This window comes from Osmia bicornis, unplaced genomic scaffold (genome assembly GCF_907164935.1).
Source record: "Osmia bicornis bicornis unplaced genomic scaffold, iOsmBic2.1, whole genome shotgun sequence".
Taxonomy (NCBI): Eukaryota; Metazoa; Arthropoda; class Insecta; order Hymenoptera; family Megachilidae; genus Osmia; species Osmia bicornis.
In genome coordinates, this window is record NW_025791458.1 from 3670187 (window position 1) to 3742275 (window position 72089).

The following is a 72089-nucleotide window of genomic DNA, read 5'->3' on the forward strand; positions in this document are numbered from 1 at the left end:
ACTTATAGATCTATAGCTAGAGGGGTCGCTGCCATCCTTGTCTTTTTTTTTTATAGCTATTAATTTGGCTGTTTTCCATGCCACTGGAAAATAATGAACGTTTAGGCAGTTATTGAAAATTGCTGCATAATATGCTACATAGAAGAGGGGTAGCTTTTTCAGCACAATATTCGGTATTTTGTCGAAACTGGAGGATTTTTTATTGTTAAGGCACATAAATTTGCTATGTAGTTGCATAGTTGAAGTAAAGTAATTTTTTGGGATTTCTTCAGCACTAGGACCAGTTGCCAGATTTGTCTCCGAGAAGGTTGTTATGGTAGCACCGGATGCTTGGTCGTGAGATATTTCTGATTCTAGTTGAGATATTTTTTGAGCAATTAGATTTGAAAGCTGAGGTTTACCCATGTTGTCATTTTGTGTATGAACTCTCTCAAAGTGGACTCCAAGTATGTTAAGTTTTTCCTTTGCGTCTGTAATTTTAAAGTTCCCATTTGTATCTGATTTTAATTTATCTAAATCTATGTTTGCATTGTTTATTAATTCCCTGTCTTGCTCAGGGACTTGAAGTGTGTCTATTTCTGAAATATTTTTTTGTCTGAAAAGTCTGTTGATTGAAGGGAAAAGTTCATTAGATTTCTGTAAAGAAATACTTGCAATTTTTTTTCTCCAATGATTACTTATTGAACTTTGGAAGTACTTTTTAATTTTTTGTCTAATTTTGTTTAGAGATGTTTTTAATGCTGCGATTAAATTACCATTTACCATATCACATCTATTGAGCCTAGTTAAGTTGTTAAGCGAAGTTAATATTTTGCTTTTACGGAGACGAAGTTTCTTAATTTGTGGTGTCAGATATTTATCAGTTGAATTATAATTGTTGAGAATGAGTGGTACAGAGTGGTCTATGGCATTTCTTATGCCTTGTCTACACTCGTAGACAAAATCGCGCAACTCGTGTCTATAGACAATATTCCGCAACTGTCTATAGACAAATGGAGAACAAAGGGGGTGTCTATGACTGTTCCATAGACGAAAATCGCAAGTCTATTGTCTTCCATCTCGAATGGAAAACTTGAGACAAATTGCGCTACATCTCGTAGTGGAGACGTGTTCATAGACAGAAACAAATGAGTCTATGTCCAGACCTGTGTCCATTATTGCGTTTTCGATCATACTGTAATTATGTGGATCCCAGAGAGGACATTATTATTAATAGAAGATTTCCACAATGCAACATGCTTATGGGATGTTACATCGGCGGACTACAAAAACCGTATAAAAAAAAAAGTTACCGTGGAAGGCATTGCTCAAAAACATAAAGTTTCGATTCCCGATATAGAAAAGAAGATTCACAATTTGAAAACTCAGTTTTATCGTGAGCATAGGAAGGTAAAACAGGCAAAGAAAAGTGGTGCCTCTCCGTTCGAGTCCGGCTGGTTTGCATATGATAATTTATTGTTTCTCCTTCGAGGAACGGAATCAAGAGGTAGCCGAAACACCGACTGCGAAGATGTAAATGAAAAAAATAGTGAAGTAAGTATAACTTTAAAAAAATTAATATCGATCTATTATGAAAAAAATTTACATTCGCATGTAAATAAAACAAAACAGAAAAAGACATATTAAGGACACTTTTCATAATGCAGTATTATACATAATGTTATTGTAATTTTTTTTTACTTAAATTGTTTGTCAGGTTTTTTATTTTTTATTTAACACTTATCATCTTGCCATGGAACTGCTCCTTCAGGGGAAATAAAATAATCTCGAAATTCATTTCGAATTTCATGCAAATTAACATTTATTATCCTTGGAATATTTTGGAGATTTATCAAAGAATTGTGATCGTCCACTTCCCTTCTCCAAGATCCCATAATCAAATTCCCATCATCATCGTCCAAATCAAATGTACCATGCGGAGTATAGTTTCTTCTGGATTCAGAATTCCTCCGTAAAAAATTATGCAGATAAATGCATGTCATTACCACAGATTCCGTTTTGTCCGGACTTAAAGCTATAGGTTTTAGTAACACTCTAAATTTGGATGACATTATTCCGAAGACATTCTCAATCACTCTTCGTGCTCTACTTAACCGATAATTGTATATTCTTTCTGGAGAACATGCTCCTGGCGTACGACTTGGGTATGGCTTCATCATGTAAGTTGATAGCGCAAACGCATCATTAGCCACGAAAACGAAACGAACCGACTTTGTTCTTCCTGGTAATGGCTCTTCATTAGGCACATTCAGCGTTTTTCTTTCCAAATCTGTGTACAATGAAGTGTACTTAAACACGCCACCATCAGAAATGCGGCCTTGGCATCCAACATCTGCATACAAAAAATTGTAGTTGGCATCGGCGACTCCAAGCAACACTATACTAAATGTCCCTTTATAGTTAAAATACAAGCTCCCACTGTGCTCCGGTGCCACTATTTGTACATGCTTTCCATCAATCGAGCCCAGGCATCGAGGGAAGTTCCATTTTCTGTTAAACTCTTCGCTTATAGCTCTCTATCTAGTTTCTGAATTCGGTTTCTATAATATAAACAGACCAAACAAGGAAACTAGTATCTTAGTAACTACGGTATTAGGTGTGTTCAATTTCTTTTGTATTGTATTTAGGTATTTTTATATAAGGGAGCAATAAGATTATTAATAGCTTTCATTGCTTCTCAGAGTGGCACCAATCCTGACGAAGAATTATCTTGCCATGAAAGTTTTAATACTGATGATGAATCGCAGAAAGAGATTGCTCCAACCTCATTCAAAACCCCTACAAATTTAAAGCGTCCACGGAAAAGTGAGGATACAACAGTGCAACAAGCGGTAAAATGCATGCAGTCACTGTCTGAAGTAGTTTCTGCCAGAGATGAGTATACAGTATTCGGGGAACATATAGCTAATAAAATGAGAAACTGTAAAAGGTCTCATTTAGAAATATCTATAGCCCAGCTCAAGATCCATAACATTCTACTGTGTTTGGAAATGGGAAAGTATTCCGAAGAAATTCCGAAGTCAACTCCTTCGCCACTTCTTTCTCCATTACCATGCTCCTCAAATACCCCCAGCCCTTCAATGTCAAACATTTCTGCTTCAGACAGTGAATGTATTATTGGTGGAAATATTAATAATAACAGTGAAGATATTCATTCATTTCTAAAGCACTTTTCCCCCTTATAGAAAGATGTGACCCTTCTATTAGTACAATAAATATATAATAATATTATTTAATCATATTTTTCATTTAAATAAATTTATTGCATTAAAATGTTTTTGGTGTTATAATATGATTTGCACAAACCTGCACAAATATCTTTAACGATGTTATGATGGCTTCACAAACTTCGGGAACAAACTGAGAAATAGCTTGTTTAGAGATCCTGAAAGTATACATGAGGCTGGTAAAAGAATCGCCACTTGCCAGGAAACGAAGTGTTACTGCCAAACGGAGAGAAGCTGGTATGGTTTCTCTAAATCTGGTTTCTTCTTTTGAGATTTTACTACCAACCATCTGTAGAAAATCTTCAAAATCTAAAGGAGTTAAACGCGTAAAATTTCGGAAACCCGAACCATCCTCTAATTTCAGCTTATCGAGAAGATTTATTCCGAAATTAGGGTCATTCCAAAATATGGCCCGCATCCACCAACGTTTTCGATTTTTCTTCTTTTTAGCATTCAAAATTAATACCGCACATACAGCGATACCACAGGCAGCAACGTCTGAACTCATGGTGTTGTGGCGACTAACTGTAGATGTGGACGCGTGACAAAGTCGATCGACTGTGTTGCAAATTATTCGCGACTGTCTATAGACAAAGTTCTCGATTTGTCTATAGACAGTCGCGCGATTTTGTCTACGAGTGTAGACAAGGCATTATATTAGAATCCATGGTGAGTAGGTGCTTGTCTATTTCATGTATAGTTAAGTTTCTGTCCCGGTCTAAGTCTTGGATTTCTCTTTCAGATAGGAATTCTTGGAACTTTTCCCAATCGGCCTTACCAAAATTGTACCGTTTTTCCCCAATATTTTCTTCGATGGCTATGCAATTTAATGATTCTATGGATATTTCCATAAGAACAGCCCGGTGGTCACTATCATATGTAAAAGAGTCTAACCTATTTTGAATCGTATTATTAAACGAAATCCTTTCATCCGCCAAACAGAGATCAATAAACGATCCACCCTTCGGGTAAGACGGCTCTCTTGTGTTTCTAAGGGCTATTCTGTATGTAATATTGTTGTTGTTTAACCAATTTAATAATGTTGTACCTCTATTGTTGTTTGATATGTTATTCCATTCAATGTGTTTCGCATTTAAGTCACCCGCGAGCAAGAAAAAATGATGAGGCTTATGTAGTTCGAGCGCCTCGAACAATTTCCCCAAATCGGTCGCGAACTCTCTCTTACCGGTGCTAGATGCATATGCTGATATTATAAATAATTTTTGGTTATCCTGTAATTTAATTTTAATAACCGTGGCTTCAAAGTTCCCCATATTAACATGTTGGTTTGCATGAATTGTTTTAAATTTAAAATTTTTTCGGATTATTATGGCGGTTCCCCCACCCTGTTTAGCATTCAACCTGTCGTTTCTTATAATATGATAATCTTTGAAACTAAGACGATGCGTAGCGTTCAGTTTCGTTTCGCACAATAACACCACATCCGGAGAATGCTTGTTTAAGCAGTCTACAAGTGAAGCCCTTCTCTCATTCGTTATTATGGAATTTACATTGATTTCGATGACTTTTAAACTATTCAAATAGTGCTTCTGAATGTTGTTAGCGTTTTGGAAAGATGTGAATGTTAAATTTGTAGGTCGAGTGCTTCAACAATGATGTTGATTTTATTGGAATTTATTTCAACCGATTCGCGGATTTCAGCAATATGCGGCGCAATGGTTTCTGCAATTATGTTTCTTATGTCTCTGAGTAGCGTAGTGTGATTTTCCGTGTGAGTATGCGTGTTTTGTGTCTGAGAAGTGACTGTTGTTGGTTGATGTGTTTGATTTGTTGTGTTACTTTGGGATAATATTTGACTGTATTGTGTATCTTTTCGGACAAAATTATTATATGCTGCTATTTTTTCAATCCTGTTTTCACTATTGTGTTTTTTCTTTTCCTCTATTTTTCTTTTAAATTCTAGCAATTTAGGGCATCCCCTAAATCTCCACAATTAACACAATAAGGGTTTGATTGTGTATTTTCAACCAGAGAGCGAGGGCACTCACCCGGACCGTGGGGTACATTGCATTTAACGCAGCGATAATCTAGATTACAGTTTATTGCCACGTGCCCAATTCTCTGACACCGCTTGCATTGAATGCGATCCTTTTTAATTATTTTTTCCCATCTTACAATTGTATGTAACAGGGTTTTGATTTGCTTTAGATTTTCACAGTTGCTGTCTGCCGATAATTGGACGAGGAATATGGGGAGATTACGACCCTCCTCTGATGACTTTTTAGTTTTAAACTTTTTGACCGCAATAAAATTCAAATTAGCAATTTGCTTATTTCTAAGTGCCTCTAAGACTTCTTGTGCCTCAAAATTACCCTCTAAATTTTTAAGCAAAAGAATATTGATTTTTTCCCCTTTTGGTGTATAAGTAAAAAAATTAATATTATTTTCTTTAAGCAAGTCGCATGCCTGTTTATAATTTTGTATATTGATCGTCTGTAAGATGAATTTCTTTGGATTTATTCTTTTAATGAGAAAATCACTGAATAAATTGTTTAACATTTCAATGATCGGTTTCGTTGAGGCTACATGTAATGTTATCGGCGGCGGCTTGGCAATATTAGCGCTAGAAAAAGTACCGTTATTGGCTTTACTACCTGTGTGGGGTTGAGACCCCTTACATTGTTCGTTGTCCTGACTAAGGGCATCGCAGTCCTGAGTCGGACACCTTACCGACTTACCCATCGGCAACGTTGAAAAAGTTTCTAATATTTTAGAGGATAAGGTGCGTAATTTTCAATTATTTACAATAACTTTACTCTCTCCATTCTGATTTTACTGCATCCAGTGCAAAAATGTTAGAAATCACTTAATGCACTAAGTGTATAAAGGAAATGTAAAAATTGAAAGTATTTCTCATGTTATCGCACGAAATATGTCGAAAATATCGGTTTTTGATTTTTTTCGGTTTGACGCACCAGAATGAAAAATCTGAAAAAAATTGAGGACACCAGTCATGCTAATATCTAACTACTGTAAAAGTAAAAATCTAGTATCTCGAAAGCTTCTACCCGAAATCTCAATTTTTCGACTTTTTTTTGGGTTTTTGATTTCTCACGCCTAGGATTTGCAGACAAAAAATCTGAAAAAATTCACAATCATAAAGAAACATGGCTAAAATATTTTAGAATTTTTGCAGATTTTTTGCATAATGTTAAATAGGAGAAATATGACAAAAACTACTTTTTCTTTCTTACCCTGTAACTACCCTCCCGGTTGAGGTACAGGGTTGAAACTTGGTGTACCATGGTATTTTGGGAAATCGAATGGTGCATTGCGAAGAAAATTCGGCTCAAAGGCACTTTTGACCATCTTATCCTGCTATACCCTTTGAAAACTTCGGATCGGCAAAATCACATCTATAAATAAGAGGTACATAGTTTGTAGTGTTCCGAACGCAGAGAAGAACAGTGACTCAAGAAGAAAGAGGGACTGAGGTTCGATGCGTTCGGCAAACATTAAAGGACTCGTGCGAGCTTAGCCTTTTGAATTCAAAAATCAAAATTCCTTATTTTTGGTTTTTCGTCACTAAAACTTTTACCATCGTATTCGTCTCGTTTTTCCGTTTAAAATGATATCAAGCACGACATAATTATTTGTGTAACAAGTAGTTGGAGTTTTAAACTTCATATTTACGGTAGAAACAGGAATAATACCGTAAATGTGAAGTACGAAATTTTAATAGCTTGTTACACAAATAATTATGTCATGTTTGATATCATTTTAATCAGAAAAATGAGACGAATACGATGGTAAAAGTTTCATTAGCAAAAAACCAACAATAAAAGAGTGTAATTTTTAATTTAAAGGTCTGAGCTTACGCCAGTCTTTCATCTTTTCCGAACGCTTCGACTCTCAACGTCTCTTTCTTTTCCATTCGCCGTCCTCTTTCATGTGCGGAAATTTAACCGCTTATTACACAAGTAATTATGATCTTAATTATACTATGTTTGAATTCATTTTGATAAAAGTTTGATAAATAAAAAAAGAATTAAAAGTAAGAGAAGTTGCAATCTATTGATTCACTTTCGTCAGTGTGTGTCTCATCGATACTTGACACCTCGTTGACTCGATATCCAGGGTGTTTAACGCTTGACAGGTTCCAAGGAGGATCCCCCTGGAAGTGGGGATAAAATTTTAACTTTTAGGGTAGAGATCTTTTTCACATTTATGGAGAGAATACTGTTCACATTTTTTCATAACCTTGTATAATATTTTATTTTTCCAGATTAATACGTTTAAACTTGTGGGTGGAAATACCGCCCACATAATGTTACGCAGTATTTTGAAGAAAGTTTTCACAAATGATTTTGCGCTATATTTTAGCTGGACTGGAAAGAAGCGTAATAAGAGAAGCTTTAAGGATTTAGGAGTTACAAGATCAATTATACGTACGTCAATTTTTCATATAATTTTAGAGAGATTCCACGTAAGTATAGTATATAATAGTTAGTGTGTTCGTAGGTAGGGGTAGTATACAATTTTATTTGTGCTCCCCCTCTTGAGGTTTACAATCTATTAACAACTTCTCCATCCCCGACCTGGTCATTTTGCGACCTTACATACTAAAAACTCTACGTGCCCATACGTGTCCGTGCCTTCCTCCCTTCTCGCCGTTCCTTCTTCGGTCCTGTTTCTTCACATGTGGCCTTCTTTCTCTGTTCTCCTCTGCTCTCTTTCTCCTTCCACCTTCCCCTACCCTCTTTTTCTTCTCTCTTCTTTTCGTCCTTTTCCTCTATGGTTCCCCCTTCTTGCAAACCTTTATTATTCCCTTTATTCCTCCCCCCTCCATTTTTCCTTTCCCTCCCGCTTCTTCCTTGATTTTCTCTCATTTTTCTTTCCTTTTTGTCTTCAAATCCTCTCATCTGCGACTTCTCCCTCCCTCTCTCTTGTTCACACTTTTCCAGCTCTCTCTGCCGCTCCAGCCTCGTGCCAAGCGGGGGGGAGGGGGGGATGTTACCCTTCTTGGCATCATCCTCAACCTAATCCGTCCGAAAAATTCGCTTGATATATATATATATCCGGGAATCGAACCCGGGACTGCTGATTACGCGACAGTGATCTTACTACCTCAACCACTAAGGCCCCCCCTCCGAGATTCCACTAATTCAAAATTAAACACTTTTCACACACACGCGCACGTGTGCATACACACAAACACACATACGATGTATAAAGTGACAAACATGCTGTATGTAGGAATTACATCGTAATATTTATATAATAACTTTTTGTTATAGAGGCTGTTCGTGCAGCACATAAACATGTATCAGACGCCGAAATTGCGGATACAGTTTCAAAATGGCTTGCTCAAGCCCCTGTGAGAGTTGAAAGGGCAAAGTATGTATATATATATGCATGTATATGACGTTATTATATTATGTTATATATAAATTATGTAATTATATAAATTATTATTCCTGTTTTATTTTTACAGACAATTAACATAAAGGAATAGTTATTTAATTAATTTAATGTAATAATTTTATTTATATGTAATAATTTTAAAATTTATAATTTTTTTCTAAATTCTTATATTATTGTATGTATATTATCAGAATAAAAATTTAATAGAAAGGCATTTAATATATTGTTACGTATCCGTCTTGGAAATTTCCTTATATGGTGTTACAAACCCTTCTCAAGAAATTTCCTTATATGGAATCGGATGTGTGCACCCGACACCAACCGTCTTCTAGAAAATTCGAGACCAACGCAAAGCAAGGGCGCGGTCCTACGGGTCACGTAGAGTCAGTCCCCACCACCCTTTTTACTCTAGTTTTTGAGTATAAAAAGGGTGGCGACAAGGGCACCTCGGGTCTAGTTGAAGTCTAGAATCAGTTCGATACACGTCAGTACGTTCTTTTCGGATAATCTCTGCAACGAGGAAACTCTGCGAGATAGGGTATTCAAGTCCCTTCTAAGCACTCACAGTAACTATACAGTACGTTGTCGGCTGTTAAGCATTATTATAATCGTTGTAATCCGCCCCCGTTTGCTCGTGTTCGTGAAAACCGAGAAGGATTAGATTCTTGCTTCGCGGAATCGAAACTAAACTTATTTTATTCAACTCATTTCAAACGTGCAACTTAGAGTTCAATTCATTGAATACCGCGACAATTACACACAACAATTGTAAGGTCCGGAATCGAGAATAAACTCATACTAGTTTAATTTACATACTATTGTACAATTATATTTACTGTCCAGAAACCCACTAAGGTGTACCTTTACCGCTCGAGGTACATCAATCAAGTTACGAGACCTAATACTAACGCTTCCTGCGGCTCCCTACGTTAGCCATACGTAGGTTCGTCCGCATATCACTCTCCTGAGGCTCCCTACGTTAGCCATACGTAGGTTCGTCCTCCACTCTACACCTTTCCTGTGGCTCCCTACGTTAGCCATACGTAGGTTCGTCCACCATAGCCAACCTCCTGGAGCTCCCTACGTTAGCCATACGTAGGTTCGTCTCCACGTCTACTTCGTAGGCTCCCAGTGTTAATAACAACACTGGTCAAGCCATTAACAATTACCATATACCTAAATTAAGCCCCGGCTACGCAGCCGCCCCCTCCGGCTCGTAACAATATATATATATATATATCTTAATTTTTCAACCCTGCGATTTTCTCTTGCCTGACGTAGCCTCCAGACCGGGGCCATGAAATCATGGATCCGCTGACCGTTTCGGCGACGCCGACCATATAAAAAAGGTTTTTCAGGGTTTTTGGTCAGTCGAGCGACCGCACTCAACTTGTAACAGGATTGAACTAAGTTTTTCGCATCTGTACTTATTTTGTATATCACTTTCATGAATAAAGTACTTTTCTCTGCAAATCGATTGAGTTCAATCTTTATTCGGTATATTCAAGATATTCAATATATTGTTAATGTAATTATATAACAACAAATAAAGACATTTAATTACAATGAACCGTCAATAATTACATTTATGCATTCAAAAATAAGTATATACGCAGTATTACAAATTCATTACATTGCAACGTTGCTGTATTATTTTGTTGCAATCTTCCAAAAAGCGGACATTTTATCATTATTGCAACCTCACAGCAATGGTGCAGCAACATTTTGCACTGCATTTGCAATGTTCCAATATTGCGGTGAAAGATTGTTGCAATGTGTATGCAATCTTTGTGTGCTGTATGGGTAGTACGGAAATTAATTTGCAAAATTTGTTAGACCATACAGTTACCCGGTTATTAATGTATTTGGAAGAAGTTATAAATAGAATGTAATAAATTAGAATTAATAAGTAAATGGGGATGCGACGGATCGCACCAAACACAATTTAAACAAAAATTCGAAAATAGTTTTAGTATAGATTCTAATATATTTCCAAGTTCTCTGCTACCACTTCAATTAAGATCTGCAAGCAAAAAAATCATCTGGCAAAATCGTACTCCATCCTCTCCTAGATATTGTCGACCAATTAAGATAAGATTTATAAAGGAATCACTGGACATCACAAATCAAGAAATTACTTATCTGCAAGCAAAGATAAATAAACTAAAAGAAACTGAAATTACAACAAATAAATCTATATCAGTTAAGCACACCATGCTTTTCACAATGATTGATGGAAAAATATGTAATGCGGTTACAAACACAATTTCTACGATGAAATGTTATATATGTGGAGCTACTTCTAAAGAATTTAATAATTTAACAAAAAAAAGGGAAATTAATCTCCAAACATTGCAATTTGGTTTATCCATACTACATGCTAGAATAAGAATGTTTGAAAATTTATTACATTTAGCATATAAACTGCCCATTAAAAAATGGCAAACACGATCAAAAGAAGAAAAGAATATAGTAGAAGAAAGAAAAAAGACAATACAAGAAGAGTTCCGAACAAAAATGGGAATTATTGTTGACGTGCCGAAACCCGGTTTCGGAAATAGCAATGATGGAAATACTGCCCGAAGATTTTTTTTAGATCACAAACTATCATCAGCAATAACGGGAATTGATGAAGAATTGATATATAGGTTTAAGATTATATTAGAAGTGATATCCAGTGGGCACAAAATAGACGTACAAAAATTTGCAACATATGCTATCCATACTGCAGAAAAGTACGTTGCATTATATTGGTGGTACCCAATGAGTCCCACAGTGCATAAAGTATTAATCCATGGACCAGTAGTGATCGAACATGCTATTCTACCAATAGGGCAACTTTCTGAAGAAGCCGCAGAAGCCAGAAATAAACATTTCCGTTTGTATAGATTAAACTTTGCAAGAAAATGTACCAGAGATGCATGTATTACAGATGTAATTAACCGACTTTTACTGAGTTCTGATCCTCTCTTGTCAAGCATGAGAGTAATTAAAAGAAAAAAAACAATGCCATTTTTAAAAGAAACATTAGATTTACTTTTGCCTCTTGAACCTACATCTTGCACCGACGAAAACGAAACAGAATCTGAAAAAGAGACATCATTTCAGGAAGACATTTCAGATACATTTTTTTCTCAATGAAATTAAAAATAATAATTCAAAAATGTTTTCAAAATATATATTTTCTTATTAAAAATTCCTTATTTTGTGTATTTGTATTAAAATAATAATTTATATCATTTCAATATAACTTATGTGCAAAAATAATTTTTTTCAGCTTTTCAGTGCAAGTACTCCGCTGTAGCCGCGGTTTCTCAAGCGTCTCCGATAATTTGATAAAAAAATGTTTCGAACGAAAGTTAATCAGTATTCACGCGTCTTAAAATGTTGACATAAAAAATTTCAAAAAACTTTTTTTTTAAACAAAAATTAAGGTCACCTTCATTTTTTAAACATTAAAATGAATTTTTCACTTGATAATGTTGTAGCTGACGTTAAGACGAATTCAACGACCTATTATACTATGACCTTCACTGTATAAATAACGCTAAAATAGTTTTTTCCACTTTTTTGGACCAAATACCCCACTGTGCGCCGTCCCGACGATGGTTTTCGGGAGCGACTCCGGTCCCGAGATGGAGTCCGCCTTCCCGAAGATTTTTGGGACCGGCTCCGGTCCCGTCGGGGAGACCTTGACGGGTCCCGTGACTGACTCCGGTCACGTTGTGCTCCATTTTCTTTACTACTCATCATCAGGCCTTCTTTGGTACTCATCTAAAAACGAGTGACAGTGAAGAAACAGTGAAAGTATTGGATGTAATTTGAATGGGAAGTAAAAAAGTACACGTTTATGAAGTTTGTACATTCCGGTATAATATAGGCTTCTTTTAGTCGAAATTTAGCACAGTTAGGGAATCTGTACATTTCTAAATGCTGGAATTTCTACTTTTGAGGTTCAGAAATTGTTTAATTTTCATCACTTGTCTTCAGTTTTAACTAAAGAAAACCTATATTATACCTCAATGTATACGCCTTTTATAGACATATCCCGGGTAAATTATAACATAACTTTCTTATTCCACGTGAAAATAAATACACGAATCTTTGAGCGTAAGAAATACACGTACACTCAAATAATCACAGTTGATAATACATTTTGCACAAAAAAATACAACAATACTATGACGGTAATGAAACTTTATCCGGAATATGTCTAAATACACTTTTGGGTTCAAAGTAAAATGTAGAAGTGTGTCAGTTATTGTTGGATCGAAACGGATCCAAGGTATTTTTTGAATATTGCGCGGTCAGTTCAGCCGTTGGCCACTACCCTTAAGACGAATGCGCATCAAGGGAAAAATTAACTTCGTTATGCGTCGCCGACGTGGTGTGAGAGGGGGTAGGAGGCCCAGCCAGGCTAAGCGAGTCGCTTGCGGGCCTCGTTCAGTTCTTTGGAAATCAGTATTGAGACAACAGTGTATTTTCTTCAGTCATTTTACATTGAATTCAAAGATTGTTACAAAACACGCGGATTACTCCACACGCCAAGGTATGTGATCAAAAACACATCATTCTAATTCAAGCATCCAATAATAAAAAGCTGCCGTCTATCGGTCCAGCCCATGACGATTACATATCATCATCAATAATAAAAAAGCTGCCGTCTATCGGTCCAGCCCATGACGATTACATATCGTCATCAATAATAATTAGCTGCCGCACATCGGTCTAGCCTATGGAGATTCCGCGCCTCCATACAACTTAATACGCGATCATGCATGATCCGGACTGGTTACGTTAAGAATAATCAGCAAAAAACAGACACATACATACATCATACACACCTCACATCCATATACATTTGTATTGATTAATAAACAGTTTATCGAGGTTTTTTGGCCGCAAGGTCTTTTTTACCTCGGGGTCTAACCCCAAATATTGTGTTATTTTTTTGTGTTAATTCATTTACTATAATTCCTTTATTTATTTTCATGAATCACGGAACTCAGGCAAACAGTTTCAGTTTCGACGCTACAAACAAATTGGTGCCTCCTGTGAGGTTTGAGCCGCTCGCCAGCAGCGCATGAAACAAAGGGGTACCGTACGACGAGTCATAGCCCGACATACCTGGATTCATTACCATCAAAAGGACGTCGTTTCCGTCAGGGACGCAGCTCGCTTAGTTGCCACCCGCAGTCCACATATTTTGTTGGATACAGATAAGCTATTCATTCTTCAATCGCTTTTAATTTTGCGTCTTGAATCTCTGTGAGCTTGCAATCTAATCGTTTTGAGTCGAATCTTAACGGCTCAGCTCGCATTTTCGCATCAAATAACTTTTCATTCGAGATTTATTCCTCCTTCTGGATAACGGCGCGTAAAGCTAAGGAGAGCGTGAGCGAGAGAGAGCGAAAATAGAATCGGAACGTCCGCGCGCATTCTTTTCGAACGATATTGGTCGAGTATCGCTATACAGTTTTTCGGTTCCATTGTTTCGAGTATTGTATTACGTCAGCGCATTTTCGATTCTCGTGTTGATATTCGTTAATTAATTAAAATGTCGAGCCGTATCGCATTTATCGCGCAGAAGCATTCAGCGGTTAAACGGCAGATCACGACATTTCGTAACACCGTTGATCAGGGTAAAATCGATAGCACAAACGCTAAATTGCGGCTTAAGCGTGTCACCGAATTATTTAACGCGTACGAAGAGTTTCACGACGAACTCGAGTTGTTAGACGAAAGAAACGAAGGGCTAGAACAGATGGACGAAATACGGGACAATTTCTATGTTCTCGCGTCGAGGGTCGAAAACATGCCGAGCGCAGGCGGGTCCCGTTGCAGCGATACGACCGTAAATAACCCCCTAGACACTTCAACTTTCATTGAAAGGCAACGGCAACTTAAACTTCCTATAGCCGAGCTGCCTAAGTTTGATGGAGACCACAATAAGTGGTTATCTTTTAGGAATACTTTTCTTTCCATGGTCGACGTACACACTCATCTTAGCGACCTGAGTAAATTTTGTACTTGAAAAATTCGCTCACGGGCGCGGCTTCGAACAAACTCGCACGTTTTGACGCTAGTGCCGAAAATTATAAGAACGCTTGGAATTTGCTAGTCAATTCTAACGAAAAGAAGCGTATTCTCGTGTCAAAGCATTACGATGCCATACTTGATATTCCTCGGTTAACCACCGCGACTCCGGAAGGATTATCGAAAATGGTCGACGAGGTCCGTCAGCATTTGAACATGCTCGAGTCGTTGCAGGTAAAACCCGATGAGGGATTGATTGTTTGGCTTCTTGAGAGAGCACTTCCTCTTGATATACGTCAAAAGTGGGAGGAATCTCTTAGCCTCGACGTTCTTCCCGATTTGAATCAATTTTGCAAATTTATTAATGAGACCGCGTTCAGGCTTTGTACGTTGGAGCACGATACCGCGCGCGATAGGGACGGATCACGCGGAAAGCGCCGCGCCGCTTCGATCGGGAACCGCAATCAACGAAGGCGCGAAAGGTTGATTCCGGGGTAAAGACATTTGTCACCGCAACTTCATCAGTTTGCCCTCATTGTCGCGGAAATCATCTTATTTATAGATGCCCCAGGTTCGAAGGGTTAAGCGTCAAGCAACGATGGCAGGTCGTGAAATCAAAGAAACTTTGCCGTAATTGTCTTCGCGCGCATTCAGGCGAATGCAAATCGTTTCATTGTAGACGTTGTGGCCGATTCCATCACACCCTTTTGCATCCAAACGTTCCAAACCAAGCGGCGTCACGTCCGGTAGCCACGTGTAATAAGTCTTCGACTGAGTTACCTGAAGTTAAAGGGCCGGTGTGACTAGTCGTGGACACATTCGCTATGATCTCACGTGTATCCCGATCTCAGTTAATGATGAGCGCCATTGTACGCGTTCGTGACGCGACTGGTAGTTTCGTTCAAGCCCGAGCCCTACTCGATACCTGTGCGACAGCGCATTTCGTCACTGAAGATTTCGCGAATAGGCTGAAATTATCTAAGCGTACTTGCCCTATCCCAGTCGGTGCGGTTGACGGGATGCACACCGTGTCCAAGAGCAGCATCGAGTTGCGTTTTCATTCTATACATAATGATTTTTCAAAGGTCTTGACTTTTTTAACCTTGCCGAAAATCGCTGATCTTGTACCAGAAGAAATTTTCCCGCGCGAAATGCTCAAGATCCCGGCCAATATAAAACTAGCCGATCCTCGGTTCCATATTCCTCAACCGGTAGATATGTTGATCGGATCCGGGGCCACCTTATCATTGCTTTCGATCGGCCAAATTAATTTGTCACGCGACAATTGCGATTTGGTTTTGCAAAAAACTCAATTAGGTTGGGTAATTGCCGGAGGTTCGAGTGGCGAAGAAGGGAGTTCTATAGTTGCATGTAATTTGGCTAATTTGTCCGAGCAATTGGCCAGGTTCTGGATAATCGAGGATGCGAACTCTAAATCTTCGAGAACGTCAGAGGAGTCTTTATGCGAAGCTCATTACGTGGACGGTACGGTACGCGACGCGAACGGCCGATACGTAGTACGTTTGCCATTTTGGAATGGTGATCGCGATCTCGACAACTCACGCTCTCAAGCTCTAAGGCGTTTCCATTCTTTACGGCGAAGATTGGATTCAAATACCAATTTGAAGGCCGAGTATCACAAGGTGATGCAGGAATATATTGATATGGGTCACATGTTTCTTATTAGTAACGAATCCGCCAATGGTTATTACATGCCTCATCATGCCGTAACCAAGGCTTCCAGTACCACCACCAAAGTACGCGTGGTGTTCGATGCCTCGGCCAAAACAGACAAGGGCATTTCATTAAATGACGCTTTGATGGTCGGTCCAACCATACAACCTACCCTTTTTGAACAGCTTCTGCGATTTCGCTCACATGCATATGTTTTGACGGCCGACATCGAAAAGATGTATCGGCAGGTGTTGGTCCATCCTGAGGACCGCCAGTTTCAACGTATCTTTTGGTATCATAACCACGAAGTCAGGGTCTGGGAGCTCAGTACCGTGACTTTTGGTGTATCTTCCTCTGCTTTCCTGGCAATTCGCACGGTGTCGCAACTCACACATGATGAAAGCGCGAGATTTCCCCGGGCTTCTCAAATTTTAAAACGAGATTTGTACGTCGATAATCTTCTAACGGGTGTTAATTCTCTGGAAGAAATCCTGATAATTCGTGACGAGATTATCGAGCTTTTGAAGCAAGGTGGTTTCAACATGAGGCAATGGGCCTCCAACCATCATCATGCGCTCGACAACATATCCGAAATAATTTTAGATCTTGATCACGCGATCGAAGAAAATCCAGTTCTAAGGACGCTTGGAGTTGTTTGGAATTCGCAATTAGACAAATTTGTTTATACAGTTAATTCAATCGATCTGTCTGTTAAGATTACTAAACGGAGCATTTTGGCTAACATCGCCAAAATCTTTGATCCGCTAGGCTTGCTGGGTCCCATTATTTTGTCGGCGAAGATCATCATGCAGGATTGTTGGAGGGTTAAGATCGATTGGGACGAGACGGTACCCCAAGAAGTACACTCTAGGTGGAGTCGGTACGCCGGGCATCTTTATCTTATTCGTGATTTGAATGTAGACCGTCGGTTTTTAACTGAAAATCCGATCGGAATTGAAGTGCATGGTTTCTGTGACGCGAGTAAGCGTGGTTATGCTGCGTGCATTTACATTCGATCGAATGATGTTAGCGGACGTGTTCATGTCCGTCTGGCATGCTCCAAATCCCGAGTCGCTCCGATCAAGGAGATCACAATTCCGCGACTGGAATTATGTAGCGCGCAGATTCTTACTCGGCTTTATAAAGAAGCGCGTCCAACCTTCGATTTTCCGATAAGCCGTTTGATATTTTGGTCAGACTCCACAATTGTGTTGCAATGGCTCAAGAAATCTCCGCGTTTGTTGAAGACGTTCGAGGCAAATCGTGTTGCAGAGGTGCAAGCTCTGGATAGTTCAGCCGAGTAGCGGCATGTGCGAACTAACGACAATCCGGCAGACGCACTATCGCGAGGACAGGACCCTTCGGAATTTCTTCAAAACCACAGCTGGTTTGGAGGACCTGACTGGCTCGGGCAGCCAGAAAGCCAGTGGCCTGTTGGCATCGATCCTCCCATTTCGGAGTTGCCTGAATTGAGGAAACACGTATGCTTAGTTTCGGCTGTGGCTGCCAATGAATTCCTTGAACGTTTTTCTTCGTACTCAAGGCTGCTAAACGTTGCATCACTCTGTTTTCGCTTTCGTCGTTCGGGTAAATTCAAAGGAAAGGCTATTACTGTCCCGGAAAAATTAGAGACGGAAGGAAAATTATTCGGCTTATTCAGCGGGAACGTTATCTCGATGAAATCGAGCGGTTGTCAAGATCGAACCGAGTCAAGAGCAATAGGCTCGCTGCACTTGATCTATTTCTTGACGAGTACGGGTTGCTTCGCGTCGGCGGCCGATTGGTCAACGCAAATATTTCCTCTGGCCAGAAACATCCTCTGCTTCTTCCGTCGTATCATCATGTCACTGACTTGATTATACGGGAGACTCATCAGAATGCTTATCATGCAGGCATTCAAAGCACTCTCCATACTATACGGCATCGGTTTTGGCTGCTCGACGGCAAAAACCAAGTCAAGAAGACCGTACGCCACTGCGTTACATGCATTCGATACCGACCGCCTCCGCTGCAGATTCATATGGGAAATCTGCCTAGATCACGCGTCGAAAGGGCTCCCGCTTTCGAACACACAGGCGTAGATTTCTTTGGTCCTATTTTCATCAAGGAGAAAAAATATCGCAACCGAGCGCAAATCAAGTCTTATGGCTGTGTTTTTATCTGTATGGCCACGAAAGCGGTACATATAGAAATCGTAAGTGATTTGACGACTGAGTGTTTCTTAGGCGCGTTTCGACGTTTCATCGGCCGCAGGGACATTCCATCTCATGTTTATTCCGACAACGGGACGAATTTCGTAGGCACAAACAATCAACTTCGAGAGTTATACATCTTATTCGGTTCTGAGCAGTTCCAGGAGGATGTAAATAATTTTTCTGTACGGAAAAACATTGAATGGCACTTCAATCCGCCTCTGTCTCCGCATTTTGGCGGTATTTGGGAACCGGCAGTGAAGTCTTTCAAGCATCACTTCAAGCGCGTTGTAGGGGGACAGCTTCTAACTTTCGAAGAGCTTAATACGCTGGCCATCGAAATCGAGGCGATTTTGAATTCTCGTCCTTTATGCTCGATCAGCACTGATCCCAATGATCCTGTCGCACTGACACCTGCGCATCTTTTAGTAGGTCGCCCGCTTACAGCACTGCCCGAAGAGAATCTGTCATGAGTTCCGAGTAATCGTGTTACGACATGGAGATTCCTGTCGAAGGCTCGTCAGGATTTCTGGAAGAGATGGCAACTGGAGTACTTGGGAGAGCTACAAAAGAGACAAAAATGGTTCAGCGTTAGTGACAATCTTAAACTCGAGACCGTTGTCCTTATCATCGATAAAAGACAACCCTGCATGAGGTGGCAACTGGGAGTGGTCCTTGAAGTTCATCCTGGAAACGACGGAAACATTCGAGTTGCTACCATAAGGACAGCACAAGGAACATTTAAAAGAAACATCACGCAATTATGTCCGTTACCTGATGTAGCTTGATTGTATATACTGCATACAAACACATGTACATACACGTAAACGCTAATTTTTCACTTGCTCCTCTCGCAACGGGGGGAGCATGTTGGATCGAAACGGATCCAAGGTATTTTTTGAATATTGCGCGGTCAGTTCAGCCGTTGGCCACCACCCTTAAGACGAATGCGCATCAAGGGAAAAATTAACTTCGTTATGCGTCGCCGACGTGGTGTGAGAGGGGGTAGGAGGCCCAGCCAGGCCAAGCGAGTCGCTTGCGGGCCTCGTTCAGTTCTTTGGAAATCAGTATTGAGACAACAGTGTATTTTCTTCAGTCATTTTACATTGAATTCAAAGATTGTTACAAAACACGCGGATTACTCCACACGCCAAGGTATGTGATCAAAAACACATCATTCTAATTCAAGCATCCAATAATAAAAAGCTGCCGTCTATCGGTCCAGCCCATGACGATTACATATCGTCATCAATAATAAAAAGCTGCCGTCTATCGGTCCAGCCCATGACGATTACATATCGTCATCAATAATAATTAGCTGCCGCACATCGGTCCAGCCTATGGAGATTCCGCGCCTCCATACAACTTAATACGCGATCATGCATGATCCGGACTGGTTACGTTAAGAATAATCAGCAAAAAACAGACACATACATACATCATACACACCTCACATCCATATACATTTGTATTGAATAATAAACAGTTTATCGAGGTTTTTTGGCCGCAAGGTCTTTTTTACCTCGGGGTCTAACCCCAAATATTGTGTTATTTTTTTGTGTTAATTCATTTACTATAATTCCTTTATTTATTTTCATGAATCACGGAACTCAGGCAAACAGTTTGAGTTTCGACGCTACAGTTATTATGAAAGTGGCGTCAGTTCAAATAAAAGAAAAATCGAACTTTACATTTCTTATGTATCATGTTCATATAATACGTAATAAATTCGCTAAATCAACAATATGTATTGTAACCGTACATTCCTACAGTTACACAGTATAGTATACAGTAGTATGGATTTTTCTTGGGAGATCGGAACTATAGCGATGGTACGTGCTATCCCTACTTAGTCATCATAGTGGAGCGCGTGCGCGGATCCCCTCCTTCGAACGCCGGATCGAAGGAGCTCAGTGTCGATCCATCGATCGTCACTCTGGTCCCAAACGACAAGCAGAACGGACGCTTTCACCTACGGCTCTCTTCCAAGAGACAACCGTCTAAAGATTGCGATCCAGCAAGTCGTGACTAGAGCCCGAGCTTGGACATCTCCCTTTCATTAAGTAGTGGCCTTCTATCTTGGGACTCAGCACCCTCGAAAGATCGCTCTACACAGGCATATCCGAGACGACGTTGACTCCTAGGGAAACCTAGTCGAGTCATCCTCGTTTTGCTTGTGCTCTGGCAATTTTACATTGCGATTTGGAGGGCCGTGATCTCGCTCTTGGCATTCTTAAATTCTTCCTTGAGTACGCTTCGTACTACAGGAAGAACGTTGACGGATTCCGGCAAATCCACGGTTATCGGATTCTCTTAAATACACGTATTTCAATCTGCAAAGGAGTCGAGGGTCGGGACTTAGTGCGCGACTTTCTCATCCTTTGATTGTGAGTGAAATCGTGAAGTCAGTGCCCCTGTCGATCTGAGGTTCGCAGGTGAAAACCTCGCTGAACCGGAAGTATCCTCGGAATCCACTGGCTCGCCATTCTGCGATTTAAGAGACGCGTAAAAGTTAATATTTCGCTGCACGGTTAATAAATTCAAACGTTTCTTTTTGCCTACGCGCTCCACGATCACGCGACCTTCGTGCGTAGTGATTTCAATGTATGTTTCGGAAACAAAGCGAGCGATAATAACATGTCCTTGGCGAAAGACGTTTGAATCGTTGATGACCTACTAAATCTTGTCACCGTCGTGTATATATTACTTTTCGCATTTCGAGCAGAGTCACGATTTTGTGTTTTGACATCGTCTGCGTTATTCTCTATATATATATATATTTTCTTATATTTCTTAAAATGCGTTATTCAACCAGTCATTTTCCGTATAAATGAAGACTGAGTTTTTTGGGTCGCGTTAAAGTCGCTCGACTGGCTGAAATATTTTCTTTTGCGTTATCATTTTTGTATTACACTCCCGATTCGTGTAAATCCGATCTGCGTGTTTATTGACGATCGATCTAGTCAAGTTCGTTGTATATTATATTTTCATAATCTGCGCGTCTATTGAACATCTATGAGATGAGAATTGCGTTGCGTTGATTGTTGATAGGCCATTCTGTGATAGGCTCTTTTGCCATACTTCCCATCACCATTTTTCTGAATAAATCGATATTTTGTTACACCGCAAAACTACGTCTCGTTACTGACTTCACCGTTCCTTCTGCCTTCGCGAACGCGAACCACTCCTTGAGACGCGTAGGAGAAAACGTACGCTCGTACTACTCGCGTTATCTTCTCCTTCGCATAAGTAGCGAAAGACGAAAACGTCACAGTATCCATGTATAACGACCCAGAGTGAGTACGTCACTGCACCGACTTGTAGGGAGAGCGGTTCCCTTAGAAGGCGACTCGTAATCAATGTATCAGGGATTATAGGTTCGTGTGGTGTGCGGTTAAGGAGTAAAATCCAATCTTGTTTATTCAAGAATGTAAGTGAATATTAATTGAATATAATATAAAATAATAATGCTGGTATACCAATAGGTGCGGGCTAGAATAGGAATACAATGAGAAATTATAATAAATTCGCCCTAGATTGGGAATACAGTAAGAAATATATAATTAGTAGTTAATATACGAAAATAGAAATTAATGATTAGTAATTAGTAATAAATGATAATTTTAATTATAATTGATAATAGCGCGGAGCTGACTATAGGTACAGCCAACACTCTGAATAATGACCAACTACGCTAAGTACTGGAAATTATTATCAAAAAGCAACTTGTACGGTACTTTCAGATATGAGCAGACTGCCCACAGGTCGCGATCGGTTTCTGGGCCAGCCAGAGCTGTGTTAGATGCAGGCCGTCTCAAGGAGCTCGGCTCCTCGCTAGCTCTTTACACTTGAGTGTTGGCTTAGCTTAACACCTGGTTAACACGTTGCGCACCATGAGTAGATTGTTTACAGATCCGGAGTAACTTGTACTTGTCATTGAAAGGAATTTAGTTTAGCATCGGTTACTCTATCGCTATATTTCTACCTAAGTGGTTCAGCGCTGAGCAACCGTAGCTTTTCCTCTAATGTTAGAGTGGTAGCTGCCCTCGACCTAAGTCGAAGTCGAGCTGAGCATGGTCGAAACCAAACTGATTTTTCTTCGCGCTGCACGCCTCTATTTATAGTCAGGTTTTGCTGACTTAGCGCTTTTTTTCAATACAGGATTCCTTCAGGTAACTGGAATTTCCCATCACGTGACGGTCGAGCATCCCCGCTCCTTAATTCACGCGGCCTCCCTACTCTGGGACTTTACCCCACCGTGAGATCACCGGGGTTGCTGGCGCACACGTGGTCGCTTGTCGATAATTTACCGATGATCTAGCTTACCGGCTGAACATTTATCGACTTATTTTAATATTACGATTAATTTCTAAATTGGGGAACCACTGGGACGTTACACATGCCCCAACTCATGATACGATAAAAGATAACATAATTTTTAACAAAAAATACAACCCACTACAAAATGCAGTAAAAAGTATGAGAAAAATAAATGAAATTTAATAAACGGAAAATTTGGAATTCGACCACTTTCATATTACCGGCACATAGCGAAAAAGACAGGGGTAGTAAGCGTGAATGTACTTACGATGTTGACTTGGTGACGGTCACTGTTTTTCTGACGATCGAGCCCTTGCTGACCTCAAGGGTGGACAGGGCCCAAATTGCCTTTCTCACTCACTCGATATTTTGTATTTCACTTGCACCAAGGACAGAGGGATACGTCAGCGGCCCGCGTGAAAATTCGAATGCGCAAAGGTTTGAAAACGTGCGGCGTGCCCGCGCATACTTGCGGGGTGTTCCTTCGCCGTTAGCAAGTGGAAAAGGATAACTGTAGAACGAAATATGAATTCTTCCCTAATAAAGTGGTTGATACGTCAAAAGTATACGCACAGGATAATAAAAAATTCTTTCCTCTGCACATTTTTGCATTAAAAAGTATCCCCGAAAGTACATACTCTAAATGTAAATGTATCTATGGAAATGTATCAGTATACACTACTCCTAATGAGAAAGAGAGGGACAGGACGCATACATCCATCCTGTTCCGTTCTGTTTATCTTTCGTTCTGCGTCTCAGCATCTCCGATCTGTGAACAGCGTTAGCTGATCAGTTTTTTGTCGCTTGCACCACACTGCAGACGCAGAAAGAAATCGAACTGCGCAGGTATTGATATATCTAATTATTTCATTTCTGCGTAATTCAAAAGTGCAGTGACAATTAGTGTGTGTGACCATTACCATGGAAGTACAAAACAAGAGCACAGATAAACGAAATAAGCGCTATTTGAAGAGTACCACAAGAAAGGACAAGCTGAATGTATTTACAAGGCGTTTGTCCAGAAATAAGAAACGACGAGAAACGTAAGTTACGTTTTATGGTATAGACCGCGTACGCCTGAAAATGCCGGTGAAACACACGAAACCTGGCGCGATACACGAAATGTCGGTTTCGCTTCGCATACGTTTAGAAATGATGATCGCGAATACAGCGACCTTTCCACTGCGGTTATGGAAAGTTTTGCCGTGCAACAAGCCGCCCACCATGTTCCGATTTTTGATGGACGGAATATCCGTCTTCAGGACTTCATTAGCGAAATTCAGTAGGGGATGGTGGGGCAAGACGGGGTAGTTAAAGTTTATTAATGAATAAAACACAGGTTTGTCCAATTAATGAACCCACTTTAATTTTTTATTATTTTTTGATGATTGGTCTATAGATTATATAAGGCAAAATTCAACTATTTACAACATATTAATATATATAAATAAAAAACAAAGAAAGGTCTTTTCTCCCCATCTTGCCCCACGGGTGGGGCGAAACGGGGTACCCTTGTGGGCAAGATGGGGTACCTATTAACTAATCAATAAAATTGTCTCTAGTCAATCATTTGTCGGTTTGACAACACAAGCACACATGTACGGCTTCATCATCGTCGTCATCTACATAGGCACATGAGCAATGGGCCCATTTGCCACATCTTTGGCAATTTATCCAACCTTCCATTTTTTAATAACATCTTCCAAATCATTTTTGTATGGCGAGGATGTTATAATAGCAGTGCTTCCACGTTTCCTTGACACATACCGAGAAACTAAATTTTTGCTTCAATTTTGATGAGCAGCGTCTCGCGTCTCTATTCACAGGTTATGTGTTTAATACCATGGTAATTTGTTACAATAGTGTTTTGTTTAATGGCTCCATTTCATTGGTATTTGTTTTAATCATAGACAAAAGAGAATAGACCGAGCGCGATTCCAAGTCGCTTGGTAAACATGGTGTACCCTGTCTTGCCCCAGCTTCCTATACCCCATCATGCCCCATGCCGTCTCATTGAAAATAAATCAACGTATCGCTTAAACATTGTTCACAAAAATAAAAAATGACATTCTTATCCTGTAGTCTGTTAAATTCTGCGGCAGAAATACATAAGTGCATAGAACTTCTGTTATATTTTAATTCCAATATCACTCCTTAAAGGATGTACGAAAATAATAAGAAAATCGCAAAAAATTGAATTTTTTATTTAATTTCAACGTGAAACATCATACTTGGTTGAGCTGTTGGTTACGATCAGCAATGGTGATAACATATTTAATACGTATATTTGATTGTAATTAAAACGTTTTATTCACGAAGTAGAAGGGGTACCCCGTCTTGCCCGCTACCCCGTTTTGCCCCACCTTCCCCTATCACTATGATAGTTTACCATCTACGGGAAGAAAGACTTTCCTCCGGCTCGTAATTTCGCGTTTAAGGGGGGAGGCACGCGACAGCGTTAACGGTTTACGTTTCGTTACCATCGGAGAGCTAATCCAGCACTTGAAATATCGTTTTACGCCGGAGAAAACGATTACTATCGCCAAATATCGGATATACGTATGCGGCGCGACGAATTAGTATTCGCATTTCATGATCGAATTCGTGGACTGTTAACTGGAATAGAAGACGTGCTCAAAAGAGGTACACGGCTCACGTGCGTCTGAATACATGGAACCGGTAGACGCGTTCGTTTATGAATTGCCTGACGAGCTTGCAAAAGCGGTCGACGCGCGCGATCCTAAGACGCTGAAAGATGCGGTAGACATTGCCGTTCGAGTTGAAAATCGGCAAAGACATCGTCCGTCAGGATCTCGCGACTATTACCGTCCAACATACGAATCGCGAAGAGACACCTACGATGACTATCGTCCGCGTTATCAGATTCCGGATCGTGATAGGTCGTACCCTCCGCGATATAATAGTTTTTCGCCAACAAGTCGTGAACAATCGCCGGAGCGGGCGAATTTTGGGTCACCGATCAGAGACGCGGGTAGGACGCATGAATTTAGAACTTCGAGTCCGATAAGAACGTTTCGCAGCATCATTGCAAGGGCTGCCGTTGTTCAGGAAGATCGCCCACAAGGCACGAGTCTCCTGAGCCGTGTCGAAAGATCGAATATCGCAGACCGTGTACACCGCCGTTGGAGGAGCCGGTACCAGGTTCCTCACGTGAACAACTAAGATCACCGTCACCTGACCATCGCGAAAATTTAAACTTCGATGCGACTCGCCGGACGGACGCGACGACGAGTCAAAACCCGCAAGAGCGTCAGAAGAAAGTTCAATTCCAGAAGAAACGGTCCTTGCGATAAAAACCAAACGCGACACGACTATCGTGAAAATCCCTTCGGAAGACCTAGAGCCGGGAATTGCGTTGTTTCTCGTTGGTACCGGTGCGGAAATTAACCTGATAAAAAATAATCTTTTGCGAGCCGATTTGTCAATCGCAACTCACGAGGCGACGATAATCTCGGGCATTACGCCGCAGAAAGACCGCACAATCGGCACAACCACCCTGTATATACTAAGGAATTCTGTTCGATTTCATGTTGTTCGGTCTGATTTTCCATTAATCACCGATGGAATTTTGGGACAGGAGTATTTTCGACAGGAACAGGCCGAGATATCGTTCGCACATAATACCGTTCGACCATTCCGTTTTGTCGACGAGCGTTCATGTGTAGAACGTCGAGATTTAAAACCGCGCACTTACGTCATCAAAGCGCGCAGCAGGCAGTCGATCGGTATCGATGTGATTAATAACCATCTGCGAGAGGGCTATTTACCCTTGCTGGACACGGTGGACAACTTGTATGTCGGCAGAGCCACAGTCGCTGTGAACGACCAGGGGGTATGTCACGTCCTCGCGATAAATACCTTAGAACGCGATTTGGAATTGGAGGTTCCACCACAAGAATTAATCCCTTTTGATTATCATTGTTTTCCGGAAGAGTCAGACGACCCGGATACCGACCAAGCAAATCCGGTAGCAGTCGATCGAGTTACCGAGGTTCTCAATAAGTTACGTTTAGATCATTTAAATTCCGAAGAACGTAGCCACGTGGAAGACTTAATAGAAGAATTTCTATCTTTCTAAACATCTTTCATTAAACATAATATTCCGACTATAGATGAAGTGCCAATAAGTACTAGGCAATATAGGTTTTCTCCCGTCCACAAGGACGAGATTGGGAGACAAATTCTAACGAAATTAGCTAGCGGAATAATTGTTCCGTCGAATTCGCCATATAATTCTCCCCTGTGGATTGTTCCGAAGAAACCCGATTCTAAGGGCAATCCCAGAAATTTCCGGAAATTGAACGAAAAGACCGTAGGCGACGCGTATCCACTACCTAATATGACTGAAATTCTCGATTTATGTAATTGGAAACGCGCAATATTTTTCAGTTTTCGACCTTGCAAGCGGGTTTCAACAGATAGAGACGGATCCGAAAGACCGTCATAAGACAGCGTTTAGCACGCCTACAGGACATTACGAATACGTTAGAATGCCAGAAGGATTGAAAAACGCGCCAGCAACTTTTCAACGGTTAATGGAATCAATTGCTTCGCGAGTTGCAAGGCGTAGTATTGTTTGTTTATTTGGACGACATTGTCATCTTTGCGAAACGTTGGAGGAACACGGAAAGAAGGTCCGACGCCTGTTCACGCGCCTGGCCGACGCCGGCTTAACCCTTCAACCAGATAAATGCGAATTTCTACGAACTGAGGTCGCGTATCTCGGACACGTGATCGGTAGAAACGGAGTCCGACCGGATCCAAAGAAAATATCCGCTGTAAAAAGCTTTCCGCGACCCAGAAACGCCAAAAACATTCGACAATTTCTAGGCTTAGCGGGATACTACCGCCGATTCATTAAAGATTTTGCTGCCAAGTCCAAACCGCTTTCTGACTTGGTAAAGAAGAACGTACCTTTCGTGTGGGGGGAAGGAACAGCGACTAGCTTTCATCGCGTTAAGAAAAGCACTCTGCAGTGCACCGATCTTGCAGTATCCCGATTTTCAGAAGCCATTTACGCTTACTACCGACGCGTCAGACTTCACCATCGGGGCTGTTCTTAGTCAAGAGGTCGACGGACACGATCTACCCGTTGCATATCTTTCGCGTACGCTCACAAAGCCAGAGCGAAACTACTTCACTACCAAGAAGGAGTGTTTAGCGATTTTATACGCCGTATTGCATTTTCGACCTTATCTTTACGGGCGTAAATTCAAGCTAGTTAGCGATCATGAGCCTTTAAGATGGATCAATTCGTTCAAAGATCCAGGGCAACGTTTAGTCCGTTGGCGTCTAAAATTACGCGATTATGAATATGAATTCGTGCATAAACCCGGGAAACTGAATACGAATGCAGATGTGCTTTCGAGAAATCCAGTCAACGAAGCGGAGCTGAACGAATCAGACGCTTTCACGTTAACATCTAGTTCTGAAACCGAGAATGAGAAGGAAGAATCGTCTTCCGTAATTAAGATGATCAATCGATTTTTAGTAACTTCCGCGCAAGTCAAGTCTAGGAAAGCGCGACGAAGGTCAAGCTACGCGAACTTGTTGCCGATATCGGGGTCTCCGCGGTCGTCTGACTCCGAAACACCGGCAGTCGTGGTTCGTAGGGGGCGAGGTAGGCCTCCCGGTACAAAGAACAGACCGAAGGAAACACCTACAATAGACACTGACGGAATAGCCACGCGTACACGTTTGAGATCCGCGACACAATCCGTTCCTTTAACTGCATCTAACCTTACTAAACCAACTATCATTGTAACTTCCAACATTTCTACAGACACCGATGTTACAACCGATAACCCAACAGATACAGACACTGATTCTGAAGCAGGAACGCCAATTTACGTGCGTAGACGTAGCGTGTTGCCGAGCCTGGGGCTTAGTTCGCGTCAGCGAATAGGGAAGAATACCATTTTTCAGAAATATTTTTATTCGAATGTTTATATTTGGTTTCTATTGTAATTTTTAAATGCAAAAATGACTGAGAAAAAAATTATTAAAAATAATGATTTTTGAATCGACCAAAAACGCGGTAAAACCACGTACTCGCCGGTGACGTCATATGGCATATAACCCCGAACAAAGCGTATACGTTTACATAGCGAACTAACGAAACGATTAAAAATCTGCAACTATGAGTAAACAACAGACGTAACGATGTGTAACGACCCAGAGTGAGTACGTCACTGCACCGACTTGTAGGGAGAGCGGTTCCCTTAGAAGGCGACTCGTAATCAGTGTTTTAGGGATTATAGGTTCGTGTGGTGTGCGGTTAAGGAGTGAAATCCAAACACTAATGTGCTAGAAACTGAATGAAAATATGTTTATTCAAAAATAGAAAGGTAAGTGAATATTGAAATATAATACAAAATCGCTAGTATCACAATAAGTGCGGCTAGAATTAGGAATACAATAAGAGATTATAATACGTTCGCCCTAGATTGGGAATACAATTGAAAAATATGTAATTAGTAATTAATATATGTAAGTAAAAATTAATAATTGTAATTAATCGATAGCGCTAACGCGAATGCGGCGTGGTCTTCTTATACAGTCAACACTCTGTTTGTTTTCAACAATAATTATGGAAACTAAACTCCAGAGGTTTGTGCTAGACCATTGGAATCAAGTTAACCCTTCCTACAGGTCGCAATCGGTTTCTGGTTATACCAGAGCCGTGTTAGACGCAGGCCGTTCAAGGAGCTCCGCTCCTCGCTAGCTCTTTACACTTGAGTGTTGGCTTAGCGTAACACCTGTGTAACACGTTGCGCACCGCGAATAGGAGGTCCACTGATCCGTAGTCCTGCACGCCACCATTGGAATAGTAGGAATTAGCTGTAGCTCGCGCTCTATCGCTGCCTAGACAGTTCAGCGCAAGCTCTTCTCTACTGATCAGAGTGTTGTCTGTTTCAGACCGAGGTCTGAGAAGATCTGCGATGAAACTGTGCGGAACGCCTCTATTTATACTCAGATTTTGCTGAGTCGGCACTTTTTTTCCGCATAGAGTGCTTGGGGTGGCTGGGTTTTTCCCGTGACGTGGTGGTCCAGCATCCCCACTCTAGAATACTACCCCACCGTATGGTTACTGGGGTTGCGCTCGCGCGTGCGCGGTCGGACGTCGATAATTTATCGGTAAACTGTTTTACCGTCCGACTTATCGACTAAACTTTTATCGATCAATTCAACAAACTCGGTTATCGACGAAAAATGAAAATGTTTATTACAAAAATTTATACATATTAACAATAAAATAAAATAGAACACCTTGTATGAAATATAAAAATTAGTTATAATAAAGAAAATGAAAACAAAAAGATATTGCGCTTGATTATCGGGTCGTTACAGTAGGCGCTTTGTACCATTGTGTTTAAATACACAACTCAAAAATCCAGAAAAACTTTTTATTCAAGTGCCGAGAAATGAAAAAGTGCGGAATTTGTGGTTCAAGGCAGCTCATCGAACAAATTAACCAACAAACTCAAACTACTACTGTTGTGAAGATCATTTTAACGTAAATATTAAGAAAATAATTATGATTATAAACTTAAGCTTAATAATAAATAATAATAAAAAAAATAGTTACAGGAAGACATGGAAAATTATACCCGCTACAGACTGATGGGGGGTTCAATTAGGATGAAGCAGGGTGTGGTGCCACATATTTTTAATTGCCATCCTGGTCGCAATACTGCCAAAAGTTCTGAACCTCGACCTGGCTTCGTAAAATTAAACAGAAAAAGAACAGTTGCAGAGATGTTGGCAGATGAGAATTGTCCTCCGAATTTTGATACCGATGCAGGACCATCTTCCAAACAACTGGAATATTTACCTGCACCTCAAAAAAGAACAGCAGAAACAGTTACTGCAGAAACAGTCACTGCAGTAATTAAAAATAAGGAACCTGAGCAGACTCTCATAAAAAAACATTTTAGGAGCAAGGCAATAACAGCTAAACCTTCTACGTCTACAGCAGGATGTTTAGCAAAACCAATTATGGTCGATAAACAATGTTCGCCAATAAATCTGCCTACCACATCTTCTAGTAGTGCATCTGCCACTATTACCTCCAAATCTAGTCTTAGTCATAGTGAGTATTACCCATCACCAGGAGAATTATCAGATTTAGCAGAGGAACAAGATTTGGAAATGAAGCAAGCTGCTCTTCGCTTAATTAATTATTTTATATCGACTAATCCCAAAAATTATATTGGTATCACGAAGCAATGGCTATGGGTCATTGAAGATATACAGAGAGGCACCGAAATACCAAGTGACAATATTAAATTGACACTCATGAAAATTAAAAAGAATGATACCTTCAAAAGATTAGGTGACCAATTTGGATTGTCTGCAAGTGGTGCAAGTAAAATATTTAAAAGAAGTGTCCACAAAATTGCACATGTCCTAAAGACACTAATTTATTATCCTGATAAGGAGAATTTGAAAAAAACCTACCAATACCATTTAGGTTAAATTTTAGTGAAGTTGCTGGTATTATTGATTGTTTTGAAATTCAAATTGAAAAACTACAGAATGCGTTACATCAAGCTCTGACCTGGTCAGAATACAAAAAATGCAATACCTTAAAGTATTTGATTTGTATATGAGCAGATGGACTGATAACATTTATTTCAACGGGATATGGAGGCAGAGTTAGTGATGTGGAGTTGTTTGATCAATGCAAAATAATGGATGTGTTGCCAGATAAATGCCAAATAATGGCGGATAGAGGATTCAAACAAATTCAAACAATCCTACAAAGGAAACAAATTGAACTTGTTCGACCTCCGTCTGTCTCAACTCAGCAGAAATCTTCAAAAGAAGAAGTATTATTAACTAAACGCATTGCGAGTTTAAGAATTCACGTTGAAAGAGTGGTCAGGAGAATTAGAGAATATGCACTGCTGGAACCACATGCCACTATTGATCATTATACAATACCATATATAGATTCAGTAGTAAAAATAGCATCTGCCTTAATCAATTTGCAAAACCCAGTTATTGATACATGATATATGATAATGCTGATAACTTTATTTTATGTCTTAATAATGTAATATATGTAAATATATTATTTTTTCCTTAAACAAAGATATCTTGTTACTTATATCTCCTAGTACCTGGAAATGAATGGTAATGGTAAAGTGAGGTAGAAAAGAAAATTATTTTCTTTGTAATGATACATTTTATTTTGTACAAAAATAATTTATGCTTATTGAAAGTTGTGTAACTTTTATTTTAAAATAGAATTTTGCATTTTGGGATAAATATTTTGTTTCCAAAAACTCATTGCTTTATTTGCTAAATCTGATGTATAACTTTCATCAAAATCTACCCATAGTAAATTTACTTTTCTGCTTCTTTCAAATTCTGGATCTGCGACACAGAATAATCCTTTTTTTGTTTTTGTGGCAAACATTTGTACTTAAATTTGTGCTTTATATTTAGAGGTTATTTGGTTATTTGCTATATATTGGGAGAACGTTTTGTCTGAACCGGGGCATTTCACCTCAACCACAAAATCTTCTCCCATTACATCTGGAGAGGCTCCTAGCATTGGGCATTGTGGTATCAATATAATACCACATTTCTTTAATTTTTTATTTATTAATTTCTCCACTTCTGCAATCACGGTCTTTTCTAAATTTTTTCCTCGCCGCGTTAAGGCCGAGTCAAATTTCTTCGCTGCACCAAGAATTTTATTGGTGAAACTCCCATCTGCAGTTTTACAATGAGCTGCTTCATGCATAACAGATGCAGTAATTCTGCCATAGCGGAGCTCATACCACAAGGAACTTTCGCTTTGCTGCCTTGTTTCTACTTCCGTTTTGGAAATCAATTGTGCTGTCATTTTTGACATAGCAAATTGTATGAAATCATTGGCAGCACTTCCTCCATTCTTAAGGAATGCTATTAACAAATGATGTAATGATAGCGAATAACATTCTCGCTCTAATACTTCGAAGTTGTGTCTGGATAGCTGGCTATCTATCTGCTTTTCTTCAGCTTTCTTTAAAATATTTTGTAAGAATGTAGAGTTGTCAGGTAGAACAGTGCTCGGAATTTCTTCCTTGCACAATTCTGTTGCTTCTACAAATTTCTTTGTTGTCCCAACTGTTCCTAATATTGGTTTATTCCAATAACATTCCACTTCTGTTGGAGAACGCTGCTCACTTTTGCGGTGGAGCCACATTAAAAATGCTAATGCTTGTTTACATCATCCTAAAAGAAGAAAGACAGTTATATATTATATACCATACAACATTTTTACAGATATTAATACAAACAATGTTAACGTGTCTGACAATACATAACTTACTGTTTTAAGAAGAAATATAGGATATTACTTTGCGATGCAGCACAATCTTCACAATTGACTTCTTCTATACTTTCATCTGCTTCATTTACCACCAAAGTCACTGCATATCTCTTACTTTTTACTCTGTGCTCTGGACATATTTTTCCTTTTATTGTGCAGATAGACGACTCTCTCCGTAAGCAAACGTAGCCTATTGCACTGTCTCCGTAACTTTCCCGACTAGATCTATATTCACAATATTTTTGAGCGTATTAAAAGCTATTAAAATCATTGTTATTGATGTTACAATTATTTATTGATCAATATGTGTACTTTATTATTACTTACAATGATGCTTTCACTAATCGTATCTCAGCTGCATTGTACCTATCATCGTTTTTAACAAATTCAGCCACCATAAACACATCGATGTTCGGTAAATTTGTTGAATCAGCTTTCACGAATCCCGGTTCAATAATTTTATTTTAATATATGAAGCAAATAATAATAAATAACAAATAATAACTGGTTGTAGCGTGGTGTAGCGTGGTGTAGCGTTGTGTAGCGTGGTATAGCGGTACTTTATATGCCTTCTGACGTCACTGATGTATGAGCCAATCAGAGAGCGTTTTCACGTCACGTGAATTTTTTAAAAATTGTGCATCTTTATTATTTATTTTTAATTATTTAGCAGAATAAAAAAAATAATATTTTAACATAGACGACTCTAATATCATCTGTACTTTAGAAATAAATAAAAAAATTCTATACTTTGGAGATTGTCATCTTCCCCATTACGGGAGTATCCCAGACCCCAGAGCCCGACAGCGCTACCACAGACTCAGATCAGGAATGTTTTAAAACACCGCTTTCAAATGTATCAAAAACATACTTTGAATTTCCATCGGACAATGACGCGACGACTAAAGATAAAGTCGAAGCTGTAGAGTCAAACGCTGACGCAGAGAACTTACATCGTCCTGACGGGTTATCGCATACAACCGAAAACCGATTTTCTGACACAGTAATCCATAGACCGTTACAACAATCACAATTACCACCTAATTTACCGTCCATACCACCAATAGCCTTATCCACTCCTAATAGAAAACGTCTTTCTGAAAAGGTTTCTGAACAGCAAGATAAGGAAATAATTGTACCTGCAGGTGTACCACCAATCGAGGAATTCATCGACGATTCAATGATAGACGTAGATTCATCGTGTTTTGACGCGCCGGAAAATAGAGCAACTGTAGCCGCGAAAACTGTACATTTCGCGTGTGAAAATCTAACATACTATCGAGACAACTATGTACACTTCTTGAGTAAAGATCTGTCGCTTACGCCAATTAGTAAATTGCTCGTTGACATAGGAGCAATTAATCTCGAAAACTTTAAAAATGCGGATTTGAAAGTTGGAACTATTTTTGTTACAAAACGCGGTAGCAACCACGTGTTTACCATCGTAATCAAAGATAACATCAACGACGATTTACCATTAGCTAGATTAGAATCAAGTTTAAATAAACTAAAACATAAGATGTCTGAATTAAATGTTCAATCTTTCAGGATATCTAGATTCGATGATTTGACCGAAGGTCTGCGGAAAGTTTTCGGCCAAACGAACATTAAGATAACGTTACCACCCGCGGAAATACGTCCGGATATCATCGCGGAACTACATAGTAGTTTAGTGGGTGGACACAAAGGGGTAACGAAAACTTACCAACGAATTCGTGAGAGGTTTTATTGGCCGAATATGCGAAAACAAATCGAAGAGTACATACAGAATTGTGAGAGTTGCCAAACGCGTAAAATATCAAGATACATCAAGACTGGTACACGCGAACCGATGATAATAACGGATACACCGGTTGAACCGTTCGCGAAGGTATCGTTGGACACGGTGGGTCCATTTCCCAGAATGCCTGACGGGAATAAACATATCTTGACCATCCAAGATAACTTAACGAAATTCTGCATTGCTGTTCCGGTACCTGACATAAAAGCCGGGACAATAGCCCACGCACTTGTTACAAACCTTATCCTGCAATTCGGTGCTCCCAAGGTCATACTATCTGATCGAGGCACGAGCTTCCTAAATCGAATTATTTCCGCTGTAGCTAAGATGTTCGGTATACACCACCTTACTACGTCGGGTTATAGACCCCAAACGAATGGCTCATTAGAACGGAGTCATGCAGTCTTGGTAGATTACATCACACACTACTTAGGAGACTTCGATGACTGGGACAGATTAGTACCGTTTGCAATTTTTGCCTACAATACCTCGGTGCACGAGGGAACCAAATTTACACCGTTTGAACTAGTGTATGGAAAACGCGCGAGGGCACCTACTGCGTTTCCTGCGAGCGACGACCTGCCCACTTATGAGGGATACATTCGCGATTTAAGCGATCGACTGCACGAAATACAGGACATCGCTGGACAAAATCTTATAAGAGCTAAGAATCGTTTGAAAGCTTACTACGACGCTACAGCTCGTCCATTCAAGGGTCGTGTCGGGGACGTAGCATATGTCCTGGTCGAACCGCGCAAGGGCAAGTTCGGCAAAAGATACCAAGGGCAGTCCAGTGGGTGGAGACGACCAAGCCGGTCTTCCATAAACGTAGGATTAAGGCGGCTGTGGCCGATTCATGGAATGAAGCGGCCCTGTTGAGACCACGCGGACACTCTGACCCCGAAGTCGGTGAGCACCCCGAAGATCACCACCACTACCGGAAGAAGTCGTGGCGCGGATCGCCGGCTTCTTGAGTTTCGCCGACCGGGGAAGGATGGAGGGAGTGTGCCGCGCCTGGAGGGCAGGAGCCCTGGCGTCCTACACATCGGAGCGGGTCCTTTCCACCACGGACCGACGCTGGCCGCAAGGGTGGGCGCACCCGCGCATCAATGGCGAAAAATAGCGATCAATGGGTCGCCGAAAGACTGCACCCGCAGGTGTTGGGGATCGCGGCGCGCAATTGCCCTAATTTAACCGTGATAGACTTGACTGGAACGACGGTACGTCCGTCGGCGCTGCGTGACCTCGCGTTGAATGTGGAACGTTTAGAGAGGTTTTATTTGGGTAAATCTGTCGGGAACATCGAATCTGAACTGTCGGGGGTGTTTGCGGCGGTGCCGCGCCTCGCGGGTTTTAGGGCCACAGGTTCCGGGTTCGCGGGGGCGGCGTTGTCGCGGATGGCCCCGGCACTTCAGGAGGTAAGGCTTCGAGATTGCGCGTCGCTGTCCTCAGCATCGGCGGCCGCGTGTCTGGCAGCCCAGCGATCGCTTTCGTCGGTCGAACTGACCCAGTGTCGCTCCCTGTCCTCTGCCGAGCCGCTTGATGCCCTTATTAACAACGAGGATTTACACCGTTCGGTCCAGGAAATCGTCATGATCAACGTCGATTTCGCCCCGATCATGGACGGAGAGGAAGACGAGGAAATTCCAAATGCTCCTCCAGTGCCCGATCCAGTCTTCATCGAGCTCCAACTGGGACCAGTGGAGACAGCGCGCACGTTGCCGGAATTCTTCAAACAACTCACTAACCTGCGCGTATTGTTCTGTGGCTGGGTGGACACCACCTTCATCAGGCGTGTGGGAGAGCATTTACACCGGATATTGGAGCTCGACATCCCTGGATGCTCTAACGTGAGGGGGCAATTCGCCTTAGAGCCCTTAGGAAACCTTCCGAGGGTAGAGAAGGCCACCCTGAATAACTTTCACCCATCTGTAACAGCGCCGGCCTTAGCCACCATTGACACCTTAAAGGAAGTTCGAGCGCGTGATAGTCAAGGGATCACGGACGAAGATACCACGGCCATCGTTCGTGGCTGCTTACGCCTTATTACTCTGGACGTGGAAGGATGTTTGGGGGTAACGACTCAAACCGTCATCGAGTCCACTGAGATCGTCAGGAGGCAGGGCAGGGTAGCGGTGCTGAGTTTGTCGGTCGGCGGAACGAGCGTGGATCGTCGGATGCACATTCGGCCCAGTCTGGTGCTCCGGGTACTTTACGATCGGGTGTACCAGCCGATACTCCGCGATTTTTAAGTCTTCGCATCGCCGAGGGCGGCGATAGTTTTAAGGGGGGAGGATTTGTTACGCCTCGGCGGAAAATTTGAGATTTATCCGCCTTGCGTCCCTTATCAAGCCCTTTTGGGGTTACGAGAGTATCTCATGTAAGGGTCGTGAGGTGGGTGTTTCACTTTTCCGCCAATCTTTTCATTCCTCCTCGACCTTGTGCATTCTTGTCAAGCCTTTCGAGGTTACGAGGATTTCTCATGCAGGGGTGTACAAGGAAAAGTTTGAGTTTAATTCCTTTCTATTTTTGACTTCTTCTATCGTTTTCTTTTCTTTATCTGCTCTACCCTGGAATCGTGTATCTGATCAAGCCCTTTGGGTTCCGAGAATTCCTCATGCGAAGTACACGAGGAAAGGTCGTTTCCGTTTCCTTCTACAATAGTTTACGTGACCCTCCTTGAAACTATCGTCGCCAACCATAGTAATACAATATAGTTTAATATAACGCGCAAAAACTCGGGTTAGCTCGAGAGAGAGAGCTGTTAGCATAACACCAGCGCTACGCAGTTAGCCGGGAATTTCGGGAATTTCCCTTGCTAACTGCGTAGAAACAGGAAAACCGTAATAATTTCTTTATTAAGAAAACTCTTTCTCTCTCCATTGCACAAAGCGTCAGCCGGTCCAATAAGGATCATTATTACCTGATCGGAATGATAGTGTGAAAGAATGGATGGATGAATATGTATTTAAACGATGAAACTAAGGAATGAGAACCCTTATAAAATCAAACGTCGCGAACGTTCGATCATTTTAATCAATCGACACCAGCCAATTAGAGAACCTCCGTACATAAAGACAGGAGGACCATGTACGAGTACTCAGTAAAGTACACCATGCAATACGAATACACCGGCGTGTGTGCAGCGGATATGAAGAGCTGTTACAAAAAAATGCAAATCCATTACACCGGCGTGTGTGCAGGGGATATGAATAGCCGTTACAGAAAAATGCAATACCAATACACCGGCGTGTGTGCACGGGATATGAATAGCTGTTACAAAAAAATGCAATACCAATACACCGGCGTGTGTGCAGGGGATATGAATAGCTGTTACAACAAAATGCAATACCAATACACCGGCGTGTGTGCAGCGGATATGAATAGCTGTTACAAAAAAATGCAATACCAATACACCGGCGTGTGTGCAGCGGATATGAATAGCTGTTACAAAAAAATGCAATACCAATACACCGGCGTGTGTGCAGCGGATATGAAGAGCTGTTACAAAAAAATGCAATACCAATACACCGGCGTGTGTGCAGCGGATATGAAGAGCTGTTACAAAAAAATGCAAATCCATTACACCGGCGTGTGTGCAGCGGATATGAAGAGCTGTTACAAAAAAATGCAAATCCATTACACCGGCGTGTGTGCAGCGGATATGAATAGCTGTCGAATACTGTTCCCAAATGTAAATACGACGGTATGTAAAAGATACATACGGAGAGTGAAAAGGACCGTCTATGACGGGGGTGGTGGTGGGTCTCTTCACACTCTCCTAATAATTTATACTTGCAGCTACTTTTCCTTACTTTGCACAGGAAGAGTACAATGTATGACGGCGTAAGTATGACATTTATACTTTTGGTATACAAGTAGTTGGATGAATTGGAAATCATCATGAATTTCATATATGAATTTATTTTAATTATTTTCAGTGACCAGTATCAATGGTGAAAATCCTGTTCTACGAAGGGAGGAAAGGAACCAGGTCTTCGCAATGCAAGCATAAAGATAAGTAAAACTCATACATTTACAAATTTATTGCATGCAGATTGATTAGAACTGATTATAACTTTTCATCGTAGGTTCAATGAGAATATACTCTGTACACCATTGCAAGAAATATTGGTGAGAAATAGGAAAGTAATAGTGGATTCATCAGGAAGTGTAGGTACCAGTTTGTACATTGAAGTAGTATAAACTCAAAAAGTAATTGTTATTAAAATTTATTTTTACAGATCAAACCAGGGTGTACAGCATGATAGTTGAAGATATTCGGTATCGTCTCAACCAAATTGTATAGATAATGTTTGTTCAATAATTACTGTCAATTATCTTATAAATGTACGCAGTTCATGTTCTACTGTAGTATGTTATTAATAAAAAAGGCTTGTATTTTACTGGACAGTATTTTAATCCTTTTTTGTTTAAATATTCATTCACTGTTTATTTACTAATCTAACCCTAACCTAACCGTTTAGTATTTTTATATGGAAAAAGGTGTAACGTAAGGAACTTTATTTTTCTGGGATTTCCCATCTTTTATTTTTCCTTCTCACTTATAGTTCCTCACTTCAATGTAACATATTGTAGCATAAGCATATTTTAATTGTTGAAGTGCAATGCACATCTCGGCATGCGTGAGTGTGTGGATGTGAATGTACGGGGAAGAGAAGAACGAATGAGAGAATATGGCGTCGAGAAGCTAATGAAAGAATGTGTCGTAATAAAAGAAGATATATAAATATAAAACGTGCATTTTAATAAATAAACCCAACAGTGGTAGCAGAGCGTGGTTTGGTTCTTAATTGAGAAAGAAAAAAGGGAAAAAGTAGAAATGACGACTCTACGGGAAAAACTACCAGTTGCGCAGTTCAACGGCAGGAATTTCAACACGTGGTCGTTCAGAATCAGGAGCGTGCTCAGGGAAAATGCGGTATTAAAAGCTATCGAAGAGGAAGAATTTCATAATAACCAGCAGAATTCAGCAAATGAGGCAAAAGCACAGGCAATAATAATAGCGGGCGTGGCGGATAGTCACCTCGAATATGTAAAAAAGGATTCCGCATTTGAAATGTTCAAAAATTTGGAAGAAAACTTCAGAAAGAAGGGAGTACGTTCAAAATTATTCTTACGACGAAAAATATCAGAAATGAAGTACAGGGAACAGCATCCACTAATGGAACACTTTACAAGAATGGAAGAAGCGTTCACAGAGTTAAAAGAGGCAGATACAAACCTAAGTGAAGAGGAAAAGGTCAACTACGTGTTATTGTCTATGCCACCGTCATATGAAGGAGTAATCACAGCATTAGAAACCATGGAAAATTTAAAATTGGACTTTGTGAAAAATAGATTACTCGGAGAAGAAGAAAAAAGAAAGAAGGACTCGGATGAGTACGAGGATAGACATCACACTAGTGCTTTTATATGTTTTGTGTGTGGTAAACCTGGCCACAAGAAATATCAATGCAATATGAGAGTGAGAAACCACAGCGAGCGAGAAAATAATCATCCTACCCATGGAAACCATCACCCTACTTAGGGAAGTCATCAAAGGGGCCGTGGAAATCAACAAGGGCATGGACGAGCGTATAATAGAGGTTACAGACAAGGACGATATCAAAGTCAGGGGAGAGGACGTCAAACATACACAGCAGAAAGACATGATTCAAGAGACTTAGCCTTTTTCTGTGATAATGGTCAGAGTGAAGCGCAAGGGTGTGTGGTATCGAATAAGGATTGTTTAGTGTGGTGTATAGATTCCGGTTGTTCAGATCATTTAGTAAATGATAAAGACGTTTTTATGGACTATTTAGAGCTTAACGTACCTAAGAATATAGCTGCGGCTAAAAATGGTGTATTGCTAAAGGCAATAGGGATTGGAAACATCAGAGTCAAATGTTTTGTAGGTAGAAGAGCTACTTATTGTACTATCAAAAATGTGTTTCACGTACCAGAGCTTAGGAGAAACTTACTATCTGTTTCTAAAATGGAATCTAGCGGATTGAAGGTTATATTTTATAGAGGGTTAGTTAGGATTTACAATCGTAATCAAGTAGAAATAATAGGTAAGAAAGATGGTAATTTATATATAGTTGAAACGGAAATCAATAAACATGGCTGTAATTATTCTGTAACTAAAGAAAGCAGCGAAGCAGTAAAGCTATGGCACAGACGCTTTGGCCATTTAGGTGTAAAAAATGTTAATATTTTGGTTCAAAAGAATTTGGTGAATGGTTTGAATGAATTGAAAAATATCAAAGTAGATAACACATTGTGTGAACCTTGTTTGCTGGGAAAGATGACTAGACAGCCATTTAATAAGTTAGGACACAGAGCTCATAAACCATTAGGGTTGGTGCACACGGATGTTTGTGGCCCGATAACGCCGGCCACCCGAGAAGGTTACAAATACTTTTTAACATTTATTGATGATTACACTCACTTTGTTATGGTATACTTAATTAAGCAAAATCAGAAGTATGTGAAAAGTTCATGGAGTACTACCAGTATGCGACCAAACACTTCAATACAAATTTATTGAAGATTCGTTTGGATAACGGAAGGGAATATGTGTCGAAAGAATTTCAGAAGTTTTGTGCTCAAGAAGGAATACTATTGCAATATACGGTACCATACAATCCAGAAATGAATGGGGTAGCGGAGCGTATGAACCGCACTTTGGTTGAAAAGGCCAGAACAGTAATATTGGAATCAGGTTTAGGAAAAGAATGGTGGGGAGATGCAATATTGTATTCTGCTTATGTCACGAATAGAAGTCCAACGGTGGGAAACGAAGTAACAGCAAGTGAACTATGGACCGGAAGAAAACCAGATGTTTCAAATATGCGGGTGTTTGGCTGTGTAGCTTATAACTATGTACCTAAAGAACAAAGACAAAAGTTGGACAATACAGGAAAGAAAATGATTATGATAGGATATAGCACTTCAGGATACAGACTTTTGATGCAGAAACAAATCGAATTGTAAATGCAAGAAATGTAAGGTTCGACGAAAGATTAAAAGAAGATGAAAGAGTGTACATGCCAGTGAGGGGCAATGAGATTTTAGAAGAAGAACAGAAAGTTGAAGAAAATGAAGATGAAGCGTCGGATCATACAGAAAATGCGGAAGAGCCGGTCCCCGAAAAACAGGAAGAAGGGAGAGAAAAGAGGCAAACACAGAGACCAAAATGGCATGAAGATTATGAAATAGATTTATGTGAAAAGGAAGATGAAGTATTGTTTGCTTTAATGACCAGCCAAGAAGATGTGCCGGTAAGCTATCAGGAAATAGAGGAAAGAGAAGACAAACAGGATTGGAAAGAGGCGGTGAATGAAGAATTGAAAGCATTGCATGAAAATAAAATTTGGAAAATGGTACCTAAACCTGAAAAGGAGAAGGCATTGGATAGTAAATGGGTATTTACAAGGAAGAGCACAGGAGAAAATGAAATTTGTAAGGCAAGACTGGTAGTACGTGGATTCCAGCAAAAGGATCATTTAGAAGACGTATATTCACCTGTTTTAAAATTACAGACGTTAAGAGTGCTGCTGTCTGTTGCTGCGTGCAGAGACTATCATATTCATCAAATGGATGTGAAGGGAGCTTTTCTATACGGCGAAATAAAGGAGACGGTATACTTGAAACCACCAGAAGGATTAGTAGTGCCCGAGGGACAAGTCTTGCAGCTAACAAAATCATTATATGGTTTAAAGAAATCACCCAAGTACTGGTACGAGAAATTTAACGATACCATTACTAAATATGGATTCAAAAGGTCAGAAAATGACTACTGTTTGTATAATATGGGAAACATGTATCTATCATTATATGTGGATGATCTCTTGATATTTGGAAACAGCCTGCAAGAAATAGAAAAACTGAAAAAATTCCTATCAAATAAATTTAAAATGAAGGATTTGGGTGTGAAAAATTAATGTACTTAGGAATATCTATCACGAAATTACCAGGAAAAATTCTAATTAATCAAACGAAATATCTGGAAAATGTATTAAAGAAATATGGTATGGAAAATTGTAAGGGTAGCGATACACCAATGGATGCAAATTACAAATTAGACGAGAACTCAATTATCATTGAAAATTTTGAAAAGCAATGTAGGTCACTTATAGGATCACTTATGTATGCCGTAGTAGGATCAAGGCCAGATTTAGCAACTGCCGTAGGTTACTTGAGTAGATACCAAACAAAGCCGAGTGAAAATTTATGGAAAGCGTTGAAAAGAGTTTTAAGGTACGTGAAACAGACTGTAAATTATAACTTGATATATACTAATGGGAACCCCGATACACTGCCGCCGCTTAAAGGATATGCGGACGCAGACTGGGCTCGTGATAATGATAGAAAATCGACTAGTGGTTATATATTTAAACTATATGGTAATACAGTTGTGTGGAGGTCTAAGAAACAAACAACTGTGGCTCTCAGTACGACTGAGGCCGAGTTAGTCTCTTTATGTGAAGCAACAGTAGAAGCATGTTGGCTTGTAAAATTGTTATCAGATTTAAACATTGAGGTCCATAATATACCTATCTACGAAGATAATCAAAGCACTATGAAAACTGTAAAGAATCCAGACCAAAAAAGACTGAAACATATGGATATTAAGTTCAACTTTGTAAAGCAAAAGGTAGAGGAAGGTCTGATTGATGTGAGATACGTAAACACTAAATCTCAATTGGCTGATGCACTAACTAAACCTTTACCGAAGAATCAATTCCAACAATTGATCGGTGCATTAGATTTAAGAGATGTACATTGAGGGAGAGTGTTGAAGTGCAATGCACATCTCGGCATGCGTGAGTGTGTGGATGTGAATGTACGGGGAAGAGAAGAACGAATGAGAGAATATGGCGTCGAGAAGCTAATGAAAGAATGTGTCGTAATAAAAGAAGATATATAAATATAAAACGTGCATTTTAATAAATAAACCCAACATTAATTAATTAAAAGTATAATAAATTTTCTACACTTGCACTACCAACCTAACTTTGCGTTTAAATTTTGACAAGTACAATGTGACAGCTGACTATTTATTTTACATTCAGAATAGAATATAGAATTAGCCAAAAGCGCCCTCTCGTTTTCATCGGCCTGCCCTATATCTATGGGTATTACCATTTCGGTGCAGAAAAATCTGCTGTAATACCGACGTCCCGAATCGGTGACGTCACGTACTGGGTCTACCCCCTTAACTTTGTATTGACGCTCACTGTAGGTAAGCTATCGGTAAATCATAACCATTGAATTATTGACTGATTGCGAATATCGCACCTGTTGCATAATCCGAGGCATCTGTTGTCAAAGTAAAAAGTTTACCAAAATTTGGATATTGCAAAATGGGACCTCAACACAGTGCTTTACGTAATTCTTTGTTTTTGTTCTTTATCCCAAACGAATGTTCTGTTTTTCTTTAATAATTCTGTTAAAGGTTTGGCTTTTTCAACGAAATTTTTAATAAGACGTCTATAATAACCTGCTAATCCTAAAAATTGTCTGATGTTTTTCGGATTGTTTGGTTGAGGAAAATGTTTTACTCGCCTCGCGTCGCGCAACGTAAAAGATCAAAAGTTTACTAGATTCTTTCTTTCTTAATTTCTGGGCGATGAGAAAGGTATCGCTGCCACCAGTTCTGCCCGCGTATGACGCGTTAACGTCTTCTACGGTCAGAACAAATTAAAACACGGAAATTTAGATATAGTTTATTTCCGTTGGGTTTGTCAGTGTTCTGGGTCCCGTACGGGTCCCTTCTTGAAATTTTATGTTGGCGTGCGTGGATTTGAAATGTAAAATGATTAAGGTATGGTAGTCGAAAGAAATGATGAAACTGGTTAGTGTGCAAAAGAAAATAAATAAAATTTCAGAGAAACTATTGAAGCTAATATAAATTGAATTCCAAATGACTATTGAGTTACTACTGATAATTATTGATAAATGAATTCAGATTAGAAAAATACTGTTTTACAAGGATAAAGATGCTTAACTTAGTTTTTATAAATGTAATTGAATTCGTAACGTGATTTGCCTTTGATTTACAATGAGACTTTCCAATATAGATTTGAACGGTTTGTAATTAGAAATTTTTAATGTTAGACGACTGGCTCGATGAAATAGAAAGAAGGAAAATTGGCGGTGTCTATCCGCAAGGAAACATTCTGAATGAAGGGACTCTTACAACCCCCGAAAGGGCTTTACAAGCCGTCTCTGATAAATTCTTGGAATCGAAGCAATCGTCTCACAGAAATCGCGATGGTTGAAAACGCAAATATATACATATATATATTGTATATTAAATGATTCGATACCTGAACGTGAAAAACAAGACGATCTAAAATGAAGAGACTCTTACAACCCGTAGGCTTAATAGATCGCCCGTTTTGCCTTGTTGAAAATCAATTTTAATGCTCGACAAATTAGTACTGAACAGGCTTGCCGTGAGAATGTAGAGAATATTATGCGATAAAATCGCTTTGGAAATCGCTGTTCGTTCATTGAAAATCGCTGTGATATCTGGAACACCAAGAGAGATGATAGGAATGTTGTAGCACTTGCACTTGTCGCGCGCGTTTGGCCGTTTGTACTGCGATACTGACTACAAAATTTGAAAAGAATGGAATAATTAAATGATTAAACGAACTTACCTGTAAGTGAGGTTCTATTATAATTGTATGAGCGCCTCTTCCGAAGAGATCAAGATGTAGTACCTTCAACTATATACCGATGTCGTCACGATTTCAAAGTTCTAGGAATTTTTTTGTTCCCACTCAATGGCTTGAACGCTCCCGCCTAAATGTGTCATTATTTTAAAGTTATGCCGGAACAATCTAGGGGTCCTCATATTCACCATATGTGTGGACAAATGGGACTCTCAATAAAGGATGGGTATTTGATCTCTTCGGAAGAGGCGCTCATACAATTATGATAGAACTTCACTTACAGGTAAGTTCGTTTAATCATTTAATTGTATTTCACGCCTCTTCCTCGAGATCAAGATGTAGCTGTTTAAAGTTTGTTACGGCCTTCAATTGAACTCTATAGATAGCATAAAATATTGAATTTATTCACGCTTAACGACGAACCATTATTATAAAACATGTATCTTATTTTCGTAAAATCGTTAAATCAAACTCATTCGTATCATTTACCAGCTCTCGGCGATAAAGCTTTGCAAATACTTCTGACTTACGGGTCCAATCTGCAGTTTTTCTAGTGAGATCAATATTTACATCACCTCTGCTTACTGCAGAAGTGGATGCATGCCTTGTTCTGTAAGCACTAAAATAGTGAGTATCTACACCACTACAAGCTAACACCCGCTTTATCTATCGACTTAGCGATTGCGTAGATACAGATTTGTGAGGTTTCTTAAATGATACAAAGAGTTTATGCTCCAAACCCCTTAACTCTTTAGTTCTTTCTATATAATCAGTAATCGTGGTAACTGGGCATATAACAACTTCCTTTCTACAAAAGGGTATTACTAACAAAGGTTGCACCTTGTTCAATGCCGAAGTCTTAATTCTATCAGGTATTTTAATTTCAATGCGGTCGCTCTTTTTGCTTATATTTTGAATGTCTATCAATGCCAAAGTTTGTATTCGCTGACCTGTGATTAGCGCTAATAGTGCAACTACTTTTAAGCTTAATTTCTCTAAGGTATGTAAGGATGGTCGAAATGGCTTGTAATGGCTTTATTTGCAAAAGATGGTTGATGCGGTTTCAAGCGTTCGTTCGTAACGAATAACCGAACTGTCTCGACGCGTTCCCGTGCTTTCTTGAAAAAGCATTAATGACAAAACACTGTCAACGGCCGGTCCGGACTCGCCTTCGACGCAATAACGGCTACAGGTGCCTTCAAAAAGGAAGTGGCTTACAGGTAAGATCGTTATTCATTCCCCAATCTCGAAAACAATCTAATACTAAGGACGAGTCCCAAGTACAGTCATAAATACTTAGGTCTTTGGGGCCTTAATTTACCTACACCTTTGAAGAAGCGTCTAATTTATGGATCAGTTCCAATCTCAGGTCCCAGTATTAAGGCAACCGCCGAACGAAAAGTATTTAACGTTCCATATTATGCACCCTTATTGAACTGATATGTTAAAAATAAAAGAACCTCTTGCATATTTCCTTCGAAAGGATTTATCGTATAATCCTGACTAAAGCACCACCAAGCTTTTAATCCTGCGTTGTATTGATTTAGAGATGCTTTACTTAATGATGCAATCATGATAGATATTGTTTCTTCCGGAATTGCTTTTCTTTTCAATGCCGATGTGATAAAATTCCTGCCACCAGGGTAATTTTCTCCCACATTGGATGGCGCCGCCTATTCAACGTAATTAATAAATCAATATTTGGTTTCAAATAAATCGGTTTGGATTCAAGCATTGACATATACAGAGGAAACCACGCTTGAGCGGGCCAGTGGGGTACCACCACAATTCCTCTAAACTTCTCGATTCGTATTTTCTCTAAGACGCGAAGAATAATCGAGAAGGGGGGGAATGCGTAGAAAAGATATGAGTTCCATTTAAACGTAAACGCATCTACAATTGTAGCCCCCGGATCTTTTTTCCAAGAAACGTATTTATCGACTTTAGCATTTGTTCTTGTTGCAAACAAATCGATCTCTGGTTGGCCAAATTCTTTCACAATTCTCTTAAAAGCTATATCTGACAAAGAATACTCAGTTTCTGGTTTAAGTCGTCGGGACTCGAAATCCGCTTCTACGTTATCTTTAGAACAAATGTAAGACGCAAAGATCCACAAATCTTTCTCTTCACACCAGTCCCAAATCCTTTCTGCTAGATCGCTTAAATTTGTAAACCGCTCCCCACCTTTATTGTTTATGTACGCAATGGCCATAGTGTTATCAATTCTTAATAATACATCACAGGCTTTCAAATCTTGTGCAAAACATTTAAATGCAAAGAAAACCGCCATTAATTCTAATACATTAATATGGTATGCCCGTTCGTCTTCTTTCCAATACCCATGTGCACGCTTTCCATTGCAATAAGCTCCCCAGCCTGATAACGATGCATCAGAAAAAATTTCTAACTTCGGATTGAATGATGTAATAAAATTAGAAACGGTGATTATGTTCCGACTCCACCAATTGAAATCCGCTGTCAAAGAAACTGGAATTTTCATGTATTTTCCAAAATTATCATTATTTTTCCTAAGTGCCAACAACCGTTCTCTCTGAAACTTCCTCATATGGATTCTGCTAAATTTTAACGTTGCACAGCAAGATTCTAACGTCCCAATAAACGATGCAAAGTCTCGTATTTTACATGTTTCAATATTCTTAAATTTATCAAGCAATTTAGAGACTCTTAACTTTTTATCCAAAGGAAGTTCCACTAACATCTGTTCCGAATCATATACTAGGTTTAGAAACTTGCATCTCGGAGACGGTGTCAACTGGCTTTTTTCAAAATTAATTATAAATCCCAGTTTCTCTAGTAACTTACACGTAACATGAACATTTTTATTACATGCTGCCAGTGATGAACCCAATAACAGCCAGTCATCAAGATAGACTACTGAAACATAACCTGATGAGCGTAAATATGCTGCTACTGGCTTAATTACTTTAGTGAAAACGTATGGTGCCACGTTAAGGCCAAACGGCAAGCAAACAAATTGATACAGCCTCTTTTGAAAATAGAATCTCAAAAATTTCCTATGTGAATCTATAATTGCAATTACATAATAAGCATCTTTAAGATCAATTGATGCCATAAACCAACCGCGTGCTAATATTTTTCGAACAATCTTTCCAGCTTCTAATTTAAAATGATCCGTATCAATAAATTTATTAAGCGATTTTAGGTTTAAAATCAACCGATGCCCACCATCTGGTTTTGGTACTAGAAAAATATTAGAAATGAATTGGCCCTTGATCGGTCTAACTTCCTCGATTACACCTCTATCTATTAATTTATTTAATTGAGCAGATATTACCAGTTCCTCTTGATAACACCATTGAGGCTGCGGTGGGGGTACAGATTGTACAACTTTCCTACTAAAGGGAATTTTATACCTACTAATCCAACTCAAGATAGTTCTATCTGTTGTAATCTCTGCCCAAGCATAACTAAAATGTCTAAGTCGGCCTGCCACAAAACTCACCGGTGGGTCTAATCGTCCTACCTGGTCCCTGACTGCATTTGATTCTGTTTCTGCTGTACAGGTTTGCGCGTGCGGTAATACTTCTGATTATATTTCATTCGCCTCGTTCTCAAGATTACTAGTGTAGCTCCTTCCTTGTCCGCTAGAGGTCACAACGTTCAGAGTAAAAAAATTTTGATAGAGTTGCCGTCTCTCTATGCCGATCTCTATCAATCCCCTATGCCGATCTTCATATTCTTTCGTTGTGCGTTAGAGGTAGGACGTGTTTAAAATTTTATCTACGGAGTGTGTACAAAATGGGAAAAAGGAAAAGGGAAAGTGTAGACATCGAATTACTGCAAAAGAAATTTAAGATTCTGCAGGATCAGATGAAGAAATTGCAGGAGGATAAGGGTGAAGAGACCGAGTCAGAGAATGAAGGAAGCCCGGTAACAGTTGAGGAACATGTGAACATGGCGTCGGATAGTGACCAAGATAGTGATGAAAAAGGTAAAGATCTTTTTTTTCATCTTCTGGTCTGGTTGTTTTCCGTTCTTGCATAAAACGGAAAAGAGAGCTTTTCGTGCATTCAAAAGCTACGCAAATCAGTACCTTTCGTGCAAACAAAGGCTACACATAGTTGAGTATGCGTTTATTTGAAGAACGTCATATTGCGGCGTAGATAACAAAAGAAGGGGGATAAAGAAAGATTATGTTTTGTTTAAGATTATGCATCGTCGCAGGAGGTGCAATGATCATGTTTAACGTAAATGCTTATTTATTGTGCCTGCATTATGCACAATTCCTTTTTTTTTTTTCTTTCAAAATGTAGGCGCCCTCGCACGAGGTTCCTACATTAAGCAAGTTCTATATGTATTACACTGAACTTTGTCGTTTGTAGAAAATGCACGGCCTGTAAAGCATGTGCAAGATGTGGTACAGGAAGAGGAAAAAGAAATACCAATTGGGGAAGATCTAGCTGAGATTTTGGGCGAAGATCCGTTGGCTTCGAAAGCACTAGATTTGAGAGTTCACTCTTCGGTTCTTAACAGATGGGCATATTGGTCTACAAATGGTCTAGAAAAGGAGGAAAAGGAGAAATTAATGAAAAAATACAAAAGCCCAAAGGGTTTAGAGGCACCAGAGGTTAACCCAGAAATAGCACTTAAACTACCAGGCCATTCCAAGTCCAGGGACACACATATGCGTCAAAGACAACAGATGGCCGGTGGTGCTCTGACTTGTCTGGGAGCTGCCATGACCTCTTTAATAGAGGAAGAAGATAGCATCGATAAGGCACAGATGATGGAGAGACTGCACGATGCTGGCAGATTGATGGTGGAACTATTGCATAGTCAGACCAGGTCAAGGATAGCTTTGATTTTAGCTGGTGTCGACAGGGACACACGGTCAATGTTGGAAAGCACCAAACCTGATGTTTTCCTGTTTGGTAAGAACCTTGCTGACAAGGTTCGAGAGGCTAGGACCATGGAAAAAGTTGCAAATTCAATAAAGAAGCAGTCAAGTCATACGAATCAGAGATCGTTGTCGGCAAAGACGAATTTAAACTCCTTCAGCCTGCAAGGGAGGAGGCCAAGCCCCTACCAGGCAGGCTATCGAAACTCTCAAGGAGGCCAATACAGGCAAAGGCTTGCCTTCAGAAACAAGCCACAAAATCAGCCGTTCAACCGAAATGCACGATTCCAGAGGAACGACAGACCCAGGAACCAGAACCGGATGAGATAAGTGTAAGTAAAGTTGCGGGAAGACTAAAGTGTTTTTTGAACAATTGGAAAGAAATAACTTCGGATAGGTTTATCATAGATTGTGTAGAGGGTTATAAAATTAGGTTTTATAAGAAACCGGTACAACGAAGAAATCCAGTACCAAAACTCACCTCCAATGAAGAGGTTAAAAAATTTCAAGATGCGATTGTGAAATTAACCTCGAAAGGTGCAGTCGAGGAATGTAAACCATGTAAAAATCAATTTCTATCAAGTTATTTCCTAGTACCGAAACCTGATGGATCTTATCGCTTTATTTTAAATTTAAAAGGTTTAAACGACTTCATTCAGACGTCGCATTTCAAAATGGAAGATATTAGAACGGCTGCAGGTTTAGTTCATCCCGGTTGTTTTATGGGAACGTTAGATTTACAAGATGCTTATTACCTCGTACCGGTTCATGTCAGCAGTCGAAAATATTTAAGGTTCAAGTTTCTAGGTCGTGTATATCAATTTACATGTTTACCTTTTGGTTTAAATCTAAGCCCGTTTATTTTTACAAAATTGTTGAAGCCGGTTGCTAGCACGTTAAGATCCAGAGGGTTTAAGTCGGTAATATATTTAGACGATTTTTTATGTATCGGCGGAGATTACGAGTCTTGTGAGAAAAACATTATTGAAACATGTAAGATGCTAGAATCATTAGGTTTCTTGATAAATGAACGTAAAAGTTGTAGGACTCCGGCATTGAGGTGTAAATTCTTGGGAATGATTATTGATTCAGTGCAATACACACTCGAATTACCATTAAATAAAAAAGAGAGTTTAATCGACCTACTTAAGCGGAGATTAACAGAAAAAAGATGTACAATTAAAGAATGTGCAGAGTTAATAGGTAAATTAATAGCGGCCTGTCCAGCGGTTGAATATGGTTTTCTGTATACGAAACGAATTGAAAGAGAAAAGATTTTGGCATTAGCGAAACATAGTGGAGATTATAATAAAGGTATGAGTTTATCTGTTTCTGCTCGACGTGATTTAAGATGGTGGCTAAACAGTTTACCAGATGCAAGAAATAGTTTCAAATCAGCGGAGTATACAGCAGTAATATACTCTGACGCTTCGGGGACAGGTTGGGGAGCCACGGACGGTTTAGTAGAAGCGCACGGTCATTGGAATAGTTTTCAGAAAGTTTTTCATATTAATTATAGAGAGCTGCTAGCGGTAAAATTAGCATTAAAGACATTGGCGAGTAGTTTATATAACTGTCAAATACTACTTAGGGTGGACAATACTACTGCGATTGCGTATATTAATAGAATGGGGGGTGTACGATATTCTCTGTATAACAAATTGGCGAGAGAAATATGGCAATGGGCGGAAAAAAGAAGAATTTTCCTCTTTGCATCTTATATTCCCTCAATTGAGAATACTCAGGCAGACAGACTATCAAGATTAAACGATGATATAGAATGGGAACTTAACCCAGAAATATTTGGTATTATTAAAGAACAGCTGGGCTGTCCTGAGGTTGATTTGTTTGCTAATGGAGAAAACAGGAAGTGCGAAAAATTCATATCTTGGAGACCGGATCCAGAGGCCATTCAGATTGATGCTTTTACAGTTAGCTGGTCGAAGTTAAAATTCTATGCCTTTCCACCGTTTAGTTTAATTTTAAAAACCTTAGTTAAGGTTAAGCGGGATAAAGCAACGGGAATCATGGTAGTCCCAAGATGGCTAGGACAACCTTGGTACCCTCTATTTAGGGAGTTACTTTTAAAAGAGCCTCTAATCTTCGAACCAGACAATAATTTATTGATGTCACCCTGTAGGACAAAGATACATCCTCAAGTGGATCACTTGTACTTGATGGCCGGCTTAATATCAGGGAAGCGTTTCTAAGGAAAGAAGTCCCACGAGAGGCAGTGGATATTTTGGTCGCCTCACTGGCCCCAGCAACAGTGAAGCAATACGGAACGGCACTAAGAAGATGGGCGCATTTCTGTTCGACATATCAAATTGATTTCTATTCACCAAATAGAAATATTTTATTAAAGTTCCTTGCGGAATGCTTTAAAGCAGGTGCTTCTTACGGAACCTTGAATTCCTTTAGATCAGCAATTTCATTAATATCCACCAACAAAATAGGTGAAGATCCAATAATAACGAGGTTTTTAAAGGGTGTATACAGGCTAAAACCAACAACGCCAAAATACTCACAAACATGGGATACGTCGATAGTTTTAAATCACCTAAGGAGGCTACACCCCTTAGAGAGCTTATCATTAGCGGAAATATCACTCAAAACTGCGACTCTATTAGCGTTAAGTACAGCTCACAGATCTCAGACGTTAGCTAGCATAAAAATCAGAGATATTCATTCTACAGCAAGGGGTTTGGAAATTAAGATTCCGGATTTAATTAAAACATCGGGACCGGGTCGCTTCCAACCACTGTTAAGATTACCAAAATTTACGGATGAGCCTAGTTTGTGTGTCGCCTCAACAGTACTCAAATATATAGAGATTACAGGTTCCTTGAGGAACGATATAGATAGTTTATTTATAGCTTTCAAAAAACCGCACAAAGCGGTTGGGGCACAGACAATTAGTAGATGGATTAAAATAACGTTAGCCAACAGTGGGTTAGATATTTCAAAGTTTTCGGCGCATTCCACAAGGCATGCAGCATCGTCAGCTGCTTTAGTAAGGGGTGTAGACTTGGGTACAATCAGGCGTACAGCAGGGTGGTCAGAAGGCTCGCAGACGTTTGCGAGGTTTTATAATAGACCGATACTAGAAGATGAATATAGTTTTGCGGCTAGAATAATAAAAGGATAATTAGACGCGTATTTAAAGTTGAATAAGTTTATGTTAAGTAGGTTAAAACAAGTTAAAGTTAAGGATAATGTATACCAAAGTATTCCAAAGTTTATTTATATTTCAAAGATTAAACCTTTAATATATATGTTTTATACCATGTTTAAAATTGTGATGTTTCTCTCTAAACAACTACACTAGTAATCTTGAGAACGAGGCGAATGAAATATAATTGAACGATCAAACGAACTTACCTGTAAGCGAAGTTCGATCGCAATTATATGAAAAGCCTCGTTCGAAGAGATTACTTTCCCTCCCGAAAAAAAAAAAAAAAATTAAATTAATTAATTAATTATAGTAATAGATATATGTATATATATTATATATACATATAGTTATCCCTAATCCCCGTGTTGTTCTACACAATTTTAAACGCTCTAAAGATATGAAGATCGGCATAGGGGATTGATAGAGATCGGCATAGAGAGACGGCAACTCTATCAACATTTTTTTACTCTGAACGTTGTGACCTCTAGCGGACAAGGAAAGAGCTACACTAGTAATCTCTTCGAACGAGGCTTTTCATATAATTGCGATCGAACTTCACTTACAGGTAAGTTCGTTTGATCGTTCAATTGTTCAATTTCTGCCCGCCCGACGTCCCACTGATTCTCTGCTTGTAATTCGAACTCCGTGGCGGGCCCCTCCAGTTTTTTGAATCACACTGGTTATTATGGGATTTCGTTTTCAGTCTCTTGCTTGAGACTTCCAATGTTTTTACGGCTTTCACCTTTTCTTCTAAATTTTTTCCGAACAGCCACTCGTCTGCCGTTACAGATTTCAACGTCTCTCGCATTGATGCATCAATGTTTTTTAAAACCAAGCTTCTATGAATAGACGTTTCTTCATGAAACAAATCAGAGAGGATTCGTAACACTCCACCAATTATTTTTATCATATTAATTCTTTCTTCAACTGATAGGTTAAGAACAATTCCCATTAGCTTAGTCATTCCTGCTAAACTGGCCGTTATTCGCTCCTGTTTTTCAATGATACGCGAATCTCTTTTCGCCACTACATTTTGCAGACTAGCTTTGACTTCAAGATTTAACTTTGGCGGATCTATAAACAGACAGTTTTCTGCGGGAGAACATTTTTTCAACAGACTTTTTTGTTCCTCTGACGGCAGGCCCCCTTGAATGACTTCTTTTATTCGAATCGCTAAATCTTTGTGTATTGCCGGAGCTAACACTCTATCCGGTATAAGTCGGTCTCCCATAACCTGTAATACTTCTGATTTGAGAGCCACTTCCGTCGTAGCGAGCATTGCGATCTGCTCCGTCGGTACTGCAGGAACTGCTGTTGCTGTGTCTGCGATAGAGGTTGCCGCTTGAACCAAGTTTTCAGATGAATCTACTCGCAAGGTTTCTTCATCAACCACATCGTCTCCAAATGAGACAGAATTACTTTCGTCATTCTCACCGTCAAACAACAAACTTGGCGCACGACTTTCTCTACTGCTTCTGTTTTCATGTCCATCATTTTCGTTGTCGTCATGCGTAGCGTTGTTGTTTCGGCTCGGAGAACGCCTATAATCCTGTCGTCTCGTTGAATTCGATTTATGTGATCGACTCTTTTTATCCGACTTCGAAAAGGAGGAGGATACTCAATTCGATGTGTATGTATTTTTTTTTCTTTTTTTTATGTATGTTCGCCGATTATTCCGAGACGGATGAACTAATCGGAACGAAACCTTTTGCATCTTCTAAAGTATGTGTCCCGATTGGTCCCGTTAAAAAAACATTTTATATTTTTTCATTCCGAACGCTTTTTATTGCAGAAAAACGTACTATTTCATGTACGTGCGCCGTACGTTCGCCGATTACAGTAAAACCTGGATATATGCAACATCGCTATCCCCTCCACTTGGGGGGATCCCCCTAAGCCGAACCGAGCCCCTCGGCGAGGAAACCGTGTAATATGATCCGACCGTAATATCGGTGTGACTAATACTAATTGAACGATAAAACTTTTTTATTTTTAACTTTTTCTTAATGAAACTTTTACTAACGCATTTGTGAGATTCTTCTGATTAAAATGGTACCAAACACGATATGATTTGAATTATATTTATTTATTAAAATAATAATAAAACTGTAATAATAGCAAAGTACTAAACTGGTCGATGGCTTCATAAACTTATTGTTGCCACGGTTCAGTTCAGAATATTTCTAAGTAGCGGAACTATTGACTGCAAATTAGGTGCTTTCTGATGTTAGGAACAGCCCGTGATTTCCATGAAACCGGACAGTTTCTTCCTATTGAAAATTAAAGTAATTTACAAGCTAACAGTAATAACAGAATGATAATAGAATAAATAAACAATAATAATAAAATAAACAATATAGAATTGACACCTCGGCTACATATGTATAAGGCAGGCCGTACACCAAAGATACATCAAACACGCAACATGCAACATGCAACATGCAACACGTCGCATGTTGTGTACGAACGTAGAATAGGTAACGCGGCACGGTACAAACGATTTGTACGGACGCAGAATCGACACCAAGACTGGATATATGCAACATTAAATGCCCAGAATCGACACCAAGACTGGATATATGCAACATTAAATGCCCAGAATCGACACCAAGACTGGATATATGCAACGTTTAAATGCCCAGAATCGACACCTCGCTTGGATATATGCAACGTTTAAATGCCCAGAATCGACACCTCGCTTGGATATATGCAACGTTTGAAATCCGAGCCGACGCCGCAACCGGTTTTCACTTTCTCTGCTGCTTCTGTTTTCATGTCCATCATTTTCGTTGTCGTCATGCGTAGCGTTTTTGTTTCGGCTCGGGGAACGCCTATAATCCTGTCGTCTCGTTGAATTCGATCTATGTGATCGATTCTTTTTATACGACTTTGAAAAGGAGGAGGATACTCAATTCGATGTGTATGTATTTTTTTTTATGTATGTTCACCGATTACGCCGAGTCGGATGGACCAATCGGAACGAAACTTTTTGCATCTTGTAGAGTATATCTCCCACTTGGTACCGTCAGAAAGGTATTTTGCATTTTTTCATTGCTAACAATTTTTTTGCAAGAACGTAATGCTTGATTTACATTTTCCACCGATTACCGCGAGACGGATCGACCAGTCGGATCGAAAATATTGCATCTTGTAGAGTATATCTTCCAATTGGTCCTGCAAAAAAATTTTTGTATTTTTTCATTCCTAACGACTTTTATCGCAAAATATGTAATATTTCATTTACATCTGGCTGCATTTATGCTGCAGGGAATGTACCGATAGCGATGAAACCTTTCACATTTAGTAGGAGGTATATCCGCGATGATCCCACTTGCAAAAATTTATGGAATTTGTTAATAACTAGGTACTGTTATAGCAAAAAATCCATTCCTTCATGTTACTCTGCAAGGAATGTATCGTTCTCGGTGAAATCTTTCATATTTAGTAGGATATACAGGGTATTAATAGGAGTTAATAACAAAAAACACCGACCAATCCGAGCGCGTATAGCGCGCAGTTCCAGGGACTGCACTGACCGGTACGAAAACCGGGCCTGACGTATTGTCCGTTCACGACAAGTTGGCGAGTCAAGGTCATGCTCTCACTCTATTCCACCTCTCTAGCTACCACACGCACGTTCCTTATTGGCTGAGGCCGGTGACAAAGGTTGACGACGAACATATCGGGACAGAGTGAAATAGAATGATTTCACAGCACTGGCGTAGCCTCCCAATTAAAGTGTCAGCTATAAAAAGATATAATTTCTTACTTTCTATTTATAGCCGCTAGAGTGCGGGTAACTAAGTTCGGCGGGATTCTTTAAATACAAAAATCAAATGCGATTTCGCACAGATCTTTCTTATAATTAATGTCGAGAAAAAAATTAATTTGTTCATATTTCGTTTTACTAAAACTGATGCAACTCATTTGCAACTAAATAGACTTCGTGCAATTTCAATTTACATAGGTATAGGTCATGTTAAAATTGAATGAAGTATAATTTTCATATTTTTTTTACCTTATCAATCATCCGAGAAAGAACTGTCTAAATTTTCCTCTGCTGTATCGCTGTTTCCATTTAAAGATAAATTGTCCATCAATGTTTCTAATACACTATCTCGCTGCCAATATCGTTGTTCTATATTTTCCGTATGCTTGCAGTAGTTTTCCCATGATGTGGGTGAAATTTCTGGAATGATCTCTTTGATTGCTGTTTCTAATTCTGTATACGTTAGTGTAGATATGTTTCGTTGTCTAATTTTGTGTTTAATTTCAGCCCACACTAACTCGATCGGATTCAGATTACACATATAAGGGGGTAATCGTAATATTGTGTGTCCAGATAGTTGAACTATTTGATCTATTTTATACGTTTTTGGTGGTCGATTTCTATCTATTAATTCCAGCAACTCAAATTTTCTCATATTTTCAGAGCAGGGAATGCCATTGGTTGTTAGCCAATCCACCATATCTTTTTTTTTTGCTTGTGTTGAGGGTGGCTTGTTTAATTGGACTGAGTGATATGGGTCATTGTCCATTACGATCACCGTATTCGACGGAATGTTAGGGATCAACATTTCCTGCATCCATTTTTCAAAATTAATGGCATTCATTTGGCCATGATAATCACCTCTCGTGCTGCCTGCTTTGAAAATTAAAGCTGCTCCGGGTACAAACCCAGTCTTGCCACCCGCATGCACAATTATCAATCGTACAGAGGAACTCGAACTTTGTAAAATACCTGGCTCATTCTCGCTTTGTCAGCATTTACCGAAGGTAATTGTATTATCTACCCATGTTTCGTCTAGGTATATTATATTGCGTCCATCTCTTCGATAGCAGTCCAATGTTTTTAAATATTTTCCGCGCCAATTTACAATATGTGGCTTTTCAATCACGGACCGTCCGTATGTTTTGCGTTTTCTTCCATGCGAAACCCATTCTTTTCAACAAATAATACAGACTTGTTTTTTGCCATGGAAAATCAATTTTTGCTCGGATCGCAAATAAAAGCTTTCGCAAAGTTGGCACTTCTTTTCTCATGACATAAAAGTCGTGGATAATATCCTTGATCACTGTTTTCTCCTCTTCAGAGCAATGGAACTTTTTGTCAGTCATCTTCGGTCGCTTTTTTCCAGGCGATGACAATGAAGTTCCTTCTCCAGCTTCCGAACTTTCTTTCCTAATTCTGCTAACAGTGCGATTAGACAAACCGGCATAATCGGCAATACGATCATTTGCCTGATGTATTGGGTGTAGCAGATTCCCTGTCGCAGCTTCCTCGTCACATTTCGTGATAAGGTTTCGCACAATGTTTCGTGCTTCACTGTGCACGGTTTGCCCTCGTTTACGCGATTGCATAATATTATATTGAATACACTTAATTTAAACAAAAACTAGACTAGTACTACAGCAATATAAGTAGACACTAAAAACGCATACGAAATAATAATAAAAAAACGCAAAAAGACACACGAAAAAATATTGAAAAAACGCACAAAATAATAGTAAAAAAACGCAAAAAGACACACGAAAAAACGCTAAAAAACATACGAAAAACTGAACTATGCAAAAAGAATAAAATAAAAGGAAGTATTAAATTAAGTAATAAAAAATATAATATTATATAAGAAAATCGCACTGTGTTTGCTGGAGACTCGTTCTGAGAAGACTAATGTTAGAAAATTCGAAATAGGCGAACGGTTGAGGCAGGCCATGTGCGTTTTGTCAACGCGTTTCCCCTTTTTAAGGAAAACTCCTTCAAATGGGGGTGTGATAAACAAAAGGGCATACTGTCGAAGGCGTTCTCATGACCGAGGATTTTTGGGATGGCAGGACATTCTTGGACATATTCAGTTCTTTTAAAACGACCACAGTTTGTTGATTTATTTCCAAATCTAAATTTATTTCCAATTCTACATTGCAGCTCGAAGCTGCATATTTACATCAAGCAGCAACATTTCCGGTACCAAAAAAAGTCCGTGCGGTTTTTCTTAACATTGTGAAATTAAATTGCGAAATAAATTCGTTTTGCAGATTAATACTCCAGAACAAACCTCCACATCTTTACAAAGAAGGAATATATAACCTTATAGAACACTGGAAAATAGTTCTAAAAATTAAAATAGATGATAACTATTTGTCTCACAAATAAAATTACTTTCCAAGGAAGTGTTCGATGTTTCAACATTGACTTAAAATTCGCGCGAACTTTTCCTGGTACCTAATACATTATACATTCCATCCATAGATTCAGCGGTAATATGTGAAAAGTAAGAAAATCATTTTACCGACACTTTGATTTAGAGGCTACGCCAATACTATCAGTCGCTATCAGTCGCTCGACAGGTAAATACGTTCGCTCGCAGTCGTCAACAGATTTAACGGTTATTATAGAAATATCTATTGTGTCTCGTCAGTTAATCCCAAATTCAGCCAATTCTATTGAATTGCTCTATTGTGATTAGTGATTAGTGGACCTACAATCTAATCCGGTCATTGGCTCAAATCTGGACTATAAATTTAACATTAGTGCACTAATAACAACAATTAAGTGTCGCTATTGAACCAGTGAGCTTTGTGCTTTGAAAATATTCCTATTGTTTCAACACATTATATTAAAAGCTACTATGAGTGACAAATGCAAGGGCTGCAAAACGCAAGTGGTCAACCCGGTCACCTGTGTGGACTGTGGCATTATTTCTCACCCGGGTTCAAATTGCCTATCGCGTACCGGTCACCCGTGGCACAACGGTCGTTTACTTAGATGTAAAATTCCCGCGGTGCCATCTCCTGGTAACTCTCCCAGTCGATTAACTCAGACATCAACCGATGTCACTACTTGCGCTGGTGATGACATCAGGGATCTAATGCGCATGGAATTCCTGAATATGCGGCGGGAAATCTGTAAAGATATCCAGGAGCTTCAAAACACTCTTAAAACTGAAATATCACACATCAAGGGAGAACTAAATTCACTGCATTCAGAAGTGAACCTGATTACTACAAGGGTCCAAGCTCTGGAAAATGCCTCAGTACCCCAGAAACAAACCAGTAATCTGGCGGATTCAACGTTCACTGTATTATCCGAAATTGCTGAGAAGGAGAGAAGATCGAGGAACATCATCGTCCATAGTCTAGAGGAGGGCCCTATTTCATCATCGGCTCAACATGATGTCAACATCATTGAGGGTCTACTGCGCGACATACTACCTCCAAATTCTGGCGACATTCGTGTGGCGCGTCTTGGTAAACCGGGGTCAAAGCCTAGGTTATTGAGGGTTACTTTTAATGATTCTAATTTGGCTCGTCAAGTATTAATTAATAGACATACAATAACAAAACAGTACAAAGTTACGGACGACAAAACTCCTCTTGAACGCGATCACTTACGGCAACTCAGACAGAAATTAGAATCACTGCATAATCAAGGCGAGACAGACAAGACAATCCGTTATGTCCGTAGTGTACCTTGTATTGTAAACAAATCATCGTCTGTGCGTCATAATGCGCCAAAAAACTAAATACTCTCTCAAAACTGTTTATTTATTATCAAAATGTTAGGGGCCTGAGAACAAAACTTGAGAAACTACGTATATCTATAGCTACTTCACCAACCCCTTACGATATTATTATTTTCACAGAAACATGGCTAAACGACAGCTTCTTTTCACGCGAGCTCGGCCTCGATAACTATGAAATTTTTCGCTTGGATAGAAACCAAACCATCAGTAATCACAACAGAGGCGGGGGTGTTCTCATTGCTGTTCATTCCACTCTTCCCTCTGTATGTCTGCCTTCACCCTCCAACCTAATTGAACATCTTTTTGTCAAAATTTCTCTTTCTCCCAATCCTATCATTATCTCAACATTGTACATACCACCATCATCTTTTCCTTCTATCTATCGCAATCACTTCGACTCTATTTTCAACATCGTCACATCCTTTCCATCATGTAACTACCTTACTGTCGGTGACTTCAACATGCCCTTTATTAAATGGCACCTTGCATCTTCATCCTTTGCCTCTCCTTACTTAGATAATTCCTCCAATAGTAGAAACGTTTCCATCTATAATGACACTGTTGAGCTACTGGAGGCCTGTAATTTTCATCAACTAAACACCTTTCCTAATTGTTACAGCTCCATCCTTGACCTTGTTTTTTATCCGACTTCGAAAAGGAGGAGGATACTCAATTCGATGAGTATATTTTTTTTTTTGTTTTTTCTGGCTTTGTTCACCGATTACGCCGAGATGGATGGACCAATCGGAACGAAACCTTTTGCATCTTGTAGGATATGTCTTCCGATTGGTCTCGTTAAAAAAACATTTTGCATTTTTTCATTCCGAACGCTTTTTATTGCAAAAAAAGCGTGCTATTTCATGTACGTGCGGTGTACGTTCGCCGATTACTCCGAGGCGGATGGACCAATCGGAATGAAACTTTTTGCATCTTGTACAGTACAATTCCCCATTGGTCCCGTAAAAAAAATTTTGCATTTTTTTATTCCTAACGACCTTTTTTTCTAAATGTGCGTTCGCTGATTACTCCGAGACGGATGGACCAATCGAAATGAAATCTTTTGCGTCTTGTAGGATATGTCTTCCGATTGGTCCCATTATAAAAACATTTCGCATTTTCTTATTTCGAACGGTTTTCATTATTGCAAAATACGTTCTGGTTCAAGGAATGTACCGATTGCGATGAAAGATTTCACATTTCGTAGATCATTCCGAGATGATCTGATTTCCCAAAATTTATGTAACTTCTTATTGTTAATAACTATTGTTATTATAATAAAAAGCCTATTCTTTAGGGTTACCCTCCAAGGAATATACCGATCGCGATTTTTCAAACTTGTCCCTTGTAACGTTTAGGTCTTTCGCTACTTATGCGAAGGAGAAGATACCGCGAGTAGTACGAGCGTACGATTTCCCCTACGCGTCTCAAGGAGTGGTTCGCGTTCGCTGCGCGTTCGCGAAGGCAGAAGGAACGGTGAAGTCAGTAACGAGACGTAGTTTTGCGGTGTAAAAAGAAAATATCGATTTATTCAGAAAGATGGTGATTGAAGTATGGCAAAATAGCCGATCACAGAATGGTAGTAGCACCGCAAATATTATGGCAGTTTACGCGTTCAACAATCAACGGAACGCAATTCTCATCTAATAGATGTTCAATAGACGCGCAGATTATGTAAATATAATATACAACAAACTTGACTAGATTGATCGTCAATAAGCACGCAGATCGGATTCACACGAATCGAAAGTGTAATAAAAAAAAAATGGTAACGCAAAAGAAAAGATTTCAACCAGTCGAGCGACTTTAACGCGACCCAAAAACTCAGTCTTCTTTTAATACGGAAAAATGACTGGTTGAATAACGCATTTAAATCTCACGGAATAATTATAATAGAATATAAAGTAATATAAGAAAATATAACGTAAAGAAAAATCTCAACCAGTCGAGCGACTTTAACGCGACTCAAAAAACTCAGTCTTCATTTATACGGAAAAATGACTGGTTGAATAACGCATTTTAAGAAATATGAGAAAATATATGAAAGGAATAACGCAAAGTATCCGAACGCAAAATCGTGACCCTGCTCGGAATGCGAAAAGTAATATATACACAACGGTTACAAAATTTCGTTGGTCGTCTACGCTTCAAACGTCTTTCGCCAAGGACGAGTTATTGTTCGCTCGATTTGTTTCGGAAACATATACCGAAATCACGACGCACGAAGGTCGCGTGATCGTGGAGCGCGTAGGCAAGAGAGGAACGTTTGAATTTATTAACCGTGCAGCGAAATATTAACTTTTACGCGTCTCTTAAATCGCAGAATGGCGAGCCAGTGGATTCCGAGGATACTTTCGGTTCAGCGAGGTTTTCACCTGCGAACCTCAGATCGACAGGGGCACTGACTTCACGATTTCAGTCACAATCAAAGGATGAGAAAGTCGCGCACTAAGTCCCGACCCTCGACTCCTTTGCAGACTGAAATACGTATATTTAAGAGAATCCGATAACCGTGGATTTGCCGGAATCCGTCAACGTTCTTCCTGGAGTACGAAGCGTACTCAAGGAAGAAATTAAGACTGCCAAGAGCGAGATCACGGCCCTCCAAATTGCAATGTAAAATTACCAGAGCACAAGCAAAACGAGGATGGCTCGACTAGGTTTCCCTAGGAGTCAACGTCGTCTCGGATATGCCTGTGTAGGGCGATCTTTCGAGGGTGCTGAGTCCCAAGATAGAAGGCCACTACTTAATGAAAGGGAGGTGTCCAAGCTCGGGCTCTAGTCACGACTTGCTGGATCGCAATCTTTAGACGGTTGTCTCTTGGAAGAGAGCCGTAGGTGAAATCGTTTGTAACGGGCAATGTGTTTAACGTGGGCCTTTTGTAAAATGACCCGGTATTGTGTAGAAAAGACACTGTGCAAAATGTCCGTAACAAGTTTCGGTCAATCTATAAAATGTCCGATCATTATACAGAATATCTAGAGGGTGGTGATCAATGTATCGAAACGCTCTTGTTACATAGATGTGGTAGGTTAAATTAGGCTACATATATAAATCCGGTCGCCGCGGCCGCAGCGCGCCGTAAGACGGCCGGCAACACTTTCCTAAGACAATAGTGTTGTTTAAATAATATCAAAAGCGATGCCGGCCGCTTCGCGGCGGCCGGATTTAGGTGTGCGGCCCATCCTAACCTAGCACATCTATGTATGGTTTTAATAATAATAATAATAATAATAAGTTTAATTTCAACGAACCGTGGGTATTATATAAAATGTCCGGGCCATTTGTGAAATACCTGCCCATTATATACATTGCCCAGAAGAATGTGCAACCTACACAAAATGCCCACGTTGAACACATAGCCCGTAACACATTTCACATCTAATAGAAGATATTTCTACGATGATCCCACTTGCAAACATTTGTGGTATTCGTTATTGTTAATAACTATTGTTGTTGTAATTACCCAATAAGAACGGTACACCACCTTACGGTATGCTACAAATACTGCTCGTTCTACTAAAAAGTGTGAAATAAAATAATTTTTAACAAAAAAAAATCCGATTTCGAAATGCACTATAAAGTGTAAAATAATTACTATTTCATTTATACCAGTATTCCACAGCTATTAATAAAATCTACTTAATCGGTAAATAGGATACTAAATACATTTCAACCTTTTCGGAGGCGGCGCAAAATTAAAAATACCCGAATATACAATCCTGCCAATAACGATTTGATTGCGGTATGGCAAACATGATAATTAATAAGTCGTAAGAAAACAAATTCGAAACGTTATAGATACGGCAGAACACATTTGTAATTGTAACGATTGTATCAGAAGTTGTTAGCACTTCTGATGTACATGATACTGCATTTCACGAGAGACCATATTTAATTCGCGCAGCTCACTAGGTCTAGGGAGATTTTTAATAACGTGTGTTATTCCCCTCTACAGCTTGCTTCTGGTATCGTAAAGATACACGATACAATGAAATTCCTATTATTTTTCAAAGAAAAAAATTATATGATCGTCATGAAAGAAGCAAGCTGTATAGGGGAATCACACACGTTATTAAAAATGTCCCTAGACCTGGTAACATGCGCGAGTTAAGTATGGTCTCTCGTGAACTGCAGTATAGTTAATCGGCAATGGGTATGTTGATTCCCGTTGAATATTGTTTACTTGAAATTATCAAATGGGTTATTTGTCACAGGTTGCCGACGCCTGAGCTAGGATCTTCCTAGTAGAGGAAAAGTTTTCAATTTTGCGCCGCCTCCGAAAACTTTGAAATGTATTTGGTATCCTACTTAACGATTAAGTAGATTTTAGTAATAGCTGTGGAATACTGGTATAGATGAAATAGTAATTATTTTACACTTTTTAGTCGGATTTTTTTTGTTAAAAAATATTTTTACACTGTATATGTAATTTCTCAGCAATACTCCTAAAGTTATGGCAAGCAACGAAAGGAGGTTGTGGTTACAGAAAGGATTTTACATGTGTAATAGTAAGATGATCTTGGGTTATGATACGCATGTAAAGTAAATAAACGGACTGTTCATTATTTTCATAAGGTATGATCAGAGTTGGATATTGTTTAAAATAATCTTGTGATAATTTGTGGTGATAATTAACATTTACATTATTTAAAGTAAAATAAATTGTTACTGCTCTTCTGTTCCCATGGAATAAAGAATATTACTTATAAAGATTATAATTTGTACGTAAGTGAAGAAAATATTTTATTCAAAATAATTTGAAAAAGTATTGTCATTTCTGTCGCAGTTTTGATGATTACCCAGCACCGTTAAATACATATGTAGATGCATAGGCGACCGATGTACATACTACCGTTTTGAATTTTGTACGCGCCGCCTTGACGCGGCTGATGCCGCGCGCCGTCGCAATACGATCTTAACATGGTAGAGTATCGTACGCCATGATGTTAAACAAACGCGAATATCTGTAATGGCGCGTGTGTGTAACGTAACCCACAGCGCTAACAGCGCCTCTAGCAGCAAAAATGTGTAATCCACGCTGACGTAGGCATGACGTCGGTAATAATGAAACTGATCGAAATTTATCGATACAAAACAAAATTAATATCTCATAAATAAATGCACCGATTGAGGTGTTATTGGGCTCAAAAGAAAGAGAAAGACAAGCCGAAGCAGATTGTGTTATTAGAATGAAGTTATGTGGCGTACTTTTTCTGTAACAGCAAATTACTTTTTGTATAACGCTCAAAACGCTCTGCTTCGGGATAATATACTCGGTAGGGTTTCGCTGTCGCCGGCGGACCAGCCTTCGGCCTAAACTACTTGGCGTGGAGACTCTACCGAGTCTCCTGATAACGTGTGTTATTCCCCTCTACAGCTTGCTTCTTATTATACTTTGCGATCATATAAATGGTGGACAGAAATATATGACGTACGATAACTGACAACCGGTGATGATATTGTAAGGTTTCACGATACAATGAAATTCCTATTATTTGTCACAAAAAAAATGATGTGAACGCAAAGTAAGAAGCAAGCTGTAAAGGGGAACCACACGAACTATTAAAAATCTCCCTAGACCTCAGTAGGTCACTAGCTGCGCGAGTTAACTGCGGTCACTCGTGAACTGCAGTATAATTAATTCGCAATGGGTTTGTTGATTCCCGTTGAATATTGTTTACTTGAAATTATCAAATGGATGATTTATCATAGTGTAACATCCAGCAGGAAGAATGAATGAGAAGAAATTTCATAATTAGTATTTATTAAAATATTTATTCATTTTTCGTTTTTATACAATTAGAAATTTGTAACAGTTAGTTTTTATTTATTATTGTACTACTTTGATTTAAATAATTATATTCATATTTAATAACTAAAAAGAATCTTATATTTATTAATATTTATATTTAACAAAAAATTTGTATACTCCAAAAATATACGTCGATAATTGTCGCGTCGATAAAAGATCGACACAGCGCGCGGAATAAATAGATAGAGACAGCAATAGCGCGTAGAAAGAGATAGGAACAAGCGCAGAATAGAGACAGCAATAGTGCGTAGACAGAGATAGCGATACGCGCGGAGTCACGTACACGCAGGTCAAAGTCCAAACACTTCCGGTATCAAAAGTACAGGTAGAAAAAACTGCTACGTCAGTAGTTCTCCGGTATAAATACGAGCGTGCCGCGCAGAGATTTTTCACTTCGATTCTGATCGTAGTCCGACACGGGTCTATGGTACGAATTTTATTTAGAATTCAAGTTGCATAGATTCTTTTGTCGGCGAGGCGGCAAAGGTTCCGCGTCGGACCCGGAGCACTCAACTACCGGTTCGCAGCGGTTCTCCTACGTGTCAGGTTCGCAACCAAGCTTAACGAGCGAACGAAAGCCGAAGCTCCTTGGATGCGGCCTACTAGTACACTGGCTCTAGAGCTCCTTGGATGCGGCCTATCAGTGACGGCTAAGTTGCCCAGAAACCGAACTGCGGCCGAACGAGCTAGCTCCTACAGCGTCAGAACGGATCCTAGCCAATTTGCCGACAAATGATCGATTCATTTAATTATATTTAAATTATAAATTCAAGTTATAGATTTAAAGTTTAATAATCGTATCTAGAGCCGCGTTTACTAATCAATTTATTTTACTTTGTATTTTTATTTTAAGTTTAATTATTTTGTAACTAATAATCTGATTTTCTTTTATTGTATTTCATTTTTAGCACAAACACGATTGTTATTTTCTTTGTATTTTTTAATCCAGGGCCTACTCATTGTAGTCAACTAATACAATTATTTTCTTTCTGTATTTCAAAAACAGGGGGCAACTTTTGTTATTTAATTACATTAATTCAGTTCATTATTTAATTACATCAATTCATTATATTATTTAATTACATTCAATATTTTTATATTACTTACCTTTTTTTTTTATTATTATTATATAACACAACAAACACATTTTTTGAATAAACACACATACTATATTTGAGAAAGGAATTAACGTTGGATTTTACTCCTTTACCGCGTGTCACCTGAACCTATAATCCCTTCCTTTATTATTATATTTGTTGGAACAAAAATTACGTTTGTTTTTATTTTTAAATTTAAAATAATGCGCGCACTACCAGCCATATTTTCCTTTTAGTAGCCGCACAAATACCGCCTTTTTTTGTCACAACCGTTATGTTCTACCATTACGTATAGCGATAGAAAAGTTATGTTCTGTACTAAGAAATAAATAAGTTAGTTGCAAACGGATGGTTGTTTTGTATCCACGCTAGACCTTCTGCGGGTGTTCTATATCCTCAACAATATTATATAATAATTTTTAACAAAAAATACAACCGACTTCGAAATGCACTAAAAAGTATGAAATAATTTCTACTTCATTTATACAAATACCCAACAGCTATTAGTAAAACCTATTTACTCGTTAAATACTATATTAAATACATTTCAACCTTTTCGGAGGCGGCGCAAAATTATAAACTTTTCTTATACTAGGAAGATTCAGGCGTTGACAACCTAGCAAATCATTATTGACAGCATCGTATATTCGGGTATTTTTAATTTTGCGCCGCCTCCGAAAAGGTTGAAATGTATTTAGTATACTATTTAACGAGTAAATAGGTTTTATTAATAGCTGTTGGGTATTTGTATAAATGAAGTAGAAATTATTTCATACTTTTTAGTGCATTTCGAAGTCGGATGTTTTTTTTGTTAAAAATTATTTTATTTCACACTTTTTAGTGGAACGAGCAGTATTTATAGGATGCCATAAGGTGGTTTACCGTTCTTATTGGTTAGTTGCAGTAACGATAGTTTTTAATGATAACAAGTTCCATACAAGTTATAATAATAGTTATTAACAATAACAAATTGCATAAATTTTTGCAAGTAAGATATCGCGGAAATGTGAAAGGTTTCATCGCAATCGGTTCATGCCTTGGAGAGTATACATGTATACAAGAAACAGTAGAGAATCGGCGACTACATGCTGACTCATACACCGGTAGAGACACGTAGGCATACGTAGAATTCAATGCAGTAGTAACAATAGTTTTTTACGAATATCTCGGAAACTAAAGCTTTCCGTTAATTATGCATAATGAAAAAGTTGTTCAGAATCATATTCCCGACAACGTATTAAAAGGTCATTGAAATCGTCCAATTTTGACATTAAAAACTTCCTGTATTTTGCAATAACAATGAAAAAATGAAAAATTTTTTTTCAATGGGACCAACCGGAAGACATACCCTACAAGATGTAAAAGGTTTCGTTCCGATTGGTACATCCATCTCGGAGTAATCGGTGAACACACACAAAAAAAAAAAAAACATACATACTGATCGAATTGAGTAACCTCCTTCTTTTCGAAGTCGGTTAAAAAATACGAGTCGCCTTCTCTTAGGGAACCGCTCTCCCTTCGCGTCGGTGCAGTAGCGTGCTGGCGAATAATTCCGGGACGTTACAATAGGTTGTCGACGCCCGAGTTAGGATCTTCCTAGTAGAGGAAAAGTTTTTAATTTTGCGCTCCTTCGAAAAGTTTGAAATATATTTGGTATCCTAATTTAGATATCATTAATAGCTATGGAATATTGGTATAAATGAAATAGAAATTATTTTACACTTTGTTACGTATCCGTCTTGGAAATTTCCTTATATGGTGTTACAAACCCTTCTCAAGAAATTTCCTTATATGGAATCGGATGTGTGCACCCGACACCAACCGTCTTCTAGAAAATTCGAGACCAACGCAAAGCAAGGGCGCGGTCCTACGGGTCACGTAGAGTCAGTCCCCACCACCCTTTTTACTCTAGTTTTTGAGTATAAAAAGGGTGGCGACAAGGGCACCTCGGGTCTAGTTGAAGTCTAGAATCAGTTCGATACACGTCAGTACGTTCTTTTTCGGATAATCTCTGCAACGAGGAAACTCTGCGAGATCGGGTATTCAAGTCCCTTTCAAGCACTCACAGTAACTATACAGTACGTTGTCGGCTGTTAAGCATTATTATAATCGTTGTAATCCGCCCCCGTTTGCTCGTGTTCGTGAAAACCGAGAAGGATTAGATTCTTGCTTCGCGGAATCGAAACTAAACTTTATTTATTCAACTCATTTCAAACGTGCAACCTAGAGTTCAATTCATTGAATACCGCGACAATTACACACAACAATTGTAAGGTCCGGAATAGAGAATAAACTCATACTAGTTTAATTTACATACTATTGTACAATTATATTTACTGTCCAGAAACCCACTAAGGTGTACCTTTACCGCTCGAGGTACATCAATCAAGTTACGAGACCTAATACTAACGCTTCCTGCGGCTCCCTACGTTAGCCATACGTAGGTTCGTCCGCATATCACTCTCCTGAGGCTCCCTACGTTAGCCATACGTAGGTTCGTCCTCCACTCTACACCTTTCCTGTGGCTCCCTACGTTAGCCATACGTAGGTTCGTCCACCATAGCCAACCTCCTGGAGCTCCCTACGTTAGCCATACGTAGGTTCGTCTCCACGTCTACTTCCTTAGGCTCCCAGTGTTAATAACAACACTGGTCAAGCCATTAACAATTACCATATACCTAAATTAAGCCCCGGCTACGCAGCTGCCCCCTCCGGCTCGTAACAACTTTTTAGTGCATTTCGAAGTCGGATGTTTTTTTTTGTTAAAAATTATTTTATTTCACACTTTTTAGTGGAACCAGTAGTATTTGTAGGATAGTGTAAGGTGATTTTAGATTTCTGTTGCTTAGCTAATAACCAGAAAACCGAGACAAAATTGACCGAATTTAAATTGTTAATAAACAACAAAGGGTATAGCAGGATAAGATGGTCAAAAGTGCCCTTGAGCCGATTTTACTTTGCAATGCACCATTCGATCGCTTATCCCAAAAAACCATGGTACACCAAGTTTCAACCTTGTACCTCAACTGGGAGGGTAGTTACAGGGTAAGAAAGAACAAGTAGTTTTTGCCAAATTTGCAAAAATCTGCAAAAATTCTAAAATATTCTAGACATGTTTCTTTATGACTGTGAATTTTTTCAGATTTTTCGGTTGCAAATCCCAGGCGTGAAAAATCAAAAACCCAAAAAAAGGTGGAAAAATTGAGATTTCGGGTAGAAGCTTTCGAGCGACTAGATTTCTCCTTTCACAGTAGTTAGATATTAGCATGGCTATTATCTCCAATTTTTTTCAAATTTTTAGGTGTGGTGCATCGTACTTACAAAAATCAAAAACCGTCATTTCCGGCATATTTTGTGCGATAACTTGAGAAATACCTTCAATTTTTACATTTCCTTTATATAGTTAGTGGATTGTGTGATTTTTTATATTTTTGCGTTGGATGCAGCAAGATCTGAATGGAGAGAGTAAAGTTGTTGTAAATAATTCAAAATTACGAACCTTATCTTCTAAAATATTAAAAAGTTTTTGAACGATGACGGTAGGCAAGTGGTTAAGGTCTCCGACTACGGAATTGCTGGAAACTTTTTTGTCACAGGTTCGCGCTCCCATGAAGGTCCAATTTTTTTTTTTCATAAAATCATTTTTTTTTAAAATTATTATATACTGTAACGTGGTGACACCCGTGCCCCCCCCCCCCCCCCCCCCCGTTACAATCGCTGCGCTTTCCCCCACCCATGCGCCCACCTAAAACTAACCCATAACCCTTCCCTTACCTCACCCCTTTCCTCCCGCCCACCGGCATCGGGCCGATGGAGGCGACGGACAGGTCAACGAGGATCACCCTCACAAGGAGCTTCGTGGCCGGCGGCGGATGCACCCCTCCAACGAACATAGAACACCGAGGAGTTTCCTGGAATCTTGATGAAGCGGCCCAAACTGACGCAAACGTGCACC

At 39.4% G+C, this 72089-nt stretch overlaps 5 protein-coding genes across 5 annotated transcripts; 3 read left to right on the forward strand and 2 right to left on the reverse strand.

The window, feature by feature from the left end:
• The first annotated feature begins 15799 nt into the window (after window positions 1-15799).
• On the forward strand, window positions 15800-17626 carry LOC123989203. The gene has a single exon (XM_046289904.1). The coding sequence runs from the start codon at window positions 15800-15802 to the stop codon at window positions 17624-17626; it is 1827 nt and encodes a 608-aa protein (XP_046145860.1).
• Window positions 17627-18486: 860 nt separating this feature from the next.
• LOC123989204 lies at window positions 18487-19302 on the forward strand. Its single transcript, XM_046289905.1, has 3 exons — window positions 18487-18516; window positions 18673-18942; window positions 19030-19302. Exons 1-3 carry the CDS (start codon window positions 18487-18489, stop codon window positions 19300-19302), a joined length of 573 nt encoding a protein of 190 aa, XP_046145861.1.
• A 12983-nt stretch (window positions 19303-32285) lies between these two features.
• LOC123989205 lies at window positions 32286-33053 on the reverse strand. Its single transcript, XM_046289906.1, has one exon. It carries the CDS (start codon window positions 33051-33053, stop codon window positions 32286-32288), a length of 768 nt encoding a protein of 255 aa, XP_046145862.1.
• Window positions 33054-49285: 16232 nt separating this feature from the next.
• Window positions 49286-50856, forward strand: LOC123989206. The gene is made up of 2 exons (XM_046289907.1): window positions 49286-49620; window positions 50012-50856. The coding sequence occupies exons 1-2, from the start codon at window positions 49428-49430 to the stop codon at window positions 50854-50856; spliced, it is 1038 nt and encodes a 345-aa protein (XP_046145863.1). The 5' UTR covers window positions 49286-49427.
• Window positions 50857-57723: 6867 nt separating this feature from the next.
• LOC114882418 lies at window positions 57724-58314 on the reverse strand. The gene has a single exon (XM_029199308.1). It carries the CDS (start codon window positions 58312-58314, stop codon window positions 57724-57726), a length of 591 nt encoding a protein of 196 aa, XP_029055141.1.
• Window positions 58315-72089: the final 13775 nt, after the last annotated feature.

Bases quoted from the DNA above. Each gene is read 5' to 3' on its own strand.
- LOC123989203 (XM_046289904.1), top strand. From the start codon at position 15,800: ATGCTCAAGATCCCGGCCAATATAAAACTAGCCGATCCTCGGTTCCAT.
- LOC123989205 (XM_046289906.1), bottom strand. From the start codon at position 33,053: ATGTGGCTCCACCGCAAAAGTGAGCAGCGTTCTCCAACAGAAGTGGAA.
- LOC114882418 (XM_029199308.1), bottom strand. From the start codon at position 58,314: ATGAATGCCATTAATTTTGAAAAATGGATGCAGGAAATGTTGATCCCT.
- LOC123989204 (XM_046289905.1), top strand. From the start codon at position 18,487: ATGGCCACGAAAGCGGTACATATAGAAATC. The intron at 18,517-18,672 runs GTAAGTGATTTG...GGTTCTGAGCAG, and splicing joins AAGCGGTACATATAGAAATC to TTCCAGGAGGATGTAAATAA. The intron at 18,943-19,029 runs GTAGGTCGCCCG...TTCCTGTCGAAG, and splicing joins TGACACCTGCGCATCTTTTA to GCTCGTCAGGATTTCTGGAA.
- LOC123989206 (XM_046289907.1), top strand. From the start codon at position 49,428: ATGGGAAAAAGGAAAAGGGAAAGTGTAGACATCGAATTACTGCAAAAG. The intron at 49,621-50,011 runs GTAAAGATCTTT...TGTCGTTTGTAG, and splicing joins CCAAGATAGTGATGAAAAAG to AAAATGCACGGCCTGTAAAG.